Source organism: Lissotriton vulgaris, chromosome 3_1 (assembly GCF_964263255.1).
Source record: "Lissotriton vulgaris chromosome 3_1, aLisVul1.2, whole genome shotgun sequence".
NCBI classification, from domain to species: domain Eukaryota; kingdom Metazoa; phylum Chordata; class Amphibia; order Caudata; family Salamandridae; genus Lissotriton; species Lissotriton vulgaris.
The window spans coordinates 1,170,484,416-1,170,556,504 of record NC_141689.1 but is presented as its reverse complement, the minus strand read 5'-3'; positions in this window follow the sequence as shown (position 1 = coordinate 1,170,556,504).

The following is a 72,089-nucleotide window of genomic DNA, read 5'->3' as shown; positions in this document are numbered from 1 at the left end:
GTTTCCTATTAAAGAAGAGGATGCTGACAACTACGCTGTCTTCTAGACTGCTCTCAATGATGGGTTTGGCGTAACCACTGAACAATTTAGGATTAAGCACAGAGACACCCAGAAAGCAGGTACTCAAGATGGGGTTGATTTTGTAGCTGGTGCTATTAAGGATCTGAACGGCTGGCTTCATAGAAGCAAGGTGCAGGACTATGAGGGACTGTATAATTTATTGATGAGGGAGCACATCCTTAATAACTGTCCGAATCAACTTTTGCACCAGTACCTGGTGGATTCTGTCTGATCTGACCTCTCCCAAGAATTGGGAAAGAAATCACATAAATGGGTCTGTACCAGGGTTAAGCAAATAAACCTTGGTGGTGAAGGTGACCAGAAGAAGTCAGATTCTTCTAAATCCCAAGACACAGGTGGAGACAATAACAAAGACAAGAAAAAGTATTCTCCAGGCCCCAAAAACCTAAATTAGAGGATGTGTCCAACAACTCTAAAAGGGCAAGAAGGAGCCTTGGTGCTACTTTTGTAAGGCGAAGACCCACTGGACAAAAGATGCTAACTGTCCTAAAGCTGAGCAAGATACTAACGCTGCCTCCTAAGCAACTGCACCCCTTAGCTCCAGTACAAGTGATAGTACGACCCCCAAGGGATTAGGAGGGTTAACCTTTGCCTCTGAGTAGGGGTCTGGCCTAGTCAGAACTCCTGCTCAGGCTGTTCATGTCTGTGATGGTGGCATAGATTTTGTCCCACTAACTTGGGCAAGAACAGACAGCAGCCTTTAATCAATGGAAAAGAGACTATGACCTACAGGGACACAGGTGCCAGTGTCACAATGGTGACAGAGAAACTTGTGTCACCTGAACAGATCATACTTAGTCAGCAGTACCAAGTCACCAACGCTAGCAACTTCACGACTAGCCATTCCTTGGCAGTTGTGAACCTCAGCTGGGGAGAGGTAGTTGGCCCTAAAAGAGTTGTAGTTTCTTCAGACCTACCCTTAGATTGCCTGTCGGGCAATGATTTTGAGACTTCAGCATGGTATGCAGTGGCGTTCAGGACCAATGCAGGGATGATGGTACATCTCTGCCAGTGGGTTTACTGTCAACAGGGCTCAGGCCAAACAGCGCAGCACTGAAGGGGCACTGGATCCTGACAAAAATGGACCAGGTTGCTCCCAAGAGGAGCAGCAGGAAGGGTAAAGAATTATCCTCCTCCCAAACTCCCAGTGAAGATGAGTTCCTGGGGGAACTGTCCCATAGGAACTTGGGCCTGACCAGGCAGAATTCTTGGGGGCAGGGGGCCCTTCCAGGGCAGAACTAAGTTTGGAGCAGAAATACTGCCCTTCTCTTGAACACCTCAGACAGCAGGTTGCTGCTGAGGAAGCAGGGGATGTCAGTGGGCCACACCAGGTTTCCTGGGAAGATGGGCTCTTGTAATCTGAAAGTAGAGACCCAAACCTGGTGCCACCATGAGGTTGGTTATACCTCAAAAGTTCAGGAGCTTCCTTCTGTCCCTAGCACATGACATTTCCCTTGCAGGACACCTTTGGGCAAAGTAACCCGTGGAACAGGCTTGTCCCTCATTTTCACTGGCCCCACATGTCTGAAGACACCAAGGAGTTTTGTTGCTCCTGTGTTACCTGATAAGCCAGCGGTAAGTTAGGTGGCACTACAAATGCCCCCTTAATTCCACTCCAAGTGGTTTGGGTTCCCTTTGAGAGGATAGGGATAGACATTATTGATACCTTTAATCCTCCAACAACATCTGGACACAGGTATATACTAGTGGTGGTGGACCATGCCACTAGGTATCCAGAGGCCATTCCCTTAGGACCACTACAGCTCCTGTGGTTGCCAGGGCCCTCCTGGGAATCATTTCCAGGGTGGGTTTCCCTAAGGAGGTCCTAACTGACAGAGGTACCAAGTTCATGTCAAGTTACATCATTGCAATGTGGAAGGAGTATGGAGTAAACTGTAAGTTTACCATACCTTATCATCCACAGTTCAATGGGCTTGGGACCTGCTCGACACATCCTCCCCAGTCATCGCCTTCCTGACAGAGACCTGGATGAACACCTCCTCGGCACCCAATATCGCCATAGCCATCCCGAATGGCTACAAGATCAACCACAGGGACCGCACCAACAGAGTAGGAGGTGGAATCGCCATCATCCACAAGAACACCCTCAGGGTTTCGACCAGCACCGACGACACCCTCAGCACCGTCGAACACCTACACTTCAGGTCCATACTGATCCCAACACCACCCTCAGAGGGACTCTCGTCTACAGACCCCTGGGACCCCGGCCTCAGTTCAGCGACTCCATCGCAACTTTGTCAGCACGCACGCCCTTGACTCCACAGACAACATCTTCCTCGGAGACCTGAACTTCCACCTTGAGAACAACAAGAACACCAACTCCACCACCCTGATTGACAACCTCGCCAATCTCGGTCTCAAACAGCTCGTCACAACACCCACTCACTCCGCTGGCCACACGCTTGACCCCATCTTCTTCGCAAGCCCTCATGTCTCCTTCAGCCACACCACCGAACTCCACTGGACCGACCATCGATACATCCACTTTACCCTCCCGAAACCCACCATGCACCACCGCACTCAACAGATCCCCCGCCGCTGCTGGAGCAAAATCACCGAAGACCAGCTAAACACCACCCTCCCCGAAGCTCACCCGCCGACCCCACCGACTCTGACACTGCCGCCAGCAACCTCAGGCGCTGGATCAACGACTGCGCCAACACTCTCGCCCCGATCAAGAAACCCTCCAACAAAATCACTAACAAGAAAGTCAGATGGTTCACTGCGGATGTCCAGGCCTCCAAGCAAAACTGCCAAAAACTAGAGAAGAAATGGAACCGCGAACAGATACCGGACAGCTACGCAGCCCACAAAAACGCCATCCGCAGACACCATCGCCTCATTAGATCTGCCAAAAGGGCCTCCTTCAAGGACAGCTCTGAAAACAACGCACACAACAGCAAAGAGCTCTTCAACCTCGTGAAGGAGCTCTCCAACCCCTGCACCAACACCGACATCCCACCATCGCAAGACCTGTGCGACTCCCTTGCCACCTTCTTCCATCGCAAGATCACAGACATCCATGACAGCTTTAATAACCTGACTGCCCTGACAGCCACCGACACCTCAGACCCCACGGCCCCCACCCACATCTACCCCCTGCTCACCTGGACCAACATAAATGACGACAACACCCTCAAAATCATGAACACTATCCACTCCGGTTCTCCATCAGACCCATGCCCACACCACATCTTCAACAAAGCTAGTGCCACCATTGCACCCCATTTCCGCAAAGCCATCAACATCTCCTTTGAGACCGCGACCTTCACGGAGAGCTGGAAGCATGCCAAAATCAACGCCTTACTCAAGAAAACCAAGGCGGATCCAAGGGACCTCAAGAACTTCCGGCCCATCTCCCTGCTCCCTTTCCTGGCGAAGGTCATCGAGAAAACCGTCAACAGACAGCTGACCCACTACCTTGAGGAGAACAACATTCTGGACCCATCCCTGTCCGGGCTCCACAGCAACCACAGCACTGAAACTACCGTCTTCGCTGCCACCAATGACATCAGGGCCCTGCTGGACAATGGCGAAACCGCGGCCCTTATCCTCCTGGACCTATCAGCCTTCGACACTGTCTGCCACTTCACCCTACGCACACGCCTCCACAACGCAGGGATCTGAGACAAGGCTCTGGACTGGACCACCTCCTTCCTCTCTGACGGAACCCAGAGCGTCCGCCTCCCCCTTTCTGTTCCAAAGCCTCCGAGATCATCTGCAGCGTACCCCAAGGATCATCCCTCAGCCCAACATTGTTTAACGTCTACATGGCTCCGCACACCCACATTGCCCGACAGCACAGCCTCAACATCATCTCCTACGCTGACAACACCCAGTTGATCCTCTCCCTCACCAAGGACCCCTCACTGCCCAAACCAACCTCCACGAAGGAATGAAAGCCATCGCCGAGTGGATGAAGAACAGCCGTTTGACGCTGAACTTGGACATAACGGAGGTCCTCCTCCTCGGACCCACCCCCTCAGCCTGTGACGACTGACTCCTGGTTGCTGACCGTACTGGGAGCAGCACCGACACCCACCGACCACGCACGAAACTTGGTGTTCATCCTCGACTCAACATTCTCCATGACCAAGCAAGTCAACACCATCTCATCCTCCTGCTTCAACACCCTCCACATGCTCCGCAGGATCTACAGGTGGATCCCCACGAAACAAGAAGAACGGTCACCCAGGCCTTCCTCAGCAGCAGGCTGGACTACGGAAACAGCCTCTACGCAGGAGCCTCGGCCAAACTCCTGAAACCTCTACAACGCATACAGAACATCTCTGCAGTTATAATCCTCGACATCCCCTCCACAGCCACAGCACACCCCACCTGAGAGACCTGCACTGACTTCCCGTCAACAAGAGGATCACCTTTAAGCTCCTCACCCACGCACACAAGGCACTCCACAACACCCACCAGCATACCTCAACAGACCACTTACCTGCTACACCCCAAACCGCCAGCTCTGCTCCGCTGACCTCACCCTCGCCACCATCCCCCGCTTCAGAAGAGCGACCACCTGTGGCAGATCATTCCCCTACCTTGCCATCAAGTCCTGGAACACCCTCCCCATTGTCCTACGGCAGACCCAGGACCTACTATTCTTCAGGAGGCTACTCAACACCCGGCATTTCAAGCAGTAGCAGCACCCCGCCCCGCAGCGCCTTGAGACCCTCACGGGTGAGTAGTGCACTTTACATATTTCTTGATTGATTGAAAAATTCAACAAGACCCTGAAGGGTATGATCATGGGACTCCTAGAAAAGCACAGGCGAACATGAGATGTCTTGTTACCATGCTTTCTCTTTGCCAACAGAGCGGTCCCAATAAAGGTGGTTGGCTACAGCCCTTTTGAATTTTATTTTGGGCATCCACCTAGGGGGTCCCGTATGTCTGGTGAAGGAGGGATGGGAGCAGCCTCTCAAATCCCCCAAGCAAGACTTTATGGACTATGTCCTTTGCCTGCATTCTCTCATGGCTGAGTACATGAAGAAGGCAAGTAAAAACCTTGAGGCCAGTCAGGAACTAAAAAAAGCCTGGCATGACCAAAATGCTGTGATGACAGTCTACCAGCCAGGACAGAAAGTGAGGGTGTTGGAGCCTCTCGCCCCAAAAGCTCTCCAAGAAAAGTTGAGTTGCTCCCACAGCATACTTAAACTGAAGGTGTGGTCACCTACTTCATCAGCCTTGGCACTCCCAGGAAGACCCATAGGGTCCTCCATATGAACCGCCTGAAACCTTTTGTGGACAGGGCAAACATGGGTTTGCTCATGGCCACTGATGAGGGACAGGAAGAAGAGACTGACACTCTCCCTGATCTCCTCTCTCGGAACCCTGTTGATGGGTCAGTTAAAGGAGTAGCCTTGGCAGGCAGCCTCACTCCCCAGCAACAAGCTGTTTGCAGGAAATTCCTCAGTTAGTTTAATGGCGTGTTCTCTCTGACACTCAGTCAAACCACCTGGTGTACTCATGATGTGGGCACAAGTGACAGTCTGCCTGTAAAGAACAAAATTTACATACAGCCTGACCATGTCAGAGACTGTATCCAGACTGAGGTCCAGAAAATGTTGGAATTTGGGCTCATTGAACCTTCAGATTTCCCCTGGGCTAGCCCAGTTGTTATGGTACCAAAGCCACACACCCACGATGGCAAGAAAGAGATGATCTTTTGCATGAACTACAGGAGCCTCAATTCAATCACTAGGACTGATGCCCATCCAATTCCTATGGCAGATGAACTCAACTCATAGACACCTTGGCCTCAGCCAAGTTCTTGAGTACATTTGACCTAACTGATGGCTATTGGCAGATCAAACTCTCCGAGAATGACAGGTCAAAAACAGTTTCTCAACCCCCAGTGGGCATTATCAGTTTATTGTAATGCTCTTTGGCTGGAAGAATGCACTTGCCACATTCCAGAGGTTGGTGAACAAAGTTCTCACAGGTCTGGAAGCTTACAGTGCAGCCGTCTTGATGACATTGCTGTCTTTAGCTCCACCCGGGAGGACCACCTGGTCTACCTCAGGAATGTTATGGAGGCCCTGCAGAAGGCAGGTCTCACTATCAAGGCCACTAAGTGTCAGATAGGGCAGAGTAAGGTTGTGTACTTGGGCCACCAGGTAGGTGGAGGCCAGGTTCAACCACTGGTGAGCAAAATCCAGACCATCATGGACTGGATTGCTCCCACTACCCAGACTCAGGTCAGAGCTTTCTTGGACCTAATTGGGTACTACAGAAGATTTGTTAAGGGGTATGGGTCCATTGCGACTCCTCTTAATGATCTCACCTGCAAGTGAATGCCAAACAAGGTTCTGTGGACAGCAACCTGTCAAAAGGCATTTGATGACCTAAAGCAGGCCACATGAACTGCTCCCACTCTGCAAAGTCCTAATTACTCCAAAACCTTCATTGTCCAGACAGTGTTTTTTTTATTTTATTTTTTTTAGCTTTTTTTTTGTCCTTATTAGCCTTTACGCCACCCATTTCTAACCAAACGATACCGCTCATGGGTTTTTTATCTCATATACCGAGACCGTTAACAACCACACTAGTAGTGCCACCCCATGACCACCTCTCTATATATGCCACCCTTTGTAAGAGGTTGGTGCATAGGTGAACTCCACCGTCACGTTGAAAACACCACCAGCGAGATAGGCCAAGACCTTAATCATTGGACTAAATTATTTACAGATCCACCTATCCCCTTACACTAAAAAAAAACACTCTTCACCAAAGTGTGCCAAAAATAATGTCCAAAATTTACATTTAACTTTTGTCGGACCCAAAGTATCCATTTTAGCTGTGAATCTCATAGCTCGCAACCAGTGTGAGATCCCTGGAGATAGCGGGGACACCCACAATTTGCATATCTCTATACGAGCCACAAGTATCCCGTAAAATACAAGTTTAACTTTATCATCCATGCTTTTTATCTGCAAATTCAACCTTCCAGTTATAATAAGTTCAGGGCTTACCTTAATAGTATGGTCAATAGCTTGGGATAAACAGCTACTTACTTCCTCCCAAAACTCTTTAATATTTGGACACTCCACGAACATATGTATATCCTTCTCATTGGGACTTCTACACTTTGGGCGAAATGGTTGAGGCTGGTGGATCCGCTTCCAACTGAGTTAAAACAGGTTTTGAACGGGGAGATACTCTCAACCGAAGTAGAAAAGGCTATAAGATCAGCTAAGAGAGGGAAGGCTCCTGGGCCTGATGGTCTACCAGTTGAGGTCTATAAAGTATTTATGGAAAGCACCTTGCCTCTATTGGTTCAGCTATTTAATGATATTTGTCGAGGAAAGGTGGGGTTGCCGGACTCGTGGAATGAGGCAACTATTGTTCTAATTGCAAAAACTGGGAAACCACCAAGTGATCCTAATTCGTATAGGCCTATTTTGCTGTTAAATTGCGATTATAAAGTATTTGCAAAGATAATGGCGGATAGGCTTAGTTTGGTTATTCCTAAACTAGTGCAGGAAGATCAGAAACGCTTCATTAAAGGTAGGCTCCTTAAGGAATTCACTTTTTCTCTAATAGGTACAATAGATTTGGCCTCAACATATAAACTCCCATTAGCAGTAATAGCGCTAGACGCCGCTAAGGCGTTTGACCGAGTAAATTTGATCTTTTTAAAAGCACTTTTGACTCATTTAGACCTGGGTTCATATTTTACTAACACACTTCTATCACTGTATAATTCTCCCACCTCTAGAGTATTGATTAATGGGATCCTAACTAATTCGATTAAAGTAATGCGGGGCACCAGGCAGGGATGTTCCTTATCTCCTTTATTGTTTGACCTTTATATAGAGCCTTTGGCCTGTAGGATTAGGGGTTCTGATAAGATCCTCCCTTTCTCGGTAGAAGCTTGGTCCAAGAAAATAGGTCTATATGCTGATGATATTATAATTTATACTTCCAATCTCCAGCAGACACTGGAAAATATATCAGTAATAACTAAAGAATTTGGAGCTGTCTCAGGGTACAAAATTAACGAGGATAAAACGGAAATTATGAGTTGGAATTTGGATCCTGGCCCTATAAAACGCAAATTAGAAATGAGATATCTGGGGGTTAAGATTACTCAGAACTTGGATGACCTAGCAAAAATTAATTTTGTAAGAATTAAAAGAGAAATAGGAGGAATGCTTCGAGGATGGAGTCATTTGTTTCTTAATCTATATGGCCGCACAAATTTGATAAAAATGATGGTTCTTCCAAAACTAACTTTTCTTTTTGAGACAATCCCTCTTGCATTTAAAGGAGAATGGTTTAAGAAGCTTCAGAGTGAGGTTAGTACATTTATATAGGCCGCAAAAGGATCTCGTCTCTCATGGACTAAGATAAGGCGAAAACTGCTTAAAGGGGGGTTGTCAGCCCTGGATTTTCAGTTATACTGTTGGGCTTTTCAGTTAAAAAATCTTAGAATTCTTTTGAACACTCCACCGACCTCGGGTATTGGTGTATTGTTGGCAGCAATGCTAAAAAGTTGCCAATATAAGGAATCTGGTTTTCTGTGTAAATTTGCGGATCCAAAGTATTTAAAAAAAGTGCGTCTTAAGGTACTGCGGGAAGCAGCGGAACTTTGGTACTGGTTTAGGAGGTTACTAAAAATACCGTATTATGGATTTTATACTTCCATTTGGGACCGCCCAGGATCTCCTGCATGGACCAAAGATGCACTGGCTATTCCTCTAAGATCAGCAGGGGTAGAAGTATGGGGACATCTTTTTCCGGATGGAAAGCTGGTTGGGTGGAGTCAGGGAGCGGCCATTTGGGGGCAGCCTATATCGAAATTTAAATATCTGCAAATCCATAGTTGGGCCGGTAAAGCTAAAATCATCGTGGGACTTCAGAATGAATTGGAAGAGAAGATCCACTCAAGTCAAGTGTATAAAACGGAAGTAGGACTTTGGTACTGGTCAATGTTGGAGACGGCGGACGGCCAGTTCTCACTGCCAGAAACTCTGTGGAGGGATTGCTTGCCGGACATCGCAGCTGACACTCAATGGCAAGTAACTATGGCTATGTTGTATAAAGTTGTCAAACCCGCAAATTTAAGGTGAAATCATCTTTTTACACTCCACAGAGCATACTGGTCTCCATATAGACTTTCAAAGTTCAAGCCTGGAGGGCTGGTGGAATGCCCAAAGTGTAGAAGTCCCAATGAGAAGGATATACATATGTCCAGACAGTGTTGTATCTCACCTGCAGGGTAAGAAAAGAACACTGCCAAGATGCGCGATCGCGCGAACATTCTGAATGAACCCAAGAAACTACATTTCCCATGAGCCTCGGCGGTTTCGACATCGGTGACATTGTCACGCGCCTGAGGCATTTCCTCAAAGAAGCTCACCGGCATCAGGAAGCTGCCGATTACTTTACCGGAGAAGTCTTGCTAACGTCCCGAGTCGGGTAAGGGTGCTTCCAGCACCGCTCATCTTTTCCTATAGTTTCCTATTCATAGCGGGGAGTTTTTTTGCTAGTGGTGGCATTCGAGGGGGCTTTGCTGCTGTTTTCTCGTTGTTGCTCGGTTGGCGGAACCGGAGGACTGGTTCCTTGCGGAGCAATGTAACAGTTCCATCGCCCCACCCTGTTCCCTGGTGTGCGCTTCAAAATACTTTGTTCTGTTGCACACGTGGGGGGTAGTCTACTCCTGGCGCATTTTGCTAATCGCAACAAAAACTGTTTTACCATGTTGGCTAACCACACGGTTCATGCGGGGAAAACAACATTACTTTCCTTTCACTTATACAGCACAATGTTATATGTTGTACTCACTGAGTCTAGCTACTTTGATTTACGGCCCGGAGCTATGGGCTGGTAACATCTGTTTCTGGGGGATACAAGAGTGATGATAACTCGTCCACAGAAAAAGACAAGAGGCATAGAGTGAGTGTGATACAGTGTGGTGCGCTCTCATTATATTGACAATTGTGACTCAGACTTTGTTCAAGATTCATTGAAACTGAGAAAGGATTCCTGTTTTCTTTTGGAGTGTTTTCAAGAATAGTCACGTAGTCATGTGTGTTTCTTTATATATCCCGAAGCAGGGGTACTGAGTGTGCAGGAGGACGGCTCTTCCGCACCCCTGTTACTGCACAAGAAATTGACTAATTGGTATGTTGCATTATCCACAAGAAAAGCTGTGTCTAGATGGGTCTGGGGTTGTTTGATAATAATCTTGACTGTTCTCTCTCACCTTCAGATCTAGCTCCAACACCACTTTGTGTCCTATGCAAGTTGCAGAATAGAAGAAGAGAATTTTTCTTTCTTTACAGGTATTGCTATTCTGCTATCTAGTTGCAGAGTTGTAAAGTGAGGGTAAGAAAGGAAGACACTATAGAGTGCATTATTAGTTATACCTGTCTTGTTAATTTTTTACAGGTCTCCCTCCCTGCTGTCCCCTTCCTTCCCTTCCCCCGCTTAACCACTCCATGGAGTCTTTGTACTTACAATTCAGACCATGGTGGTGTTGAGCGGTGGACCATTTTAAGCAGCGCACGATCCTGAGGAGTTCGTCCACAACAGACAGATGCTTCTGAAATAGGGATAGGAACAATGTTATCTACACTCAATGCAGAGGGCCAGGACCAACCAGTAGCTTTTATGAACGGAAGGTTGACCCCCAGGGAGAAATGTTGGTCAGCTATAGAGAGGGAGGCCTTTGAGTGGTATGAGCCCTGAAGAAGTTGAGGCCATACCTGTTTGGTACTCACTTCATTGTTCAGACAGATCATAATCCTCTCATGTGGCTTGAACAGATGAAGGGTGAAAACCCCAAACTTTTGAGATGCTCCATTTTCCTACAGGGGATGAACTAGACAGTGGAACAGAGACCTGGGAGTAACAATGCTAACAGAGATGAACTCTACTGATATTTCTACTTATAAAATGGAGACTCAACTGGGCAAGGTTAGTCTCATCTCCTTACGTTTGGGGGGTTGTGTAGGAAAGTAGGATCTGCTTTCATGTTTACCCCCCTTTTTGCTGGTGTGATAGTTTTTTTCTGACTAGTCTGACTGGGATCCTGCTAATCAGGACCCCAGTCACGGTGCTTACTCCCTAAATTGTCTAGTGTGAGTATCTTGGTACATTCCTAATTGGCTGCTGGTGTACCCTAGTAGGTTCCTAGTATATGGTACTAAAGTACCTTGGGCCTATGTACACCAGAGGTCCCCCATGGGCTGCAGCAGATGTTATGCCACCCATAAGGGCCCTTCCAAACTTTGACGATAGGCCAGCCATTGCAGCCTGTGTGAGTTGGTGCATGCACCTCTCACAAAAGATAAGTGTCATTATGTCTACAATCACTGCACTGGAAACCTATAAGCCACCCCTCAAGCTGGCCTTTCAGTCCCAAAGGAAGGTTGCTCAAGTGTGAGGGTGGCCCTGCATGAGGAGTACAATAAGACCACCCCTCTGAACCCCGGAGTACATTCTCTAGACATTGTGATTGAATCAGCCATTATAATACAGAGAGGCCATGCGTCATTACTCGATGACCATCTCTAAATTGTCCGGAATGAACCTGGGCATGTTTGGTATCAAATGTGTTGGAATCATACCCAAACACCGTATCTGGTGTTGGAGGTAGGAATCCATCCAAGGTAGGGCCCGACTGGGAAGCCCTCATTTCTCCCTGGATCGATCTTACAGAGCCTGACAGCAACCTAAGGCTGCTGCCGACTCCAGACACGATTCTGCCCTCCTGCTGCTGTGCCAAGCCCGAGCAGAGGAAGGTAGGACAATAGGTTTCCTTTTCACAGGGAGGTGTGAGCACCTCAAATGCATGATTTAGTGTACTAGGCTGGGGGCACTTGCCAGTGCCACATAGTCTGCTACAAGGTCACATTTGGTGCCTTCTTCGCATATTCCAGTTCAAACCAGCTCAGGGAACTGTTGGCTCCTGTTCTGGTGTGAAACTGGACAAAGGACATGGGAGTATCCTCCCCTCTGTCCAGACCCTCCTCTGGGAGGGACCCCTGAATCATCTCAACCCCCTCCTGAGGGAACTTAAGGACTTATATGTCGGTAGGACCCTAGATTCATCGTGGAATTTGATTCAGATCTAACTCCACTTATATTCTGACAGTCTGGGCACTCTGGACTCAGATGAATTTCGCCCTGGGCACCGAGACCGCATCTGGGAAGATTCCTGCTGCTCCTGGCTTCCTCGATCTGCAAGCTCTCTGCAACGCCTGTGCCTGTGCTCTGTACAGTTAAACCCAAGGTCTGGGGACATCAAAGACAATAGAGGGAATCTACTATGAAGTGAAGGCATCACCCCCTGCATCTGCAGGCACCACAACACAGCTGACCAGTTTGCCGATACTGGGCTCCCACAGACTCCGCAAGGCTCAGCTACACAGATGGTGGTTCTGGTCTCCCTCGAGGCCCGAGCTGTCCTATCATCAAGTTGAGTCCAGTATCCCTCATTGGGGCCTCTATAACCGAACCCCTATACACCGAGTTGCTGCATCGCTTCACCACACAGCAACCGCATCCGTTGTCTCGACTGACTCGTGCCAACAGAGTCGGATGCATCGAAAGGTTCTGTCAAGGAGTCTGTCCCTGTTATAACTGATCAGCACCGATGCGGTTGGTTGGAATGGACAGACTCTGTCGTCTTCAGAGTCATGGTAGCTCGGTTAGAGCTTCCAACTCAGTGCAACAGTACTAGAAGCTCCTCATCATCTTTTAACCAACATCCTTGAACTCGAGTGGCCTTCATCTTCCATGCCTCCTGTTCACCCCTGGGTGGCATAGACTCTGTCCCATCTACTTTCAGGTACTCTTCGACTCAAACTCATGTGTGGGTTCCAACCCACTCTTTTTTATCCTCTGGTGGTAAGACTGCAACTGAGATGTACCCATTGAGTAGTATTGAGTACGCAGTCGTGTATGCTCTTTGCACACGATCATTGTGGGGTTCCTAGACTCTCACCTATGGTGATTCCTAGGATCCCCAACTCTTCTACGTCTCCTGGGTACAGACATGAATTAGGTCGTGGTTCATATCCCACTAATTTAATATATGGTCTGCTCCCCCCCTGGGGCTGCTGTGTATTGGTGCTTACTGTTCTATGTCCAAAGTAGTGTGTGCATTGTGGTTATATCCCCGGGTGGGAGATATTGTAATGTGTTAATTAGTGATTGTTATAGATATATATTTTTATAAGTACACTGTGTTGTTCTTTTTCATTTAGCCTATACTAAAATATTATATACTGGTGCACTGAGCTGCTTTGCGCTCCTCCTAGATCAAGCCTGAAGGAAGCTCTCCACAGCTACCACTTCAAGAGCTTTCTAAGGTTTTCTAAACCCCTAAAATCTCAAAAAGGGTTGCACAGGTTAGTGAGGGTGCTACACTTACATAAGTGAGCACCATATATTGACCCGTCTTCTCACAAATCCCATTTTCACCCCATAGGCTCTCACACTCTCAATAAAATGCTCCTCTTACAAACATGTACAAGTTCTCCTCCCTCTTTGAAATACTCCTTTCCTTCACAAAGTCCACTTACCTGCCCTTCGCACAAACTTAACCTCCTATACACTGTGTTTCTTTAGTCACATCATTCTCCTTCTTAGCTGCTGTTTCTCTCAAGCTATGTCAGCTCTTTGCTCTCTTCCTCACACAGAGGCAGACACTCAAGGATTGGTGTGTTTTTATATTTCTTATCACCAGTTTGAATGTTGAATGATACTTGTTTAAATTATGCTATTGAAAACAAGATGTGCTCCCCAATTTGGCACCATTGACTTGCTGATGAAGTCTGAACAGAACATTCTATGCAGGAATACAAACTTAAATCAATGCAGCCATAATATCTAGATGAAACATGGATATTTACTTGGCACATTGGCGCAAAATGACAGATTAGTAACCTTGGGAATCAGGGTATGGGTCTACGGCAACTTTGAAAGGGATTAATATGTTCAAAGTTAGTCAACCTACTTAGTGGTTTAAATCCCTAACATCCAGATTACTGTAATGAGCAAATAGTTCGAAAATAGGTTGTACCCTAATGTTATGTATTTACGTCACTGTTAACTTTGATCTGATCTGGTTAAGATTAGACTAATAAACTGATATGAGAACAAACCACTGACTCACAGAATTAGTTTTACTGGGTAATCCTGTTGGCTCAAGATTTCATTTGTTTTATGAGCACACATATCAAGCAATCTAATACTTGAAGATGGTACTTATGTGTGTGTTTTTCACATATAAATAGCTTATAAATGAGTATGCATCTAACTCACTCAAAACTGAAAAGTCAAAAATCAAAAAGGATTTTCATGTGCCTCGCTCACTTAAAATTTGATAGCTCCCTTTATTTATATCTTTTACAGCACCACTTCAAGTTGAATATTTTCCTGAAGATTTATTATATCTCTTTGCACAGCCACTTTGCATTGCACTGAAATTCTTTTTGTTTTACTTTGGCATGTCTTCTATTATCTTTTCAAGGATAATTGTGTTTAATTAATATCATGTGCTGCTTTATCAATGTCTGTATAAAAGATGTAAACAAGAAAGTGCTGAAATCCATCCTAAGCATGTCTACGTATCCGTTAAAGCTATACTGGTGCCAGAAGGGGGCCTGGGTTTGAAGCAGCACACATTTTTCGTTCCATAATCTTTACCAACTATATAATGTTCTTTATGCAAATGCATGGCCATACAAGTACACAGAGGTCACAATTTATATTGGTTTACGGTTCCTATGAATTTACTAGGACAGTTAATGAGATCAACGAAACTTCATAATGCAGGGACTAAGGGGCTTATTAGGATAGCGGATTTTCCGCATCCTCTGGGCCGGCGGAAGCCACCGCCGGCCCGGAGGATGCGGAAAAACCGCTGCGGACCCACCAAGACCCACCGCCACATTAGGATGGCTGGTGGGTCCTGGTTTCAGTCCGCTGCTTTTCAACCGCGGTTGGCTTACAACCGCAGCGGAAAAGCTCTAATATGGAGGCGGTGTCTTTCAGACACCGCCAGCCATATTAGGATGGGTTTCAAAACATGCTTTTCCGCGGCGGGTTTTCCGCCGTGGAAAAGCATGTGGAACTTCATTGCAGGGGCCTGTTGCAGGGCCCCTGGGTGAAGGGGGTGTGGGGGATGCACATGGGGGGTACCTATGGTACCCCCCTGCATTTGTATGCAGAAATCGGCAGGCACCGCACTGTGCCTGCCGCTTTCTGCATACAAATGCAATGTATGCATTTTTACCATTGCGGCGGGTGCAGTTTGAAGCTGCACCCGCTGCAATGGTAAAAATAGAGGATGTGACTGCCGGGTTCCCTCCTACTCTGGGGTCGCGGACGAACGCAAGTCCGTCCGCGATCCTAATGGGCCCCTAAGTGCCTGATTTAGATCTCGGTGGACGGGTTACTCCGTCACAACGGTGACGAATATCTAGGCCGCCAAAATATAAGTCCCATAGGTTATACTGGGATTTATATTTTGGCAAATGGGATATTTATCACTGTTGTTAAGGAGTAACCTGTCTCCTGAGATATAAATCAGGCCCTAAGTCTTCTTATATTATCAGTAAATGTTGGTCCTGCAAGTTCACAGTACAACATATAAACTCCTAAACCTCTAAAGGTATATATGCTGTTGACAATCTCATACCACTCTTATTCCCAAGCAATTTATCGAAACAGATATAACCCTTTCATTTGTCATTATTGCATGCGCCAAGGTTTCACAAAGAGAAGACACTAATGCATTTTTAAATGTTTATTTAAAAAGATCCAATCCTTGCAAGTAAAACATGAACTGTGATAATTAGACAGATGAGACATCATTGTTATAAGTATTATTAGAATGGTGAAAAACACAAACAATTCAACTAAATTATTTGTTCCTAATGTTACTCTTATCTATCCCTAATACTCCATCTCTAGCTAGAACATAATAGGAGTACTCTTTTGCCAGACCCCGTTTGAATGATCTAACCCCATACCTTGGTGAAGTCTTCAAGAAGTCATTCTCAGTTCATTAAACAATGCACTCCATCTCAGTGTGCATGCCTGCACACTTCTCTGCCTGTGCAGCTATCTTCCTTCTTAGGATGAATGTCGGTGCCTCCGGAGCTGCCTCTTATTCACAGCTCTCTGCAGGATTCATGATAAGTCTGCTGCGAAGTGCCTCTATCTTCAAATTCAAAATGAGCTCTGTTTAAATAATTTCTGCTAGAGTAATAAAATAACATATTTATTTAGTCATGTACCAGTAGCTATATGTGTAGTCAACCTTCACAAGTTAAAAAAACATGTGTGACCATGTGAGAAGGCTATGCATCACAAACAAACATTCCTTCCTATGATATATGTTGCATATGTATTTGGGAGAGAGCAAAGTAATTCCTAATTATTGTTTAGGTTAATCACAGAGAACAGATGGTATATGACTGTGTTGTTGCTGTGATGGTGTAAATACATAGTCATTAGGAATCAATTACTTTGTTGCACAATTATCCTGAGGTATGGCAACTGTTATCTGACCTCAGGGGCCCCTGAGCATCCCTCAGAGTACTCCATATCATTAATATGTGAGAAGGGGTGACAGAGGAACATTTTCAAAGATGCCATTGGGGATGTAAGGTTGTAGGAGAGAAACTCTATGTAACCATGGGTTTGAATGGTTCATCTTCAGACTGTGTGATGCCATTGCTAGTGTATTTGTCCACATGTCAAAGTACGAGCAATAATTATCTCTTGCAGGGAGTTTTATTATTGTTGATGCAATGTGGAAAGGAACACATGCAGGTCTGTAGTTTGTTGGCAGCATTCAGCCCATTAAACTGCTCACCTAATGGTGGAGTTACTCTTAATGGCTAGCACCAAACCTGTCACCCATAACTCATTATGGAAGGTTTCCTGCTAGATTTAGCACAAAGTACCTGTAAACATGAGATCTGCACCGTCCATACACGCATTACATGGATATGCTTTCTGTTAGTGTGCCTCAGGGACAGTAGCCTTGCTCAGACATGAGTCCCTTGCTCACATTGCCACTGGATTCAAGCAAGCCGGGCTGAAGACGGCTGGAATGCCAGAAACCAGTAAGGGAAGCTTGTTTCCGGTCCAGGGAAGTCATGCTTGGCAGTTCAGGCTGGACTGTTCCCATGAGGCACAGGGTCAGACTGATTTGCATATAGCCATGTCTGAACTGGGGTGGCAGAGTGGGCTAAAGAACGGTGATGGATTAAACCCAGATCTCTTGACTGGGTGTAAGTGTTTGATTGATTCATATGCTCCGTCCAGCACCACCCCCTTTTGTACCGCTTTTGTCCGCCATAAGTGTGGCAGGGTATGTTTAGACGTGAGTCCCTTGCTCACTTTGCCACTGGATTCAAGCAAGTCAGGCTGAAGACGGCTGGAATGCCAGAAACCGGTCCTCTGAAGCTTGTTTCCGGTCCAGGGAAGACATGGCTTGGCAGTTGGGCTGGACTGTTCCCATGAGGCACAGGGTCAGACTGATTTGCATATAGCCATGTCTCAACTGGGGTGGCAGAGTTGGCTAAAGAACGTTGATGGATTAAACCCAGATCTCTTGACTGGGTGTGAGTGTTTGATTGATTCAGATGCTCCGTTAATCACCACCCCCTTTTGTACTGCTTTTGGCCACCATAAGTGTTGCAGGGTATGCTCAGACGTGAGTCCCTTGCTCACTTTGCCACTGGATTCAAGCAAGCCGGGCTGAAGACGGCTGGAATGCCAGACACCGGTCCTCGGAAGCTTGTTCCTGGTCCAGGGAAGACATGGCTTGGCAGTTCGGGCTGGACTGTTCCCATGAGGCACAGGGTCAGACTGATTTGCATATAGCCATGTCTGAACTGGGGTGGCAGAGTGGGTTAAAGAACGGTGATGGATTAAACCCAGATCTCTTGACTGGGTGTGAGTGTTTGATTGATTCAGATGCTCCGTCCATCACCACCCCCTTTTGTACCGCTTTTGGCCGCCATAAGTGTGGCAGGGTATGCTCAGACGTGAGTCCCTTGCTCACTTTTCCACTTGATTCAAGCAAGCCGGGCTGAAGACTGCTGGAATGCCAGAAACCGGTCCTTGGAAGCTTGTTTCCGGTCCAGGGAAGACATGGCTTGGCAGTTCGGGCTAGACTGTTCCCATGAGGCACAGGGTCAGACTGATTTGCATATAGCCATGTCTGAACTGGGGTGGCAGAGTGGGCTAAAGAACGGTGATGGATTAAACCCAGATCTCTTGACTGGGTGTGAGTGTTTGATTGGTTCAGATGCTCCATCCATAACCACCCCCTTTTGTACCGAAATATGTGGATGGGCACTCGGATTTCTAAAGGTCACCATGGTATTGCTGGAACTGTATACCATAAGCTATGTGTTAGGGTTCCTGGTATTTCCCTAAGTCAATATTAGTGAAGTGTAAAACAGGTCTGTATTATGGTAGGTAGCTACATACCCTCCATCTTTGTTTTGACTACCTTGAACAGAGTCAGTCAATTGTATTGTATTATAATTTCATTTACATAGTGCTTACTACCATTGAGAAGGCGTTGAAGCGCTCTTTCAGCGAGTAGCACGGTACTCCAGAACCCATAAAGGATTAGTGGTGAATTAGTATTGTGAAATACGAAATTAATTTGACCAGTGGATATGTTAGTCTGTTATTTAGATTGAGCAGGATAGTGGAGTGCTAGAAGAGGAAAAAGGTTTGAATTTATAAAGCGGTTGTGACCCCTGATGAGGTTTTGGAGCGCTTTTAGGCAAGTAGCACGCTATTCTGGCACCAAAAAAGGATTTGTGGTGAATTAGTCTGGGGAAATATGTAACTAATTTGAGCGTGGACATGTGAGTCTGTTATTCTGGATTAAAAAAGGATAGTGGAGGGATGGAAGAGGGGAGGATTTGCATTTATATAGAGCTTGCTACCCCTGATGAGGTGCAGAAGTACCTTTTTGGTGAGTAGCACGCAATTCCGGACCCCAAACAGGATTAGTGAGTATAGGGAAATATGGAATTAATATGAGTGGTGGGCATATTAGTCTATTATTTGGATTGAAAATTAATAGTGGAGGGATAGAAGAGGGAAGGGTCTAGTACATGTACATGGCAGTGGGAGGGGGTTTGGAGTGAGTAAAGGGGAGGTAGAGGGGTTTGAGTCAGAGAAAAGGCCTTTGAAAGGCTTGTTTGGAAGATCTGAATAGTAAAAGAGGTATGTGATGATGCAAGGAGGGGTAGAGGAGAGAAGAGTGTAGAAAGGGTTGTTTTGGTGATCGTAGTAATAGAATGGGGTTTGGGATGAGTGAGAGAGCGGATGTGGAGGATATATTGAGGGAGGTATATCATGAGAAAAAGGTGAGAGTCTAGAAAAGGGTATTTTGGGGTTCATAGTAATAGAATGGGGTTTGGCTGAAAAGAGTGGAGGTAGAGGATATATTGAGCGCTGGAGATGACCCAGTTACGAGGTAGGCTGATGTGAAAGGGTTGTCAAGATATAGTTAATTTGCATATGTAAAGGCTCTGCAGTGTCTCTTGAGGACAAACCCATGAAAGACCATTAGAACCTGAGCACATAAAAGCTCCCCTCAGCGACAGGCTGGTTGAGCAGCGCTAAAGTACCACAACAGATATGTGACTCTGAAAGGCTGAGGCAGCGTCACTGATACATAATTCATGTGCCTCTGAAAGGGTGGTAGGGCTGGAACAGACTAAAACATGTCACGATTCAAATGGACCTTTCAACAGACAACAGGGTTAGGCAAGTGTCAGACATGTTAGACCGGTGCTTCCTGTAAAGGCTGGCGGACCTGGGGCAGAATCACCCACAAGCCTTACCGGTGCATCCGAAAGGCTAGTTGGGCTGAGGCAGTCAGGCACTAACATCATCAGTAGCACTACAAAGTAGGTGAGGTCCCAACCTCTCCCTCACAGCAATCACCATCCTTTCATGTCCTTAAAACCACCTTAAGCTGTCTACAATTTCCAGCTATCCTCTCTGCAGCATCTTTCTTTCTTTCTTTCTTTCTTTCTTTCTTTCTTTCTTTCTTTCTTTCTTTCTTTGACTAAGGAGTTAGGTCCTGGTGGGGTACGGGGTAGGCTGGACCCTATTAAACCGTAAATCACAAAAAAGTGCCTACACCCGACATTCTTAACCAAAATTATTTATATGGATGGGACAAGCGCAGTGTATGAGTTTGACCTGGTATTTTTATTTATACCATTTTACTTTATCAAATTTTTCTATACCTTTTTCAAAATTTCACCAAAAAGGAAAATACATTCATAATATTTACATTACAGTACATGACTATTTACAACCACATATTTACAAATTTCTCACATTCCACAAACAAACCTTTTTACAAATACACATGAAAAATGTATAATTTCGTTAAATCGAATCAATCACAATCAAAGGAAAAAGACAAAGTCAAAACAAAGGAGCAAAGCCAAGAGATGGAAATAACTTATAAATCAGCCTTGACTGATTCAAAAACTCTTAATGATATTGCTTGCTCCTTCTGGTGTGCCGACGCGTTTCTAGTCCAGGGAAACCAGTTCCCGGACTGTCATCACGGCTTTGTCAGTTTTCTGTATAGAATGCAGAAAGACATTTAAGATTTATTACTAGATTGCTACCTACTCCTTATCATGTTTTGCACAATTCATTTTTTGAAGGAAGTACCTGTCTTGAGTTGGTCATTTCCCTTGTAAGTCAACAAAATGAAAAAAGGCTTCAAGTCAGTCTATTTTATTCAAGGAGAGACAGTTTCGAACAATCTGTAGTGATAAAACAGGCCGATAAAGGCGGGGCAGTCGTTATTTGGTCCCGGAAAATATATGTGGCTGAAGGCTTGAAACAGGTACAAAATGAGACCTGGTACTGTTTACTAGCAGATGACCCGGTCAAACAGATTCAAGGTGTTATTGCAGAGATCTTGGAGGTTGGGAAAGAGAAAGGTTTTTTGGGTGTAAAAGAATTTGAATTCTTAATGAAAAAATTTCCTAGGACCCCAATCCTTTATTTATTACCGAAGATACATAAGAGTCTACATGAACCCCCGGGAAGACCAATAGTCTCGGGGTGTGACTCTTGCCTTGAACCAATATCAAAATATGTGGACTTCTTTTTGAAGCCATTTCTCAGGCAAATTAAGTCATACCTGAGAGACACCACAGACTTCTTAACAAAAGTAGAGAGTACCCCTTTTGATGTAGACACACAAATAATGGTCACAATGGACGTGACGTCCCTCTATATGCAGATCCTACAGGACAAAGCGTTAGAGGTTATAGAGCTGTACTTGGAACAAAGGGAAAGACCGCACAGGGTTCCAACAACTTTCATCTTGAAATTGGCTGAGGTAGCTTTAAAAAAGAACTATTTTGTGTTCAACGAACAATTTTACATGCAAGTGAAGGGGACTGCCATGGGATGCCCTTATGCACCGGAAATGGCAGTCCTCTTCATGGTACAATATGAGGAAAAGTATGTGGAAACAAATAATCCATTCAAAAACCACATAAAGCAATGGTGGCGCTATATAGATGACATCTGGCTCCTGTGGCAGGGGAGCCAGGCGGATCTATTTGCATTCCATAGGTGGCTAAATGCCAGACATATGGACATTAAGTTTTCTATTGAACACAGTACGATCTGCATGACCTTTCTTGATGTGGAACTAATAAGAGATGGAGGACATCTTAAATCATCTTTGTCAAAAAAAGGGACGGACAAAAACACGATCTTGCACCACAGGAGCTATCATCCGAGGAGCCTAAAAGCAAATCTCCTGTATGGCCAGCTTCTAAGAATAAGGCGTAATTGTACTGAGATTAGCGATTATGCCGATCATGCCAAGACATTTTGTAGCGAAATGATACATAGAGGATATCCTAATAAATTATTGAAACACTCCTCTAAAAGGGCACGGTTCACTCCACGTGAATGCCTGCTAGAAATCAAACCAAAGAAAGAACTAGACAGATTGGTCTGCGTCACCACGTTTAGCCCAGACACACATAAAATGCGACAGGCTGTACTCAATAACGGCCACCTCTTAGAGGGACTAGAATGTGCATTTCCGCGACCAATTTTTGCATACAAAAAGAATTTGAGTATAGGCCAACAGATTGTAAGGGCCGATATCACTCCCCCTATTAAAAAAAAGAGCGATCTACTTGCCCAGTGGAATATGAAACCTGTGGAAGGCCACCACAAATGTGGGAATTGTGTGGGTGGTCCTAATACCATTGAAGGCAAAGAATTTGAACATTGTGGAACTAAGTGGAAACATCATATGTTTACAAACTGCAGGACAAGGAATGTCGTATACGTGGTAGAATGCCCGTGTAGAAAAATCTATATTGGTAAAACAAACCAACAGGTTAATCTAAGGATTAGCCAACACCGATCGCGAATTAAGAAAAAAGTATGATGGCCCCTATGGTTGAGCACTTTGTGGAGAAAAACCATAGTGAAAACGATTTTAAATGGTCTGTCCTTTTTTCAATAACTCAAGAAAAGAGACCGGTGGACGTTGACCGAGCATTATTGACAAAAGAGGCATATCTAATCCTAAAGTTTAACTGTACACTGACGGGACTTAATAGCTTGACAGAATTATCAAGAATTTAAAGATTTAATAACGTTTTTGGTCACAATTTGCATTTTTCACTTGCATTGATTGTCTATGGCCGGTGCATGAACCTATGGAACAAATATATAGGGGTGTTTACCCATAATGACTGCGCAATGAATTGTAAACTACATGGCCCAGAATTCATCCTTTTGGAGTTTTTTAATAATTAAAAGATTAGGAGGTGCGGGCGTAATTAGGTAAAAACCATAGCTAAGAAACATCAAACCTGACTATGCAGAATGCTTGGATAATCTCCGTAGGATTTATCGCGGTGTTCCCTGATGTTTGTGTTAAACAAACTAGATGGACCATAACTCTGAGCAAGAGATCACATGATATGATCTAGGTATTCCAAAATGGCTACTGCAGCAGAAGTGTAGGAGGATTGATGTCTGAGAATACGAGTGGTAGCAGCAGTTAAGCCATGGCTTTGACGGCTTTTGGCTCCACAAAATAAACAATAAGCATGCCAGAATATAATTCCCCCCTTTCAATCATTTTTAGGGTCGAGTTAATATAGTAAAAGAAAGGCGGCCATTCAAGGTGAGGGAGGTGCCAGCATACAAGCAGGTATGTCGTGGTACACACTTTAAACTTGCTTCAATTATCGTGTTTATGGTGCGATATTCTTATAGAAGTGTTTTCCGCTTCAGATTGTACTGGGCACATGCGGCAATGAAATAAAAGAAAATTTGCATGCTGCATTTTGAATATCGACTTCATGCACAAGTAAAGGTATGATAGACAGTATATTGATTCAAGACAATGCCCCAAACATGGTTGGAAGCATGCACCTTTAATATACGCCCACACTCTCTTCTTTGTTAGAATCTTCAAGCGAAATTACAATACAACACCGCCTGACGGCGACATCCATCACCTTGAGCTCTGTTCAAAACGTATGAACATAACAGGGTATCCCCCTTTTGAATTTCTCAATAAAACCTGATCCCACCCCTAAAAACAACTTCTCTCTCATTGCAGATAATGAGATAACGCCCTGTTGTTCGAAACGGTCTCTCCTTGAATAAAATAGGCTGACTTTAAGCCTTTTTTCGTTTTGTTGACTTACAAGGGAAATGACCAACTAAAGACAGGTACTTCCTTCAGAAAATGGATTGTGCAAAACATGATATAGGAGTAGGTAGCAATCTAGTAATACATCCTAAATGTCTTTCTGCATTCTATCCAGAAAACTGACAAAGCCCTGATGACAGTCCGGGAACTGGTTTCCCTGGACTAGAAACGCGTCGGCACAACAGAAGGAGCAAGCAATATCATTAAGAGTTTTTGAATCAGTCAAGGCTGATTTATAAGTTATTTCCATCTTTTGGCTTTTCTCCTTTGTTTTGACTTTGTCTTTTTCCTTTGATTGTGATTGATTCGATTTAATGAAATTATACATTTTTCATGTGTATTTGTAAAAAGTTTTGTTTGTGGAATGTATGAAATTTGTAAATATGTGGTTGTAAATAGTCATGTACTGTAATGTAAATATTATGAATGTATTTTCCTTTTTGGTGAAATTTTGAAAAAGGTATAGAAAAATTTGATAAAGTAAAAAGGTATAAATAAAAATACCAGGTCAAACTCATACACTGCGCTTGTCCCATCCATATAAATAATTTTGGTTAAGAATGTCGGGTGTAGGCACTTTTTTGTGATTTACTATTCTTTCTTTCTACGGCACTGGGTACTCCCTGTAGTGAGCTGGTAGACACTGTGGGGCAGATTTACAAGCCCCTTGCGCCTCTTTTACGCCGCCGTTGCGTCACTTTTGTTACACAGCGGCGCCGCAAAAGATGCGCCATGGTGCGGGGTATTTACAACGTGGCGCATCTGGGAGATGCATCACTTTGTAAAGCCCTGCGCCATAAGGAGGCGTTCCGGTGCAGGGGGGGGAGTTCCTGTGCAGGAACGCCTCCTAAAAGTGGCTGAGTGAAATCTACAAGATTTCACTCAGTCACTTTTTGGCCAATGCCGCATCAAAACCCTGCGCCTGCTTGAAGCAGGCGAAAGGCTTGACGCAGCATTGGGCAGATAGGGCATCCCCGAGCCTTGCTGGAGCTGCGTCGCGCTTGCGACGCAACTCTAGGAATGCGCCACCTTTACGGCACAGATGCGTCAGCATCTGTGCCGTTTTAGCCCCATGCTGCGCTGCATAGTAAATGCTGTACACCATGGGCGGCAGAGCTGCGGCGCACAATAACTGGCGCATCCCTGGGGATGCACCAGTTATTGTAAATCTGCCCCCAAACCTCGTGCACATCTAGAGCTCAGCTCACCAACCCTTGCACTATTATACAGGAAAAAGGGTGCAAGGTTTGGATGAGACCACTTAGAGAAAACCTTATTCATAAGATACACTTCATAATTACTTTTAAGCTATTTGGATCACATGCTTGGATTTGAACCGCAGTACCTCTCATCCTCTTCACGTTATCCCTTACCCTGTCTTCTAGTTTCATGGCCTCTTCCACACACTGGCCCACCTTTTTACCCTTGCTTAACACTGACAACGCGCATATTACAGTCATGCATAAAACATGATAAAATCATTTAAAAGACACCGCTGGGTTTAGGCTAGCAAAGGCCTTGTCCAAACTTTGATGGTAAATATCCTGCGTCACCTCCTCCATTCCCTCCAGGCCTTGGCTTTCATCCCCCATTGCTTCTTCACGCAGATCTAATTTGGTAGGAAATTAGGAAATCTTTCCAAGCTCGAGTGACTTTGAAACTGGTTCATGGGTGGGTGAGAGCTCCGACCCCCATTTTTCTTTTCAGCTACAACTTGCAACAAAACCCCATTGCTACCTTGATGCAGGAGTAGGGAGGGGCAGGAACGTTGTGTTCAGAAACACTGTTTAGGGAAATGGATTCGCAAAAAAAGTGTTGAGCCCCGTTACACTCTACTGTGTAGTTGGGAGGGCTGTTAAGTTCTGGGGGGTGGTCAACTTAGTGGGCTTATGCCACTGCTACTGCGCTTCAGCTGATACCACTTTTCATCTTTACATGGTGGATAATGAGGCCAAACCAGCCGCGTAATAATGCACCTATTGGTATAAATGCAAGAGAAATATTTTCATTGCGCTGTGTGGGTAAACTCATCAAAAGTGACCAGTGCCTGATAGATGTTGTGACGCTGCACCCACCCATGGCTCTATTCTCTCAAAATAAAAATGAGCAGGTCCGCGAACACCCTCAATCACAGCACTCACCCCATGCTGTCCCCTACCGGTGGACATTAAGCACTCAAAGAGGACATGGAATACCCACCCAATTGCAGCATCTTCCACAAAGCAGGCAAATATCACCTCTATTGTTCGTGTGAAATGTTTCAGAAAGACCTTGAACTGCTGACGCCCTCCTCCCATGATGGTCTAGCAGCCCATGGTAGCGCTGGGACGCTCCCGGGCACCCATGCGCTTTATCAATCCTTTTTTCATTTGAAGCAAGGAAAGGCACGCAGAGCAGCCATAAAGTGCGTACAAAGTAAAGCAAGACGCGTAGCCCCCATGAATAAATGTAAAAACAAAAACGATTTGGGGGTCTGTGAGGCCTGTCCTGCGAGTGGCCCCATTGAGAAAATGATTCTAAATGCACATACAAACAGGCCATGCCTGTTCACCATGAGGTGCCGGTACATTTTGAGTGTGGGACATGTATGTGCTATGTTGAGTGCTGAAGAGGGGAATGAGCACTAACATGCTTAATGAAGATAACGGGATGGGGAGTGTGCTCGTCTGGGAGGCACTCTGTGCTCCAGCCTTGGCTACTTCCTGTGAGTGGCTTCCTGAGCCTCAAAGCACAGGAAAAGGAAGCTTGTGGCTACACTGGCTGGGATAGCTGAAGCAGCACACGTCATGCCTGCACTAAGAGACACTTGTTAAAGAAAAGAGTTCTTTCAGACTTAATAACACGTACCGTGTAATAACCGAAGTAAAAGGGCCAGTCACCATGGGAGTTTACAAATGATGACAAGCGGTACTAAGGTGGGACTAACAAGCCTATTTATGAATCAGAAGCCAGTATTTACGAAGGACAATGACACAAGCCAAGAGACAAATATGGGTGGAGAGTGGACGGGGCCTCAAGTGCATACTCCAATACTGCATGTCTCCCAGAGCAGCGCATGCACCCGGCCTATAGGCTCGACCTAAGTATGAAATTGACCGCTTAGCTGATCAAACTGTAGCTCATACCTCATATGCAATGTACTTAACAGGACTTCAGTGCATCATTAAATGACAGGACTTCAGAGCATCATTAAAGAACACATACAAAGAGATGATAATGTATCCATAGTAATATCCCTGATAAGTAAATGTTACAGTAACATGACCATTACAATCATGTGTCACTTTCCTTTCCTTCACACTATGCTTATACTCCATTGGTTGTGATGTCTTCACTCCTACTGACAGACGTTGCTATGTGGAGCAGTATGTATGATAAAATCAAATTTGATCCATGATCCTTTAGCTGGGAATACTATTTTCTGGTTCATCACTGGTCTGGTTTCTCACTAGGTTATTTGAGTTTATTCTAGACACATTCCTGATGAACTTCTCATTCATCAATATTGGGCTCATCGCCCTAACAGACATGCCCAGCATGTTGTCCTATACTGAGCCCTACATATCCATCTACTACAGCATGTCCTTTTTCTGCACTTCACTCTCCATTAATTGCAATCACACACTTATGATGCCTTCAAAATAATGGCTAAATTAACTTCTAAACAATAAACATTTTCATGTTCAATCCTGACTGCTTGTATGCCATGCAGTTTAGTGCAATCACATCTACAGACACTTTCAAGGTCCCCATGAATAACACCCTATGGCCCTGCCATATTTACATGCTTAGTATAAACAGTGGTTCTGTTGGGTATGCAACCTGATTACTTCAATATATGAATTAAATCTTTTCACAGTTCAATGAGTCATATGGTTACTTAAGACAGTGCTCCAAAAGAGGAGCTTACTCACAATGCAGATCCAAAACCAAAGCGTTCAGGGTAACCATCCATTTTTAATCTATGAATTATTTTTCATTCATAAATAAGTACCCTGTTTGTAGAAAAGAATTATTCAATCAAAGCTTATTCACAATTTACAAATACTCTTTCTAAATACGGCGCACTATACAATTGAGTGAATATAATGTGACATGTAGTGAAATAGTGACATTCAAACGTGATTATATACAAGTGAGTGAAGGGAGGGGGGGGAACAAACGTCTTTTGTGGCCAGTTCCAGTATTTAGTTATAATTATCCCAGTAATCCACTTAGGTTGGCTGAAATCAAGCTGGATATCCTGTACTGGTCCAGTGGTTTCAATATCGTCGACGTTTCGACCCTATGGACGCCTTAGTTGAGGGTCTGGGGCGGGTCTTCTTCAGGACATGGGGCAGTGGCAAAGGTTCTGAGGGATACTGGGTCACCCCTTGGTGATTTACATATTTACATGCTTAGCAGGGATGTGTAATTCTGCTAACAACTAACAAAAATGAGTGTACCTAGAAAAAGTCACATGTAGTAGAATTATACATTGTTTGGACTAATGATATGCAACCATGCAGCCAAAACAAAGTATAAATTATTCCTGCAATATTATAACATGAAAAACAAACCTAAGGGATTTTGTTTAAGAGGTTTAATGACGCAACAGGAGTTGCTGAATGGTGTAATCGTTCATGGGGAGCAGGATGTCACCAACAGGAGGTTGGTACTCCAAGACAGGCAAGTGTTCAGGAGATGTTGTTGCTCCCTCTGCAATGAAATAGAGATATGTTGATGTTGATCTATACTTGAGGTTGACATGAGTAATATGGGTGATATACAGACTTTATTTTTGTTAACTTTGAGTAGTTCAACATTGATGTGTCAGACAAGTGTCACTCATAGGAATTGTGGCCTAGTTGCAATGTAGCTGCCGGTATACAGTCAAAATATTGAGTTAAAAATATATAATTGCAGTAATATCGAATTAAAAATATAGAATAGACAAAATATCAAATGGACAGAATACAGACAACAAAAATATCGAATTTAATGGACAAAATATCGAATGGACAGAATATAGACAACAAAAATATCGAATTTGAGGTAAGAAAGTTAATATCGATTTACATAAATATACAAAGTCAAAATATCGAAGTATATAATATAGGTATTAAATATATCGTTTTTTAATAATATCGAATTTTTTAAAGTGTTTTTATGTTAGTATATGTGTGAAAAGTGTATATTTATTTTATAATTTTTTTATTTATTTATTAAAAATTTTTTATCCTCATTTACCACCATAGTATCAGGTGAAGTCAAGGGTAGGAGTGCGACATGCCGTCTTAGATTATAAGTCTGGCAGGGAAAATGTGAGATGGAATACCCAAATCCCTCAGCAATGGCGAATCAACCCAAGACATACATCATGAAATCATTATAGAGAGATACACAAAAATGTCTGGTGGAAATTACAGCCAATTTGGCCCGGGCTTAGTACCGGGTAATGGCTCTGCAGATAATACAAACCACAGCAGCATAATCATTATACCCGGGGGAAAAAATAAATTAAAAAAACCCGGATAAATCAGTGCTGCCAGGTCAACAAGTGCCAAAATGTCCTTTTATTTTGGTTGCCAGCCCTAGCCAGATCCAATCTGGGGCTGTGCAAAACTGAGGCATACCAGTCAGTGAGAGAAGGAGGTAAAGGATCTTTCCACTTTCTGCAGATCTCCCTTCTAGCCAGTAAAATGGAGTAAAGGAACAGGCTTTTTGCCGGATTCTGGGCCCCTTCCAAGATCCCAAAGATGACAAGAGGGAGCTCAAGGACGACTTGGAAGCCCAGTGATGTTTAAAGAGTGTTACTAATCGCATCCCAGAATGAAACCAGACTGGGGCATTCGAAAAACATATGTGCATCCGAAGCAGCTACCAGACCACACTTAGCGCAAGCTGCAGACTTCCCTTCAGAAAATTTTGAAAGTCTAATAGGAGAATATTATGCTCTGTGCAAAGTGTAAAGATGATTCCTGCGCAGCCAGGCAGGTTTAACGATGTTCCATAAGAGCTCGCATGAAGAGGTCCAAAGATCTTGTAAATTGCGACCTACAAAAAGAGAGCCCCACAGCAGGTCTGGTGGCCGAAAGTCATCATCTGTTTCATCCTGGATAAGTCTGTACCAGAGAGAAATCTCCCTCTTTGCAGGTGGGTTATCAGCCAAGGTGGATATTAGCTGACTATAACCGCAAAGTGGAAACTTATTCCCTCGTGAGGGAGTAGAAATAAATGAATGGATCCATCTAGCTATTTGCATATATTTAAATCTGGCAAAGTTATGGCCAATTTTATTTTTAAGATAGTCCCAGGAGAGCAAATAACCTTCAAAGAAGAGATCCCCCCACACTTCCAGACCTGTGTCTTTCAATGGAACAGCTAGACTGTCTCCCAACCAAGCGGGACTTTCAGGAAGGCCCGAAAGAGGATTCCTGCTACAGAAACACCCCAGATTTATGGACTTCATTAGATCCGACCATGTTTTAGCCATACCTTGCAAAATCTTCAGTTTAATTTTCTTAAAAAACTTGGGGTTTCCAAATTTGAATAAAAAGCCTGACTAACTAACCCCTTCCCCTTTAAGCAGAGCTGAATACAAAGTTCCAACCCCATAGTCAACAGACATTTTTAACAACATTCGAGTTGGGATAACTGAAACGCCCAAACATACAATTTCAAGTCTGGAGCTGCCAGGCCGCCTTTCTCCCTACGTTGTCTAAGTTTTTCCAATCAATTCTTGGAAGATGTTTATTCCAATTAAAAGATGTAATTTCCGCCTGTAATTTGGTTAACACAGATGGATCAAAATATAACGGAATGGTATTAAATAAAAAAGAAACTTTCGGCAAGATCGACATTTTAATCCAGTTGACTGTCCCTATTAAAGAAAGAGAAAGGTTTGCCCATGCCTGCATCAGTCTACGACAATCTTTTGCGACAGCAGTGAAATCTAATTCGGCAATTTGGTTAATATCTTTCACGATGTTAAGACCAAAATATCGCATAGAGGACCCAGGCTGTATAGGGGTGTCCCTCACATCATCATTCCATCTCGGTTTTTGCAGCGTTAATCTCATAACCAGATACTCGCCCGAAATCCAAAGCAGTTTTTAGGACTGCGGGAAGTGCTGTATGTGCCTCAGATGTAAAGATGAGCACATCATCCGCATACAGGGCCACCTTTCTCTCCCATCCCCTATAGATAAAAGGTTTGATATCAACATCCTCCCTCAATAGCTGAGCGAAGGGTTCGATATATAAATCAAATAGGAGAGGGGAGAGAGGGCAGCCCTGCCTCGTCCCTCTTGACATGACAAAGGGGTCCGATAATTCACCGTTAACCAGAAGACGGGCAGCTCGACGGAAGCCCTAACCTATGTTAAACCTGGCCAAGGCCTCCGACAGGTACAACCAGTTGACCCTGTCGAAGGCCTTGGTTGCGTCCAATGTGAGAGACGCGAAAGGTAGATTCTCAGTCGAATCAATGGCCCCTATTAGGTCATATGTTAGCTCATATAGTTGGTGCCCCTTTACTAATCCTTTCTGGTCATGATGTAAAACATCAGGGGCCACCACAGCCAGCCTTTTCGCGAGAACTGTAGCGAAGATTTTATAATCTACGTTCAAGATTAAAATTGACCTATAAGACCCACAATCATCAGCTGGCTTCCCTGGTTTCAAAATTAGGGTAATCGAGGCACTGTCCCAAGATTTTGGGGGACACTGACCACCAAGTAAGATTTTATTAAACAGAATGGCAAGAAACAACACTATTTCCTGCTGAAACACTCCGTAGATTTCGGCTGGAAGCCCATCGGGACCTGCGGCCTTCCCTTTCTTGGCATTCTGGATAGCCAACCTGACCTCTTCTTCAGAGATAGCACTATCCAAGAATAGACACTGATCAGTGGAAAGTGTCGGGAGAGAGATCCCACTCAACCAACTCTTAATCAGTTCTCAGTCAATTTATTTTTTATTTTTGTGATAAATTGATTGGAAGAAGTCTCTAAATGCCAATCTAATGTCTTGATCTGAGAAGTATGTAGTATTATTAAGACTAATTGAGGCTATATTATTGCGGACCTGGTCTGTTTTAGTCTTCGAAGCCAATAATTTCCCTGCCACATCTCCATATTCAAAATGTGCTATTTTGCTAGCCTCCCATTTTTGCTGAATCCTTTGATTTAACAAGGAGCTTAATTGACCTTTCAAAGCCAATAGTTGATTATGAAGTGGCTTTAACACAGAATACGGAGAGGAAGAATTAGCATCTATATCAAGTTGTAATTTTGCTATATTTGCTTCTATAGAAACAATCTCCTCCCTATAGCCTTTCCTGCAATATATTACTTTACCGGTAATAAGGCCCCTCAGGAAAGCCTTAAGGGAGTCCCAAACAACTGCAAGGGTCGCCAAGTCAACATTCAGGCTAATAAAATTATGGGCTTCCATTTTAAGGTATGACAAATCATCTGGATGTGAGAGTTAAGAGCGGTCAAATGACCAAGTCCTGGGGGAGATCTTAATAGGCCCCTCAAGTTCCATAAAGACCGCTGAATGGTGGGATAGATGTAAAGGAAGATAGTTAATACCCTTAACGATATCTACCAATCGCTGGCTGATTAATATACAGTCTATCCTAGACTGATGATGGTATTTATAGTTTCGAAAGGAGATACCCTTTTGCTGTCCTGACCTTACTCTCCAGATGTCTACATAGCCGTAGTGCTTCATTGAACTGAGCAGGAAGGTCCTAGTCTTAGATAGAGCGAGGGGGCGACTATTGATATATTTATCTAACACAGGGTCCAACACTATGTTGAAATCTCCCGTCAAGATAATTGTCTCAGGAAAACACAGTAAATGTGAAAATATGGACTCTAAAGTTGTAGGGTCATCTTGATTGGGTCCATAATAACCCAAGATTGTAAATTGTGCACCGGCTATGACTACTGATGCAATGGCCCATCTACCACCTCGGTCCACCAAATGCGATACTAACTTAGCTCTTAACTGTTTTTTAAAGATAACTGACACACCTCTAATATTCATTGTTTGCGATGTGGATACCGCAAAGTCGATCCACTTATTCTTCTTAACAAGAGCAGACATTTCAGTCTGGGTTAGATGAGTCTCCTGGAGTATATTGACCTGCGCATCCGAGTCTTGTAGATACTGGATGATTTTATCAGCCCTTGGTTGTGTGCGGAGGCCATTAACATTCCAGGAGATATATTTTAAGCTACCCATTCTTACTAACCCTAACTCGATAAAAAGACTCAGAAGAAAAAAACAGAGGAGAGCTTAACTGCAAGACTAAAGGTCTAGACAATAGTTGCTTAATGCCGACCGCCACTAAAATCACATGGATAATGAGGACAATTTTACATTCCTGCCAACACCCAACACCCATCTTACCCCTGTGCCACCCCTCCCTCCATCTACCCTCCCCATGGAAAACCCTTGTAATATCTAACCGGAACAGGTCCAGTAGATAGTACCCCTCTCCGAGCTCCCGCTGAGTGACCCAATCTCTCACCCAGATAGCTGTGAGTTTATATCAAGTATATTCAGTGGAGGTGAAATATATTTCACCTATTTCACCTATTTTCAAAACAGAGTTGAAAAGGTTAGAAGAATTCCCTAGAGAATTAACTTTAGAGTAGAACGATAAGACAAGGTAACATTAAGGGGTAACATTTAGAGCGAAGAAATTTTATATCTACAACTATTTCTATTTCTAACGCCCTCAATTATATAATTATATAAACGACCCCCCCTTTTTTTTTACCTTCTCTTTCTCATTTCTTTTTTTTTCCCAAGCTCTCCCCCTTTTTTTTATATTAGTTACAAAAATGTCAAACCATACTAAATAGGTCTATAATACACCTAGGAGAAAATTGGCATAATAGAAGGTGCTACCCTACGCAGAAAAACTCTTACTGCCCAGTTCTAATAATAACTCATCGGCTGCCTGCACAGATCTAATATTATGCATCCTGTTATTGTGCATAATTTTTATAGCAGCAGGAAAGATAAGTTGGGCGGTTGCGCCGAGTTTTCTAAATGCGTCTAAGCGCCCCCAAACTGCCACTGCTTTTCCAAAGTGACTCTGGAGAGGTCAGACCTAATAAGGAAAGTAAATCCCTTCCCAGCCAGTGACTTCTGTTTCAAGGCCAGATTAAGAATCTGTTCCTTAAGTAGATAGGTGAGAAAGTTTGCGAGAATCTTGCGAGGTTTAGTACTTTGAGGGTTACGCCTAAAGGGATCCCTGTGGACCCTTTGAATATCAATAGCCACCTCCTCAATTGAATGGTCTAGGCATAAAGACTACTTCAGTAGTATGGTGATAAACTGTTTAATATCCGAGCCCTCCGACCCTTCAGGAACATTAAGGATGCGTATGTTACAACGTCTAGCATTGTTCTCCAATTATTCCATCCTATCACTCAGAGCCACATCTTCACATCTAAGTTTAACAATGTCCTGCTTTGCCCGGTCCAAATGAATCGATAGTGCAGCTACTGTCTCTTTCAATACCCCTGTTCTTGACGTCAGCCCATCAATCTTGCTGTCCAGAGATTCACAGTAGTTTCTAATCTCTGCTTGGTTTGCTGATGACTCGTTAAAGCCTTTCCTTATATCCAAGGACAAAGAAGAAAATATAGCTAAAAGGGAAGCGGCGGTGATACCGGAATCAGAGCTAAGGGCCACGTCCGCTGCCATAGCACTGGAAGAGATAATAGGGGTGCCGTGCTGATCAGTGGATTTGTCTTCGCCATCCCCTGCTGGGGCTCCTACATCAAGTGCAATCCCCTCTTTATTCAAGGAATTATGCGACAATAGCGAAAGAATTGCCAGTAGATTAACAGTAGGCGGGGCTACCACTTCTGACCTTGAATCGGGGGCACCCGAATCCCTTAGGTCTAAAGGATTAGGAAGTGCCAATACATTCCCCAGGGGAGGGCTAAGAGGCAATGCTACTACTGCTTCAAGAACCCCTTCTGGAATAGGTGACAGGGGGGCCAACGTTGAAACTGAGGCAGACAGAGTATCCGCACCTGAGGACATGGCAAGATCCTATGTGAGATCAAGAACCTGGGGGACTGCTTTGAAGTAGGAACGAAGCGAGGGTGTAATTTTCGACCCCAAGCTGAGTATCGCTTTAAAGTTCTTCAAAACTCTAGGGGATCTTGCCTGTTTCGATTTTACCTCCGTTGATAAAAAAGAGGAAGTTTTCTTCCGTACTGAAGGTATCTCAGGGGTCAGCACAGGGAGGATAGGCTTCAAAGGTTCTACAGGCACCACTTTCTTTTTGCGCCCACGTTTACTTTTATTTTGACAAGAAGGTGGAATGGGAGGCGCTGATACAGGTGTTAACACAGATGTTGCTGCGGTAGTTATAGAATTGAAACTCTTACCACGCTTGAGTGTACCGTTTACCTCTGACCATTACACCAATGCTGCAGCAATCGTCTGGGTGTCTCTCCCGGTCAAGTCGTGGTTTCGATTTACAACTCCTTCCACAACTGTTGTTATGCCACAGGAGGTAGGCATAAAATTTCGTGCCTTCCTCCCCTTCTCAGCTCCAGCGCGGCAGCCGACCACAACCACAGTCCCAGCAAGGAATTTTGAATACTTGTGAACGCCGCTGCGGTGGAAACGGCAGAGAGGGGCCGGGAAGGGGCGCACAAACACAACAGAAACCTCCTGGCATAGTGCAAGAGAGCGGACTCCCCTGAGGGAGAACACCGATTTCCACAGAAAAAGGAGACTTTCAACGCAAATTGTCAAACCGCTAGAAGTCTAAGTGATCCATCGGCACACACATATTCCTCGTCAAAAGGAAAAAAAAATAAGAGATGGAAAGCTCCGACGGTGAGGAATGGGCAGGCTCTAGCAGGAGCTCGTTACGGGGCACTGCCGCAGCTTAGCATGCTGCGGCCATGTTTTCCACTCACAGGGAGTCAATGATCATTATATATTTTATTTTAAGTAATTCCATTTATGGTATTTAATTTTTGCGTAATTTAATTCTGTAGCGGGTTGTGGGTTTATAGGGGAATAGGGTGGGAAGTAATTTAATTATATTAATTTAAATGTTTTAATTTATTTATTGGTATTTACTTTGATGTAATTGTTAATTAATGTTTAATTGGTAATTCATTAAATTATAATTGGTCTTCATTTTACTTAACTTATTAATTGATATTTATGTTAATTTTATTAATTTATTTTCTGTAGCGGGTTGTGGGCTTATAGGGGAATAGGGTGGGAAGTAATTTAATTATAATTGATTAAATGTTTTAATTTATTTATTGGTATTTATCTTGAATTATTTCTTAATTAATTTGTAATTGGTAATTAATTAAATTACAATTGGTCATTATTTTTTATTAATTGCTTAATTGATAATTATGTTAATTTTATTAATTTATTTTCTGTAGCGGGTTGTGGGTTTATAGGGGAATAGGGTGGGAAGTAATTTAATTATAATTGATTAAATGTTTTAATTTATTTATTGGTATTTATCTTGAATTATTCGTTAATTATTTTTAATTGGTAATTAATTAAATTATAATTGGTAATCAATTCTTATTAATTGTTTATTGATAATTATGTTAATTGTATTAATTTATTTTCTGTAGTGGTTTGTGGGTTTATAGGGAAATAGGGTGGGAAGTAATTTAATTATAATTGATTACATTTTTTAATTTATTTATTGGTATTTATCTTGAATTAATTGTTAATTATTTTTCAATTGCTAATTAATTAATTGTTAATTGGTAAATAATTTGTTTATTAGGTAATGATTTTTAATAAATAATTTTTATTTGTATTCTTAAATGATTAATTATTATATTATATAAATTGGTAATTATTTTTAATTAATTAGTAATTGGTATTAATATTTAATTTATTTTAATTAATATATGAAGTATTTACTTTCCCTACTGTTGCACTCACTGGAGTTGGAATAGTCATTTTTACCCCTACGCTATCCAACGCTTTCCCTACTGTTGCACTCTCTGGAGGGGGAATAGTAATGTTTACCCCTACGCTATCCAACCCTTTCTCTACTGTTGCACTCACTGGAGTGGGAATAGTAATTTTTACCCCTTCGCTATCCAACGCTTTCCCTACTGTTGCACTCATTGGAGTGGGAATAGTAATTTTTACCCCTATGCTATCCAACGCTTTCCCTACTGTTGCACTCTCTGGAGTGGGAATAGTAATTATTACCCCTACGCTATCCAACGCTTTTCCTATTGTTGCAGTCTCTGGAGTGGGAATAGTAATTTTTACCCCTAAGCTATCTAATGCTTTCCCTACTGTTGCACTCACTGGAGTGGGAATAGTCATTTTTACCTCTACGCTATCCAACGCTTTCCCTTCTGCTGCACTCTCTGGAGTGAGAATAGTAATTATTACCCCTACGCTATCCAACGCTTTCCCTACTGTTGCACTCTCTGGAGTGTTAATAATCATTTTTACCCCTACGCTATCCAACGCTTTCCCTACTGTTGCACTCTCTGGAATGGGAATAGTAATTTTTACCACTACGCTATCTAACGCTATCCCTAATGTTGCACTCACTGGAGTGGGAATAGTAATATTTACCCTCCCACTATCCAACGCTTTCCCTACTGTTGCACTCTCTAGAGTGGGAATAGTAATTTTTACCCCTACGCTATCCAAAGCTTTCCCTACTGTTGCACTCTCTGGAGTGGGAATAGTCATTTTTACCCTTACGCTATCCAACGCTTTCCCTACAGTTGCACTCTCCGGAGTGGGAGTAGTAATTTTTACCCTCCCGCTATCCAAAGCTTTCCCTACTGTTGCACTCACTGGAGTGGGAATAGTAATTTTTACGCCTACGCTATCCAAAGCTTTCTCTACTGTTGCACTCACTGGAGTGGTAATAGTAAATTTTACCCTTTCCGCTATCCTACAGTAAAAATATTGTATATTTTTTATTAATATTACGTTCATATATATATATCAATCTACCAGAAACTGTTTGATTGACCTTCACGAACATTGCCTCTGAGGAAAGGGTCATCCCTGAAACGCGTCAGGCTTTTATGTTCGAAGGAGACTCTGAAATCTGCTGGGGAGCGAGCAGTGAAATGGATTCAAATAAACGTGCTCATTGAAAAACCTTGTGTGGCAGTGCTTCGCTTAAGGCTACCTGTTATGATTGAATATATATATATATATTCACTGAAAAAACCATTGGTTATAGACCATATATAGTTAGGAATTAGCCTTTTCAAAACCTTATTTTACTCACACAAAACCATTGAAATTTCATATATAGTTAGTTCCACTAACTATATATCGCGCACCCGCAATCCACTGCTGATGATGTCACATATTACATCATTCATGACATGGTTAGTGACATCACTGATGACATCACTGATGACATCTCAAATGACATCACTGATGACATCACTGATGACAACATCCAGTGACTGTATGTTTCTGTAAAGTTAAAATATGTCTTACATATTGAAGAATGAGTGGATGTATAAGTGTCTGGATGAAGGATTTAGTAGGTGCATGACTGACTGTATGAGTGAGTGATTAAATGTGTCTCACTGAGTGCATGGGTTAGTGACTAAACTGTTTTAATTTGTGCATCATTATATCTGTTGTTCTACAAACTGCTGCATATGTTGATCAGTAGCTATATGAGTAACTGTATGGGTTATTCATTGGTTGTCCAAGTATTTGTATGGGAAACTGAGTGTGTGTGTATGGGTGGCTGGGAGGTGTGTGACTCTGTACATAGATGTGTGAGTAGTTGATTCACTATATGTATGGGTTCAAAAGTGCATGTGGAAACAGCTGTATGGGCGGTTGACTGTGCATGAGTGTATTAGTGAGTGAATGGATATCTCAGTGCTACATGTCAAAGTAAGTACATATGTAAAACACAGTACATGTGAGAGTTGACATATATAAATAACTGTGCATAAGAGCCAGTGAATGTGTGAGTGGCTGTATGGATCATTGTGAACATGTATCAGGGATTGTATAAGAGAGTAAAGTAAATATGTGTTAGTATATGTTTGAATAAGTAAGGTGTGTATAACTGTATAGTTGAGAAAATGGAGGTGTGATTGATTTTTTGCATAACTGACTAGGTGTGTGAGTAACTCCATGGATGAGTGACAGTCTGTGACTATCTGTTTACACTGATTGTATCTAAGGTTATATTAGAGTCTGAAGAGGTTCATGGTATTATCACATGAATGATATCATCAGTGATGTGATCAGTCATGTCAAATGAGATGTTATCAGTGATTTTATCAGTGATGTCATTTGAGATGTCATCAGTGATGTCATTTGAGATGTCATCAGTGATGTCATTTGAGATGTCATCAGTGATATCATCAGTGATGTCACTAACCATGTCATGAATGATGTAATATGTGACATCATCAGCAGTGGATTGCGGGTGCGCGATATATAGTTAGTGGAACTAACTATATATGAAATTTCAATGGTTTTGTGTGAGTAAAATAAGGTTTTGAAAAGGCTAATTCCTAACTATATATGGTCTATAACCAATGGTTTTTTCAGTGAATTTTCAAGGTTTTGTAAATGCAAATTCCTAACTATATATGGCCTATAACCTATGGTTTTTTCAGTGAATTTCATTGTTTTTTTAATAGCAAATATCAAAAGCTGTAAAATGTCAAGTACGTGATAGGTAAAAACTTTTTCGTGTTTATGCACGCTGATGTGCTTTGAACGCTGCCCCCCTCCCCTCTTTTCTCTTAGTAGTACTCTCTCTTTGCAGATAGTGAAGAGTAGTTAACGCAGGCCTTTACCCCCGTTGTAATCCGTCGTGCCTGCTTGTCTCTCCATTTGATTGATTGTTATCCAAGCATTTACTGTTTTACAATTGATTCTCTTTGGTTCATTCTCTATTTACAAACAAGCACAAAGTCGCAATACTCTGTTTAGTCTTTGCAGATAGTGAAAAATCGTGAAAAATCGTGTAAAAAAATAAAAGTAATCGAGCAAAATCAGTAGGCCACTAATTGGATCTCTTTTTGACCTCGCTAAAATAGAAACATTAGGAACAACCCTTCATGAGAAATACGAAAATAGTGAGATGAACTGAGCGCCACACCATGAGGGCTGCAAGACAGCTCGGCTCCGTCACCCACCCCGCCCAAAATAACGACAAACCCTATGCAAATATTAAAAATATAGACAACACACCAGCAAAGTAACAGGGTAAAACATTTTATTAAATAACTATTTACATTACGTTGGTTTATGAGATGATGTCAGTAGTGGACCGATGTGTGAATAGGTCGGAAGCAGCACAAGGCGCCAAGATCCGGATGGCAAGTCCTGGATGTTGGGTGCCATAGTTCAGAGTTCTGAGTTTGAGCCTTTTTCAATGCCTGTGCTTTGTTGTTTCCCCTCCATCAAAAACAAAAAAAAAATATAAAACTGTGCAAAAATACAAAAAAATCAAAAAATGTTTACAAAAGCAGTGCTTGTAAGACTGTCTGAAGCTTATTTCCACCTACTGCAGCTTCACTATTCTCAAAGTAAGTGAGGGTCGTTTGTGGACCTGACTGCATTTGAAAACAATGTTATATGGTACCTCCCTAAACCGCTTGACGGAGGCCCCCGAGGGGCGGTGTGATGGCACGGACTCGGAGAAGACGCTTGGCTCCGACCCCCTCCCCAAGTCTTATAGCACTGGTGTAGCCTGAGATCGCCCCCGACATAGGCGGCCGGCTCCCGGGGTCCGGCGGAACTTTTTGCCTTTTGATGACTCTTCTATTCTGGACTTTGTCCCACAATCCGTTTGACCTGAAGACACGCTGTAGTGGGGCGCCCCTTTACCGTTTTAGTTGCTATTCCGCCCGCTTTTGCTACACTGTGCCTCTTCCGCCATTCAGCTGTTTACCGCCCGCTCTTGCGACTACAGCGTCTCGCTCACCATGTAGTTAAGTTGCTCCCGCTCTTGCGGTGCAGCGATAGGCGACTGCCACAGGACTCTCAAAATGGCGGCCGGCTCTTCGGTTTTGGGCCTGGTCCACTAAAATGGCCCTGGGACACCTTGGAACTCGGACGCTTCCCTGATAGGGCTTGGGTCCCATTCTCGAAATCGTCCCCTCAGCCGTGAAGATTCTACAAAAGTCTTGGGGGCCCCGACTCCCGCAGGCTTCTGGTGGGGAGCGGCTGCCATGTCTGCTCGTGGAATGGCCACGACGGAGCTACAAGATGGTAGTGCTCTCATGCTGACGCCAGCTTTAGTCTGAAACATCCAGAAACACTGTAGACTACCAATTCGATCAGTTCCGGTAGCGCCCCAACATGACCCGGTAGAGAAGAACTTGCCCTCCCCTCTTTGACTGATGGTTCTTGTTGCCTGTCCCCTCTGTTGTCATTTAACAGAACTTTTTGGACTGCTGAAAGGGGTTGTGTTCCGAACGCTGGTTGGTGGAGACATTTTGACTATATTCTTGACCTACGTTGTCGCGTAATGCGTTATATGACACGCCGCGTTAGCGCACCCGGAAGTGATCCGGGGCGCGGCGCGCAGCGCGTAACGTAAGCATAACAGGTCATGTGACTTGTTAATAAAACTTTTCATTGGTTCATTTTACTTTTGTTATTTTAATGATGAAAAGCTTGGTCATATGACCTAAAAATTACGCTTTTTATTGGTTTCGAACATTATTTTTTTTTAAACATATATGTTATAATATTCCAGGCTAATGTACTTTCCCGGAAAATTTACAACTGTCCTGCAAGTAAAATATATTCCTTTTTCGAGAAAAAGGGCGTTTCTTCGTTCCATGACGGAGCCGTTGAGTAAAAGAGACTCGGCCTGCTGTCTTAGTCGCCGATACGCCTGATTATCAGATTCTTATCGATCACTTTATGTTGCAGGAGTGGAAAACACAACTGCCCTTGACCATTTATCTTTACTGCGTTCCTACATATTATACCTTTTATCCGTCATGTAATTGGACTGCTTTATTTCACTTGCCTTTTACTGATTCGAAAACAGTGACTAAAAGTAAAAACTTTACCAATGTAAATACTACTACCGTGTTTTGTTTTAAAAACCTTTATTGTGAAAATGTCAGTATACAAATACGGGCCTATAACCACGTGGGCCGGCCACGGAGCAAACTGAAATCGTATATGATGAGGAGACATTTACATTATAGAGGAACGTAACGAGCGAGCCATTAGGTTGCAAGAACTAAGATGTCTAACAGTTGCGGAATCGGTGGACGTACATTTTGTAATTAAAATACGACAGGGCCACTTACAAAAAAGTTATCTAGATATACATTTGCGTGCAAGTGCCATGGGTGACGTTAATTCGAACTTTCAATAGTACAGTAATAAATAACACATCAGAACTTAATATCAATAGGGATGTAGAAATATTCAATCAATTCTCGTCCCCGCCCGCCATGAGCATCAAAACTGCATTCATATCTCGTGATATCAAGGTTGTTCAACCAGTACACAACAAGGAGTTACGAGTCCCATTTATACCGGCGCCATTTTGGGCGAGGCCGGGCAGGTCCAAGATATAGTCAAAATGTCTCCACCAACAATCGGCCAGACCAGAACCCCTTTCGGCCCTTTATGCTACAAGATGGTGTCTTCCATTCAGAAAATATTGTTGGCAGCATTTTGAAAGGAAAGATAAACAGCCGTTTTCCCAGTGAGTCTCACATTGTTACATTTAGGAAGAATGTTGAAGAGTAATATGTGGAAAATCTGAAGCCATTTTTCTACAAACTCTCAATCAGCCTTGGATGGAAAAAAAAATCCTGAAGAATGTACAAACTGAAAACCAATTTTTGTCTGTATAGCATCAACAGCAACGCTTGAGTCAGCTTTGTGTCAAGCCGCCATTTTCATTCAATCAATAGCGTCCCCCTACACACATTCAGGAACCTGGTCGTGTCTTCAGGTGAAACGGATTGTGGGACAAGAAGCAGAAAGGAAAAGGAAAAAAGTTCCGCCGGACCTCGGGAGCCGGCCGCCTATGTCATGGCCGATCTTTGGCCACACCAGGGCAATAGTGAAGCTGCAGCAGGTGCAAAAGAGCTTCAGACAGTCTTACAAGCACTGCTTTTCTAAACATTTTTTGATTTTTTTGTATTTTTGCACAGTTTTATATTTTTTTTTTGTTTTTGATGGAGGGGAAACAACAAAAAACAGGCATTGAAAAAGGCTCAACAGTGCAGGGCGCCTTGTGCTGGTTCCGACCTATTCACACATCGGTCCACTACTGACATCACCTCATAAGCCAACGGGGCACCCCACACTGACTTTCGGCGCAGCATTGTAGGATGGCCACACCAGTGCGGCAACTTGCTGGACACCACCTCGGTGCCATCCGGATCTCGGCGCGTTCGAGTCACTGTACCGCAAAAGTGACCGGAACTCAGCTGGACACGCCGTCTTTCGGCACAGCATTGTAGGATAGCCACACCAGTGCAGCAACTTGCTGGACACTAACTCGGTGCCATCCGGATCTCGGCGCGTTGTGCTGCCTTCGGCCTATTCGCACACCGGTCCGCTACTGACGCCGCCTCACGTGCCAACGGATTTTCTACGCTTTTTGTAGCCCTATGCCGCATAACAGGTCATGTGACTTGTTTATAAAACTTTTCATTGGTTCATTTTACTTTTGGTTTCCTAAAGATGGAAGGCTTGGTCATATGACCTAAAAATAACACTTTTCATTGGTTTAGAACATTTTTTTTTCCCAAACGATGAAAGCCCCACCTTGTTTCTGGATGTTTCAGACTGAAGCTGGCGTCAGCATGAGAGCACCACCATCTCGTGGCTCCGTCGTGGTCATTCCGCGAGCAATCATGGCAGCCGCTCCCCACCGGAAGCCTGCAGGAGTCGAGGGCCCCCAAGACTTTTGTAGAATCTTCACGGCTGAGGGGACGCTTTCGAGAATGGAGCCCAAGCCCTAGCAGGCAAGCGTCCGAGTTCCAAGGTGTCCCAGGGCCATTTTAGTGGACCAGGCCCAAAACCGAAGAGCCGGCCGCCATTTTAAGAGACCTGTGGCAGCCGCCTATCGCTGCACTGCAAGAGTGGGAGCAACTCAACTACATGGTGAGCGAGACGCTGTAGCCGCAAGAGCGGGCGCAACTCAGCTGGATGGCCGCCACTTGGGGAGGCCCGTTCACGCCGCCTCCCCCACGCCCCCCCCCCGGGCCGCCCCACGCCAATTTTCGGAGCAGCATTGTAGGATACCAAAACCAGTGCGGCAGTTTACTGGACATCACCTGGGTGCCATCCACATCTCAGCGCGTTCTGCTGCCTTGGGACTATTCGCACAACAGACCGCTACTGACGAGGCCTCCCCCCGCACCACCCGGGACGCCCCACGCTGTTTTTCTGAGCTGCATTGTAGGATCCCAAAAACCAGTGCGGCACCCAGGTGACATCACCTGGGTGCCGTCCAGAACTCAGCACGTTGTGCTGCCTTGGGACTATTCGCACAAAAGACAGCTTCTGACCATTGTTGCTTTTTTTTGTCAAAAATGTTTAAATGTTTGTTACAGTTTTTGTTCGTTAATAAAGTTTTATAATCCTACTTTGTTGGAGTGCTATATATTTTTAAAAAATCGGGTGAATGGGGCCTTGAATCGGGTTATTGTCATGTGTGGGCTTTGCAAGTGTACTGCTACAGGATCGGACATTTCAAACTCAAATGCACGTTCTTTTTCATACCTTTCCGAAGCATGGAGCGCAATAGCAGGCAGAGAAAGGGTGATGCAAGTGTTGAACACTGCCTGGCCTGGCAAGTTGCTGGCAGTGGCCCCCCCCACCCCGCCCGCTCCTGAAAGAGGACACACACACACCGCCGCCCCGAGTACTTCACAGATCTTTAAAAGACCATGCGCTTGTTCATGAGGCTTAAATGGTTTATCACCCCTTCTAGAACCCCTGCATCGACCCTCTGACGTTTCCTGGACGAATTACCACGTAACACAATACCAAGCCTTGTCAGCTGAAACCCCCGAGGAATCGTGGGGCATATTATCAAGGGGGTTTATCTCCGCTTTTTTGGCTTTAAAAGCCAAGAAAGCGGAGATAAAATTATCTCCCTATTACCAAGCTGTCGCTAACACCAGTTAGTGACAGCTAAAAGGAGATAGCGACCATCTTGGGCCCCGCTTTGCATGTCAGTGATATTTATCACTAATGACATGCAAAGTGGGCGTGCCAAGATGTTAGCGACTGGAAACAGTCCCTAACATCGCTATCTCCTATTACCAACTTTTGGAGATATTCGCGCTAAGCGCGAATATCTCAAAAAGCTAACACCTGCCCTGAGCAGTTCTTAGCCATGTTATCCAATGGGAGGTGGATAACATGGCTAAGAGCATTTGCTCGATAATGCATGAATATCGCTGACTTTTCAGCGATATTCATGCATTGCGGCCGTTTTTTATCGCATTTGCGATAAACCTTGCTAATAGCAAGGTTTATCTGCGATAAAAATCGCCGATGTGCGGCGATAATTTTTGTCTCTAAACAAGTTAGAGACAAAAATTATCGCCAGTTGTTGGTAATATGCCCCCGGGTTTTTGCTTGCAGAAATCGGGAGGCGGGAGACTAGCACTGAAATCAGTAGTCTCACGCCTGAATCGGGAGGGTTGGCATGTCTGGATTCTCTACAGCTGGGGCCATAAACTACATCCGCAGGGCTAGGTGATAGCCTGGGACCGGCCTGGCATCTAAAATGGCTGCCGTGCACGACAAAATTGTGGCATTGGAAAAAAGGCAAGATGGCGCAGACAATGTTTATCAATAAGGATTCATTTATAACAAAATATTTTATCGCACTGACAAATTGGCGGTCAACACTTCCTGATTTCCATCGAATCGAACGTTAACAGACGTCACGCAGCAAAAAAAAAAAAAAGCTCACGCACAGCCGCTGGAAGACATGTATCAACATATATGAGCCTCCTCAGCCACCCTCAGAAAACATAAGGGATTAGGATACGTCTCCCGCACCCCCTTATACCTAGTAATTTAATTAAAACGAAGCACAAAATGGCGAATTCCCGTTTCGCTACCAGTTTGCGGCCCAGTTCGCGGCCCGTGAAGCGCTTCTACCGTGAAAAATAATTTTTTTTTTATTTTCCCCACGGGACCCTTTAATAACCCCAACAACATTCCTAGGGGGTCAAGAGGGGTATACCTTGCCCCCTTTCATTAAATTCCCCCTTCGTTTTTCACCTCTTCTTCTCTCTCGATCCTACCGAGAGATAAGATGGCGGCCGCTCCGGACTGTTTAGAATGTTGACAGACACCGGGGAGCCAATCAGCTTCGCATCGCAAAGTTCCGTTTCGCGAAAAGTAAGCGGACCGGAGCGCAGCCCGGAGCGCTGTTACAGATATATATCTTGTTTTGAACGTTAATTTCTCAAAATCCACTGGAGCACATATATTGAGACCTAGCAAAGGCACATCGGGCTAACAGTCCCTACAATTTTGCCAAGTTTCGTGCAAATCCATTCAGCCGTTCGAGCTAAAAGTGAGGCCAAAGGCCCTATGGAAATTAACATGGGAAAAACGCGTTTTGGGACCTCCCTTTTTTCTCGGCCCCCCCTTGACGAAACCCCCCCAAATTTTCAGGGGCTGCTCAGAAACAAAATGTGCCATTTTCCTGAAAATTTCAGCCGATTCCGTACACAAACGCCAAAGTTATTAGACATAGAATTTTCAAAAGTCCCATAGACAAAAAATCCTAACTATATATACCTACTGGCGAGACGCCAGTAGGTAATACATATATATATATATATATATATATATATATATATATATATATATATATATATATATGTATTAAGAAATCAAATTGTATTTTTTTTAACTTACATTAATTATTTATTAATTTTAAAGTTATTTAAGTATTTTAAGTATGTTTAAGTTAATTATATTTATTATTTCATTAATTTTTAATTACTTTTAGGCATTTAAAAAGATTCGATATTTTGACTAACTATATTTTTTACAACGATATTTTTGATTCGATATTATTGTACTTACCTGTTTGGGGATAGGAATTCGATATTTTTGCATTCTATATTTTTTCCTCGAAATTATGGTAGTTCTATATTTGTGTCATCAATATTATTTCAGTGATCCGTAGTTGCCAGTTAGATGGCAGTATCTCTGCTGTATTCACACAAGGACTGTGTGAGAAGGGTGACTTTTCATCTCATAACACACATTGTAACACAGTTGCACAGCTTTAGGGCCTACCCTGCCTGTAAGGGTAAGTTGCTGTAAGGTCCACATCTTCCTCAGTGATCAGATTTCTTTTTCATGATTGCTATTCTGAAAGTGGTTTCATGTATTGAAACCACTACTGTGCACATTGCACCAAATCATCCGGGTGCCTGCATTCCCTCTGGCCACGACTCAGCCCACAGCCCCAGGGAAAGTATTGTGGCTTTGGTCATTTATTAGATTTGATCCTAAGGTCTGCCTTTCACACTGTACACCACAGTGGTCTGCCTCCTTATGCTGCGTTACATACACAATGTGCATTTATGTGGCCACTGGCTCATATTTCACTTGGTGCACACTGTGGGGATGTGTAAGGGCAAGCACTTACCATGGTGTTTCTATTTGTGTATACTCAAGTGATTTCATTGCACACACAGTTGTCTGCATAGTTCTGAATAGTGAGCACTGTGTACAAACTTACAAGGGATAGGCCCAGTCAAACTAGTTAGTTTGCTAGTACTGGCGCTCACCTCATTTCATCATTGCCTGATTTGGTTGTATGCACAGTATTGCACATCGTTTAACTCATCTCCCCTCATTGTCCATGTACATGAGTCCTCTGGCAGTCCTCATTTAGGTCCAGGGACTTCACTTACTGTCATACACTGATGTCACCAGATCATACATTGACTCTCATGTGACACCAACCCCCCAAATGTCAATCAACATATCCATTTGACCCACATGGCTGCCTGTCTTTGAGGGCTAATGGTCAAGCTGTACCTCACATGCTATTAGTGATGATAATCTGTGACATGCACCTACGCAGGTTTGGCACACAGCTAGGCCCATACACCTCACACTCCAACAGCCCCTGAATCCTGCTCATTGTCATTGTCGTGCCTACCTAGCTCAGCCTGTCACTTCACATTTCCCTGGTTCACATCCTCCTGCTTTGCCATATGTGACATGGTAGGATATTTATGTTTCCGACTCCCTCCTGACACTTGCTACATCTTTGCCCAGTTACACATCACATGTAGAATACACCAATGTCATCGTCTTTTTTATCCCTTCCCAGCTGCGACACGTGTGACACTATCAGACGCAGCAAAGCATGTGTATTGCTCAGGCTACCTTGCAGTGCACACGTCACTTCTCACCTCCTTGCTATGTAATGTGTCACCATTGAGACACAGAGCCAGCTTAGGGGGCTCAGCAACACCTACATTGCACTGCACTACCAAGGGCACACCGGGATCACACACCATCTATTTCTTAACATGGGGGGCTTGATTATTAGAGTCTTGCATCCCTTTTGCACCTTGTATAGTGGTACATGCATGATGCAGGGCTCTGATTGAAGTCACACAAAGCCAGCCTGCTTAGCTTAGAGTGGCCTCATTAATCTTGAGTAGGGCAAAGCGCTGCTTCACCTTACTCTGCGCCCGGTAGGCATTCAGTGGGTGTTGCAGTGGGTGTTCCCACCAGCACCCATTGATTGTGATATTGCCCCACATTTACAACATCTCGTAAATCTGAGGAAGTGGCAAATCCTTACACCTCCCGAGGTGAGGTGTAACAGGGTGAAATATCTTTATTTCTCGTTGTTTTTCTCCTTCTAGGTGTGATACATTCTGTAGCACATGTAGATAGAGAAAAATGCCTCTTAGGACTTTTTCTGTGCAGGAAGGTGTTAATAGAAAGGACAGGAATGCACCGTGTTGCATGTATATGTTGCATTCTTGGACTTTCATTAGGCAGTGGGCAGTGCAGTAAGGTGACTTGCTGCGCTGCCCTACGCCAAACTCCCATAAATGAGGGCCATGGCCCTCTGGTGTGGTTCACTTGCATCCACTCCCACCCCCCGTATGAATGTGTACATGACAAGAGATGGTGTGGTCTCTTCCATGGCAGGCAACACCTGTGTGCTCTCCCCCCACACTTCAGGACAACTGTGTGCAATGCAGCTTCATGCTAGTGACTATACACGTAGCTCCTCAAATGATCCTATGTGGTGTTACTTCACATGGACCACACCTGACCCTTCATCCTCCCGGTGAGGAGTTTATCCTCTGACAATCCCATTCCTTTTCTTTGCTTTACAGTTTCTGATTTGACTGCGTGGGCACTAGTAAGACACACTAGCCTCATGATGCAAGGGTGCCTGAGGTGTCACTGTCTGGTTGGGCAGGGCTCAAGAGCCGCAACATGATGAGTTGTTCCTGTCCATGTTATTTGCTTGGTATTGTGGGACTTGTAGTTCTACTGACTCATGTTATACATTGCACTAAAAGTCCCAGCATACAAAGGTGACCCTTGACTAGTGCTGCACATCACACATTGACGGGACACACTTGATGGAGCATGGCTGGCTGAACTGTACAACATGTACCTGGGCAGTATGACTTACATTTATGTGATGTATGACTGTACTTGAAAAGAAATCCTACCATTTCCCTTGCAAACAGTGCTGTGCAGGGACAGAGCTTGCTGTGAAGCACAGTGTGACCTTGTTGCCCTTGTTGCCACTTGCCCTGTAGGTCTTGCTGGTTCTCGAATCCAGCACTTTCCTGCTCTTCCGCTCCTGTCACCAACTCTGCTGGGATGACTGATCCCAGCTGCTCCTCAACTTGTTTTATTCTCTTCCACACTAAAATTACTCTTACTCCTCCCCTGGGGGTCTGTCTGAACCTCTTGGCTGGTGCAGGGGTCGTTAGTGTTGTTGCCCTGGCTGCTGCTGCCTGCTGCTTGATCCATCTTTCTGTTTTGAGGTGTGGGGAAAAAGTTTTTTTCAAAGGAATTTGTGACGCATGATACACTCCAATGTGATGCTAGGGTGATTTGCATTGCTTTATGTGCCGCATGGCAGCAGAGCATCACTTTGGCTGTGCACGCGTCCAGTTTCTCTGCTGTAGCCGTCCCATGAATGCGTTATTTTTTTTACGCACCATGGAACAATACACTGTGGTGCATAGTATCGTAAATATAACATATCCGTGGCATTTTAAAATGACATACTGCAGCAAAAGTTTTTCAGACGCATCACTGCCTTGCTGCAGCGCTGTGTTAGTTCTTCTAAATAAGGGCCTATATTCTTACATTTGATATTTATGTCAGCAATATTTTTGACATCACAATTTTTCAGTAATAATATTTCTGCATTACATTTTTCTGATTCTGTCCGGGCACCCACTTACAGTCAGGAAAATAAATCTTTTTTTCAGAAAAACATTTTAAAGATTAGTCTCAGAAAAGGAAAGGCACCTGCAGGTAAAAAACATATAAACATGGCAGTCACTCAACATTAGAAGTGACAAAGACTGCATCTGCCACTCTGACAATTGCACTTTCATCACAATGTTTCCCATCAGGAAGGCAGGATCTCTCAATCTGGAGGGTGGAGAAGCATTGCTAAGACATCCAGTTGTGGACTGGCTGCTAAAGCATAAAAGATCCAAATAGATGTATATTTGCCTTGCTATATACCAACTTTTCATTCTTAGTAAATACATCTTTTGTGCCCAAATATCAATTTATCGCTTCATTAAGTGCTGTCATTCAATATAGATAATATTCATGTGAATAGATAGAATCTGCTTTGCATGTCTATCAGATGCAATGGACACCCACGGTGTGTCGAAAATTACCACTATTATGCTCGAAGCAGCAGCATACCAAGCATGCACATAATCATCCTTTCGATATGCACAATGGGTCGGAAATTACCACCATTACATCATTTGTGGGCATCATAATGCCAAGGATTCACACAATGGCCCTACATTGTTTGTGTGGAGTGTAGGTTCTGCGCTCTCTAAAGGGTGGCACTATACAGGCTTTGTATGTTTTCCACAAAGAGAAGTGAAGGCTACAGCTTGTTATATACTGATCGTTTACACCCTTCAGGCATCACGAAGCTTCTACTGTTATAACTACAAGTAGTGGCTTCTCTTTTTTGCTTAGAAGCAAAAGTTGAGGAACATGCTAATGAGGTTTTTACAGGTGGTATTTTCTTTATTACAATATTGACATAAGGGCAGATTCACAGAACTAACTTAAGACAAAATCCTAAACTTACTACCATTTACTCATTTGAAGGCACTTACTCATTGATGAGTAGGTGCCTTCTGTGAATACCAAAACGATTTTGGTATTCACAGAAGGCACTTACTCATTAATGAGTAAGTGCCTTCTGTGAATATCAAAATGAGTAAGTGCCTTCTGTGAATACCAAAATGAGTAAGTGCCTTCTCTGAATACCAAAATGGTAGTAAGTTTAGGATTTGTGTTAAGTTAGTTCTGTGAATCGCCCCATAGTTGGTGTTTTGCACAAGCCTTGAGGCTCCTATAGCAAGCCAACTATACCATTAATTTAGTCCTAAAGAAGCCAAAACAGGTCTCTGCATGTTAAAGATCAGTTAGTCAGATGCTTGACAATATTATGAACTTCTGCCATGAAAGTGTAAATAAAACATCTTTTACCTGTGCTGTAAATATGTTGGAAAACGGTAGTGTGATATGCGGAAAATAGCATTCTGTCTAAAGTGCCAATGTGTTCATTTTACAACAGAGAGCAGAGGATTTGGAAGTGCGAAGATTCTAACAGGAGCTGTCACAGCTTCATATTTCATTCTCAATAGCAATGAATAATTTATTATAACTAGCACTTATATGCACAAAGCACTTCCTTATAAAGAAAAACTTTCGCTTTTCCATGGAGGCTGCTGAATGAACCTTCCAAAACAGGCTCATGCTTCTTGCTTCTACCCATCATAAGACTGAAACATGTCTGCACTCACCTGTAATATTTACAGAAACAAAAACGCACCTTTCATTAATCTCACTCACATATATTAAGGAACTCCCACAACTGAATCATTTCCCCCACTTGAGATTCTAATGAGGTATCATCTGTACATGTGTTTACACATACATTAACATCATAATGTGTTCTCCTATTCAGGATAATCGAGTGTCAGCTTTAGAGGGTGCTAAGAGGCCAACAAAAATTCTGAAGTAGGAACTCATTTGAAATTAGACAAACCCAGCTTAGAATTTGTCAATTGATAGCTCTCTGAACAGTGGAGTACCCCGTCCTCCAAATGACATGATGAAAACACCATTGGAATCTTAGAATATCGCTTTGAGTGCGAGTTCCAACTAATGTTGCCATAGAAGACCAATTTTACCAGAGTTGAATGAAAAGCTCTTTTTAAGGGAGGTGGATTCAGGAGACATGGTGCTCAGACCAATCATGTCTCACAAAGGGGTTAGCAACAGTATTCTACGAGGGGCGGCTCTAGGCTCATGGCGGCCCTGGGCAGGGAGCATAGGTAGGGGGCCCCCGGAGGAACGCTGGCGCGGAGGCCAGTGAGAATCTACACAGAGAGAGTGTGCAGGAAGGCACAGATAATAAACCATCCGCACAGAGAAATATTGGCATTTCTCTAGGGTGGATTACTTTTTAGTTGTATAAAGCATGCCTGGGGGGATTCCACTAGAAATATATAAGGACAGAATTGGAATTAATACCATTTGTGATCTTTTTGCCATAGTCAAGCAGCCTGGCCATCCTTCTCAATAAACTCCTTATGGGGTGACCCAGTATCCCTCAGAACCTGGGCAATGCAATATTCATATCAACAGCGGTTCTGTCGGGTGTGAACCTGATTGCTTCAGAGCCTATACACATGTTTCCATCTATATTCAGACATAATCATATTGCTAATTATGACTGTTGGACTAAGTTATAAAGTGCAAATCCAAACCAAAAAGAGGGTCAGAAAAAGTTTTAATCATTGAATTGTTTTTCATTTATGACTTAATTTTCAATGAATTTTCATTGAGACCCTCCAATTATGCATAGAAATTAATCACAATCTACGGCGCATTCATTTAAGTGAAAAAGTGACATCTCGTGAAAACATTGTGACTGAGTGACATAATAATACGTGAAGTATATATACACAAAAGTGAAGGATATGGGAAAGGAAGGAATTTTGAAGATCATGGGGGCCGGTCTATAATTTAATGGTTATTGAATCCAGTGTGCCATGTTAATTGGCTATCTAGTTGGATTCTGTTGGCTGGTCCTCTAATGTTTTTCGTCGACGTTTCGACCCTGTTGACGCCTTAATTATGGGTCTCTGATGGGTCTTCTTCAGGACGGGAGGATAGTGGTGATGTTGCGCCTATGAATTAGATGGAAACCATCAGTTTGGATTTTGCACAGGGTTTGTAGTTAAAAAGTTTAAAATTAGGTTAAAATGTTCTCGGAGTGGCTAATTATTAAGGCATATCGCTTTGAGTGCGAGTTCCAACTAATGTTGCCATAGAAGGCCAATTTTACCAATTTTACCAGAGTTGAATGAAAAGCACTTTTTAAGGGACGGTGGATTCAGGAGACATGGTGCTGAGACCAATCATGTCTCCCAAAGGGGTTAGCAACAGTATTCTACCAGGGGCGGCTCTAGGCTCATGGCGGCCTTGGGCAGGGAGCATAGGTAGGGGGCCCCCGGAGGAACGCAGGCGCGGAGGCCAGCGAGAATCTACACAGAGAGAGTGTGCAGGAAGCCAGAGATAATATACCATCCGCACAGAGAAATATTGGCATTTCTCTAGGGTGGATTACTTTTTAGTTGTATAAAGCATGCCTGGGGGATTCCACTAGAAATATATAAGGACAGAATTGGAATTAATACCATTTGTGATCTTTTTGCCATAGTCAAGCAGCCTGGCCATCCTTCTCAGTCTATTTCTACTGTTTGGCCTTATTTTCTAAATCAAAAATGGAAAACCTTTATTTGAACTTTCTAACTTCTCAGTTGACAAAGTTAATGTCTCCTCTTTCAGAGCTCATCTAGTTCCTCCCTTACAGAATCATATCATTTATCTGAACAGCAAGTCATCAATCGTCAATCTGCAGCCATATCTGGGTCAGCCATAGATCCCTACCCTCCCACTGTACTCTTAAATTAGCAGCCAATAAAATATGATGTGCAGTCCATCTTCAGAAACTGCACAGATGCCTCTGACAAGGGAAAGAAATCCTATGATTATGGCTTGGCCAATAAAACTAATTGCTGGTCCCCCCAGATTGTCTAATTGTAGAACTATATCTTTTCTGCCTCTTCCTCAATAACGCTCAGCTATCAGTCTATGTGGGGGGAAATACTCTACTTGATCCCACTCAATTTAGTTTCAGACTAATCTATAGTATTAAATCTCATCTTTTTTGGTTTGGCACATTTTTGGAAATTACTGTGTTTTCATGGTAATCCCCCAGATTTTTTTCTTAACTGCTTTTGTTGACGTAGACCTCTGTGCATTTTAATTCTGCTAACCAGTGGCAAAGTGTTTGAGACCCTCCTTTAAATATGGTGAAATTGGTATACACATGATTGGCACATATAACTTACTTATACGTTCCTGGCTGTGCCAGTGTGTCCATTGGTGTTGGTGGTCTCCCCAGTCAAAACACAGTGGCCATCTGCTTCCCCAGCTTCGTGGCCAATTTCCCCTTTGCCTGCTCCTGATAATGCTGAAAAGACAAATACTATAGTTTTATTGTTTCTGTGTAAATATAACTTATCATAAACTTTTATCACTAAACATTTTTTAAGTTTTTATATTTTGCCTGCTTAAAAGATCTCAAACTTTGGTTCTTTATTATTACTATTTCATGCCTGTAGGGTACATTTTCAGAAACCATTTGGCCACAGTTTCGTCATTCCCCATGATAGCTCCTATATTATTTATATCTTGTCTCTTATCCATTTTATATTAGCTCCAAGAATTGTTTAACACCTCTGAATGGTTTGCTTTTGTTGTTTAGAATAGTGAACTTATGTCACTAAAAAGGATGTAAACCAAAACCTTTGAACTGTGTGTGTAATGTCCAAAAAAGGTATTATTTTAATTCAGAAAAAGTAAATCATGAATCAATGTGTGTCAACAAATACTGCAATGTTGTACCAGTGTTTGTATAAACTGAAAGTATGTTTCCTTTATTTGGCATTTCACAAAGGTTACACTTACTTCAAGTAACTAAAGTATATTTAAAATGTAAAAAATACTATGTAGATTCAGTACTGAAGTAGCTTATCAATGTACTATGCACTAAGTATATACCTATGCTGGAGAAGCTATGTGGAAATATACTGTTCACGAATTGACAAATGACTTCCATAGCATAAGTAAATACATAGGGTCTCATTTATGAGGTTTTGCCATAGGGAAGCGCTGCACTTCCCTACAGCAAAAGAAAAGTGCAAGAATGCGCAGTATCTATAAGATACGATGCAGTCCTATCCTTTTCCCCTTTGCTGGCGCACAATGGACTGCCTGCGCCAGCAAAGACACCTTTGCACAATGGTGCAAGGGTGCCGGCCTTGATGAGATGATTATTTTTGTACAGGAAGGAAAACCTCTCTGTACCAAAATAATCACAAGAGGTTTTTCCTCTTTCTATGTTTGCTGCAGAATGCAGCACCCATAGAAAAAGGAAAAACATGGAGAAATTTAAATATTTCTCCCTGTTGCGCCTCCCTCACCCCTCCCCTGGTGGAGACATACAGCCTGATTCATCAAGCTGAATAGCGCTCGCAAAGGGCCAGATTCTGAGAATCTGGCCCTTTGCGAGTGCGATTTTTGCATTTGGGATTCATCATCCCAAATGCAAAAATCGGTAATAGCGATATCGCAAATTTGCGATGAATTACATTTAAGGAATCTCTATTTGAGATTCCTTAAATGCAATTCATCATCCATTTTCAAATTGCGAAATCGCAATTTCGGGTCGCTATTTACCGCGAGGACAAACCTCGTGGTAAATAGCGAAAACTCAGAAAAATGCTTTTAAAAGCATTTTTCTGAGTTGCATGTTGCACACACACATGTCCTTTGGACATGTGTGTGCGCAACCCCTGTTTATATTAGCATTTAAGGGGTGCTACAGGGTGTCCTCTGGACACCCCTGGCACCCTTTAAATCGCTATCTTATTTGCGATTAGCTAATTGCTAATCGCAAATAAGGAATACTCCCCATTCATTCATATGGGCCTTTTGGCCCATAGGAATGAATGGGGAGTTATTCCTTATTTGCGGTTAGCAATTTCTAATCGCAAATAAGGAATAAGTAGGAATCGCATTTTTTTTGGCTATTCCTACATGAATCCCGTTTTGCGAGCCTGTAATAGCAATTCCTTATGAATCGCTATTAGAGACTCGCAAAACTGGTCTTTCATGAATCAGGCTGATAAGCTTTTGGCACTGCCTTAGATTTACGATTTCTCGTAAATCTGGGGCAGTGTCAAAAGGCAATGGATGTTGCTGGGAATGCCCCCAGCAACACCCAATGCACACCCCTTTAACGCAGAACTCTGCGTTAAAGGGACTGATATTTATCAGGCAGTAGTACGCCAAAAAAGTGGCTTAGTGCTGCCTGATAAATATCATGCAGGCTTCTGTGCCACGGAACCTCAAAAAAAGTGAAGTTCCGATGGCGCAAGGGGCCTCATAAATGAGGCACATTGGGCTTCATGCATTGCTAATCCACGTAAGTGCAGAGCAAAAACATTTCCACATTTGACTCCTAAATATCTCAAGTTATTTCAAGTTAATGTTACCATTGTGAAACTGTTTTACAAAATTGATCTATTATTATGTCCTATTAGTTTTGACATAAGAAATGACATTGAAAAATGGTTTTGGGAGTGTGTTACTCTTTCACCACTGTGTACACATTCCTGACTGTGTTTTTCCAAAAACGGAATGCTTATCACAATTAGTTTCCACAAAACAGACTGGAGTACATGCACAATTGTGAAGGAGCAAGGCATCATGCAAATCTGTCACTTTTAACATAAATGAAATAGCATTTGTTAATCAAAACACCTTTGGGATATGTTTTGCATTTCTGCTCACGTAACAAAAAAAGCTGTATTTACTAAATGCACAGTGTATACTGTCCACTGGAAGTAAGGGCCCTGGTGTTAGTAAATCCAAAACATTGAAATGGGTGAAAATTGGAATGAAGTGTTAACTCAATAATTAAGGTAACTGTCTGTTTAAAGCATTCAGAAGCATCATTTTGGTCATAACTCCAATTTTGAGTGGACAGGGAATTATTTTCAAGTCATAAACTTCAGTGCTTCAGTTGTGCACCTCTGTGACTTAGCCCCAGCCTGGCCCATACATATTACTGAGCACAACTCATTGTCAGGCCCTGCTATCGGCAGCCTGATGATCATGATGTCAAATGAACACAGTCTTCCCTTAACTTTGAAATGAAAATATGACTATGTGCTCATGTAAAAATGAACTCAAGGCTATCAGCTACTCTGAAGGTGTCTGGGAGCTACTGGTAACTAACTATCGACTAGTTGGGGACTCCTGATATAGGCTGAGTGATTTGTGGGATAATACACAGGGCAAACATCATTGTTATTTGCTACGTAAAAAATGATATATATGTACAGTTGTAAAAAAAATATGATGTGTTTTCAAATTTTACATGATGTGAAATTTCTACATTTCACATGAAAATCACACATATACATAGATATATCAAAATGCACACCAAATAAACACAAAACACATACAAAAGGTCTTGTCGTCTCTAATCATAAAGTGCTTAAAAATTCACAGCATCATTGTTCCATGTAATGTAAAAAATAAATGACACTTCACTTTACTTAACTCAGTCACTCACAGAGGGAAATTCTAGCAGTTAGACAGATGTACAAATACATTTTAAACATGTACCTGTTCCTCTCATGTTCCATAGCGCTGGCTGTACAGGGACAGGACCACCATTGCTCGCAATGCCAACTCTTCTAGTGAGAAGACTGGGGTCCTGTCACCTGCACTTCTTGGCATCATGGTCCCCAGAGATTATCAACAGCAGCAAAAGATGTGGAGGTCTTGTTGGGTGCAGTATTAGGATGCAAGGGATCTTTTTTAAAAATGCAGCATACATGTACACTTCGTACGGGATCGTCAATGATCGCAGACAAAGCCATTGGCTTTCATACATTGCTTCCACACATGTTAGCCAAGACTGTGTCCGTTGTGGAATTTCCCACCCACTACCCTGTCAATTTCCGCTCCGGACATCCATTTCCAAATATCCTGGCGGTGAGGTCAGGAACCATCCATTTAAGATGGTAAAATAGTGTGTTCGTGAATGTTTAGTGAGTCACCACAGTTGAAATTGTGACTAGTTAATTTACATATACAAAATGCTAATGTCACTCAGTAATTTAAATGCAATAGTAGTACGGTGTTGTTTTTTCTTCCGTTTATGGTATTATGGTAGAATTTATACATCAAAATGTATTATTTACACATTTTTTTCTAAAAACAATAGACAGGTGAAAACAAATATTTGTTAAGAAAGAATTTAAATATTACGTGTTGTGCTAAATTTTGTTAAAAAACAATATATATTTTTAGCAAAACATGACATTTGCGTTATCGAAATAAAATGAGTTTGTAAATGTTTTAAAATGTTGACAATTATCCAATGCTGACATTTGAACCGAGGGAGAATGAGGAGACAACAGCCTTAAGTGTTTCATTTTCAGATTTGCCATCGTGAAAGGATGGGATATTACCAGAAAATTCAGTTTCAATAGGCAAACTGTACTGGATGTTTGACATCAGCTGGAGCCACATTTTCTGCCTCACAATAGAAATCCCACATCTATTACACCAATTAATAAACTCATGGCAGTACTTCACTTTGGGGTCACAGGATCATTCCAATACACTGTGGTAGTATCTGGTGGACTGTCACAACTAACGGTAGTGTGCTACAAGATGTTCAACAGCTTCATCCAGTTTGCACGACATGAGGATTTTGCAAATGAGAAAGGAGAATTGTATGATTTGGTTTGTCTACCACACGTAGTTGAAGCAATTGATGACACACATATTGCCTTAATGTCACCAAAAGCCAAGGAACAACTCTACCAGAATCGGGTGACCATTCATTAAATCAATGTGCAAGTTATCTGCTTACCCGATTTGTACATTACAAGTGTCTGTGCACATTTCCCCGGATCAACCCAAGATTCCTTTGTACTACGGACAAGCAGCATAGCCCAGAAAATATCACAACTTGGACCTGAGAGGTCCTGGCTCATTAGTAAGTACAATCTTTCATCATATTGTTTGGTTCATTTTAAGCCCAGGCGGAGTGGCTTAGTATCTCTACACGGAGTTCCACAGAGTTGGAAAAAACTCAGTGGAACTCCACTCCGCTCCCTGCGCCTCTCTAATTAGTTATCATTTGTCAAAAAAGGCACTAACCTGCTATGGCAGCCTCCTGCTCACCATGGCCGCTCTCCTTCCTCGTCCTCGCTGTCCTTGTCTATTGGAACCCCCTACATTCTACGTTGTGGTCATGCGCTCAAGCAAGATGTACAACGTAGGGGTTTCCAATAGAAACGGACCGTGAGGACGAGGAAGGAGAGTGGCCATGGCAAGGAGGAGGCAGCCACAGCAGGTAAAAGCCTTAAAAAAATTATAATTAATAAGGGAAGGTGGAGTGGTAGCAAAACTCTATAAACTTCACTGACGGAGCGGAGTTACCTGCCCGGGGCTAATTTAAAGTGTAGTGATCTAAAATTGTGCTACATTTTTTAGCTCATTTTGTTTTCCATATAGGAGACTCAGCTCATACTAATCAATCATAGTTGTTAGCACTGCTGAGGAATCCAACTCCGCCAGGGGAAGTCCGCTTCAATGAGGCCCATGGAGAACATGGAGGCCAGTGGAGTGGACTTTTGGGCTCCTAAAGTCCAGATTTCAATGTCTGGAGAGAACTGGTGGAGTCTCCTCCACTCACTCAATAAGATGTGCAAAATCACAATTGCATGCTGGATGTTACACAACATATGAATGTGTGGAGGTACTGTCCCTATAGAGGAAAAAAAGCAGGGAACTGTAGAAAAGAGAGAAGACAGGCGTGGAAACAGGGATAATAGGTTAGTGGTGCAGGCCAACTCTGACTTGGATATTGAAGTTATAGTTAATGGACAGTCGGTAGAAATCTTGTCAGAGGTAATTTATAACATGAAAGCCTCTAGAGCAGGATACCCAGATGGTCGTCCATTAGTGATATTCAAAAAAGTTCCAAGGAAATGGGGATTCATCCTAAGTAGGTTTTGTAAATGGGTAACACTAACTGGCTGCCTACCAGAGTCTTGGAAGGGAGCTGTAGTGAACCCCTTACATAAAAAAAAGACAAAAAGCATCTGCCAGCTAATTAGCCTATGATTTAGTTGTTGGACATCCTGTCCAAACTTTATGCCAAAACATTTTTAAAGTATCTAGTGGCCTGGGCTTTTGCTACCGTACTCATCCCAATGGAGCAAGGAGTCTTTAGGCCAAAGTATTGTACAATGGAACCACTGTTTCACACTGCGGGGAACCGCAAGGAAATCAATGGAGTCAGATGGTGGCTATACTGCTGCTTCGTTGACCTCTGAGTTGCTTTCAACAATGTGAATAGAGATACACTTTGGTGCACATGACAGCAGTGGAAGATATCTGAGGCATTGCTGCACTTGAAAATGAAACTCCATAGTGGCAACTGGGTTCAGATTGATCTTGCTGGACTTGGGAATCTGACTAGGACAATTCTGAATGAGATCGGCTTACAACAGGGGTGCATCTTAGCATCCCTGCTGTTTAGTCTGTTCATTGCTGACCTTCCCCAGACACTGCATGCAACACCCAGTTTTCCACCAAAAGGTTGGAGGTAGGTGCATTAGTCAGGATTCCCCAGACTTCGCCCACCTTTCTTCTTTTCTTTTGTTCTCCTGCCTTCTGCTTTTTCTTCCTCTAAAGGAACAGTACATCCACACATTCATATTTGAGTATTTTTGGAGCTTAGGTACTGGAACTTCATCTGCTCCCATTCCCCTTCTCTTCTTTGTTTAGTGCTACACAAAATAGCCCTACAACAGAACACCCCATACATTGCAGATGAAGAAGACCATGAAGAAACACAGGGTGAGGATGTTTAAATGCCAAATGAAGACAATAGTGGTGAAGGGGAAGAATTTGACATACCTCAAGATGTCATTGACAACTTCTATGCATGAGTGTAAGTATATATTTACATTTTATTACATGAAATGTTAAAACAACTTGTAATGGAATTGTGATAAACGTCTGTAATAAATATTGTTTAAAAAGGCCAGGTTAGGTGAAATCCAGGGCAAAGATGTTTGTTGATAAAAGTTTTGACACATTATCTACTGTGTTAATTTACATTGTTTATCTTTGATTGTTCTTAGAAAATGTTTCCTCTAAATTATTCATTTGCAAGGTGTCTATTTTGTAATGCAATTTAATGAATATTTTTGTTTTTATCTGCTCTAGGACATTTCACCATGTCATCTTCATTTGGACATTTCAAAGTTGTGATATTTGTAATAATATTCTGCTGCTGCAAAATAGAAAAGGAACATGGATTGATTCTGTGAAAGACACAACACACCTTGTGCGTACATACCTTATACAAAGACAACTTGTGCAGTTATTGAATTGAAGTTATTACGATTGCAGTACATTTTTTTACTGTTGAATGGTCTCACCAAGACAATAGGTGCTGCTTAAGTTGTTCTAACCACATGTGATATTCGACCCAAAGCATACTAATCTCCCTCCACATTGGCTGAATCCTCATTTTGTGTTAAGTGTATGAAGCTGCTGATGTGTCTCATCATTATAGAAAGAACTTCTTATATCATTTGACTTACAGTTGGTTGTGACATTGCAACAGATACTGCAACAATTTCTTGGAATGATCCTGTGGCCACAAAATGGAGTAATGCCCGTTTTTTCACTATTGGTGTTATTAATGTGGGATTACTATTCTGAGCCAGATCAATGATAGTTTGCCTAAATAATCGTTTTTTTGGGTTATATCACGATCTCCCATGATGGTAGTGTCTGGAACTGTAAATGTTAAAATTTGCTGATGACTTGGATTATGCATGGGTTGTAATTTTTTAGTAAACTATGACAAACATTTCTTTCTAACAACATACTTCAGTTGGTCTTGTGCTATTTGTTCTTTTTAGTCATTTTTGGAGAGTGTGAGAACAATTATCTACATTGCATTTATTTATGATTAACAATCATTTTATTTTTTCCATTTTTATATGTGTGATGGAAGGAAAGATAATTAAAGACATTGGGAAAAAAAGATAAAAGTAGTCTTTGACTTTGTTAGTTTGGTTTTTATAACTCAAATAAACTAAAACAGGATGTAAACAAAAAAAGCTAAAATAAATTATAAACATCAATCATGATAATTGAAACTATTACTAAAGAGCCAAAAATGTTTGAAATCCAATTCAAAAATACAACTGGCACTAGAAAGGTTAATGTGTCCAGAAATATTCCATAGAGGAAATGGAGGGAATTGGGCTCTGCGTCTCTTTGTGGTCGTGGTCTTGGCATCCTCTCCTGGTGGTCCCGATAAAAATATGCTCCTGAGGAGGGCTGGTGGATTGACAGTTGCAGGGTCTGAGGTGGGTGCAGGTGTTGCTTCTTGTGGCAGGGCCTCCCTTTCTTTGGCTGAGACAGATGCAGTTGGCTCAGATGTTGTTGGACCACTGAAAAAGGAAGTTGGAGCTAGAAAAGTCCTGCACATATGGGAGTAAATGTCATGTAGCACCCCAGTCAGGGAGTACAAATTAGGGGCTCAGATTCTCAATCTGTACATTGTGGTCCCTCTACAATTGCTTCCTCTCCCGGAGCTCTGTAAGGCCCTGGCCTATCTAGTCTTTGGGCTGATGAAGAGATCCCAAGACTTGGGCCATGATGGCCCGGGTAACAGTGAACCCAGTAGCCTCACTTTGCTGGTCCACAGATTTCTTCCCACAAACCCTACCCCCAGTACCCTATGGCCTTGCCTCAGTGTTTCCCATCCCACTGGTTCCTCGCTGAACTGGAGATGGTGGTGGGGTTTGTTGAACTTCAGCCAGGACTGGGGGCACACAACTGGGTTGATGTTGGTTTGGGCATAGGAGGTGGAGGTATCCATAGGCTCAGGGCTGGTAACAGCTGGGGTGAGAGAAATGTACCAGGCTGCTCCTCGTCATCCAGACTTTCATGATTGGAGTCATGCCTGAAGACTTAATCCTGGTCTGGAGTGGGGGTATCCTCAGAAGCAGATTTTGTCTATGTACTCTGGATGTTGGACCTATAATGAATATAAAAAAAGAACGTTGTAAAAGTCTGGATTATATGTCAAATGAGTTTGAAGCTAAAATCAAAGAAGAATAAAAGGAAAAGGTTAATTAATATGCTGAATGCACCTTTCAGTGGGTTTATGGTAAATTACACAAACAGTTTTAATTACAAACAAAGTAACTCCAAAATAGGAGGTATAAAGATGTCCTGAATTGAAAATAAATTAGCAATTATACATAAGAAATCCCAAAAACTCAAAACAACACAGTCAAGATGAGAAATATGACAGAAACCATTCTAAGGCTTAGGAGGCTAAAATTCTGATAATTACACAATTTAGGAGGATATATAGCAGGATGTAGGTTATGCAATACCCTTTCCTCACAGGGAAAAAGTTGAAAGGGCAGCAGGGAGAACCACCACTAGTCCTCAGGGCATCCAGGTGACTCTTGGAGGCCAGGGATTGCACTCTCCCCCACGGGTCATTTCACCTCTTCCTAATTTCCTCCTGTGGGTACGGGCTGTTTGCTACAGCATTCACTCTGTAAATTATTTTGGCCAGCATTGCCTTTTCTGAGATATGGTTACGCATTTTGGACTTGGGTTCCAAACAATTGTGGCTCTACTCTAATAATTTCATCCATCAAGACTGACAATTCTCCCTCTCTAAAATGGGAATTTCTCCTACCCATCATTATAATGTATTTAAATCAAATGAATTTGTGAACGAACATGTAAAGGAAAATAAATTGTAAAATGCACAAGAAACAGAGGGACCAAAAATATAAACCCAGAATACTCTGACAAAACTTCTCCAGAAAAATGTTGTGCTGTGCTTAAATGGCAAAGGATCATGGTACGAAAAGGGAGTTTGTTTTATAGGGTGGTAAGCAGGTGCAAACTAGCACTCTCTCAAATGAGGCTTTGGGTCATTTATAATGTTTGTGTGGCACCACTGAAAGTTCACTGATTACGGCTCTTAGATTAAAATCTCTGCTGAAACTGTGCGCTTACTGAGGTCCCAATACTCACATATTTTACTACTGCAATCATGTTTGCCGCCTTGGCTAGACATAGGAAATACGATCCCAATTGTGTTTAATGTTTAGCTCCCACAGCAATACACATCTTGACCCACTCTAATAGTTTTTCTCCTTCCGATATCCAACTCATTGATTTACTTTTACCCATTGGTACCAAATTAATTCTCTTTGAGTGGAAAAGCAATTTTAATATTTCCTTTCACACACGTTGGACTTGCTTTATCAGAAGTGAGAATAACCCCTGTTTAAAAGAATTATACAGTTTACAATCATCCAGGAAATTATGGGACACCTTAAATAGTTACTTACAAAAGAAACAAACCCCTATAAACTCCTTTATTAATCATATTATACCTGAGGTGAATCCAACTTCTGACAGTGGATTGTGGTATCCCAACAAAATGGCCTATGCATTACACATTCCTTCAACATGTGCTTCCCATTGCTATGGATTAATCAGATATGTTTTTCCCCTTTCCCCACTTCTCTTCTGCTGTGCCTTTTCTCTCCCTTTTTATTAATAAATTTGGCAGCTGTCATGATTTTTGCATTGCAATATCTTCAAATGTTACTACTCAATAAACTGCAGCTTCTTTGAATTATTCTTATCTTACAATAGTTGTTGAAGGCTATAAGTTTTCTTCGTAGACCCACCCTAGTCACATTAATATGACAAGGTCATTGGCATGCAATAGATATGGTATGTTATGCCTTCCCATCTTTGGAGAAAAGGAGTCTATGGGGCACATGCATCAAGCAATTTTGCAATCGCAAACAGTGCGTTTCCCAAAAATCGGCCATTTACGAATACAAAATGGCCTTAATAATGCAGAAAAGATTTGTATTCACAATTTAGGTACTCAAAATTTTGGGAGATTCCCTAAATTACAAATGCTAATAAGGAATCGCAATTTGTGATTCCCTGCTGCACATGCAAGAAGCCTTTCCTAAATGCAAACTGAGCATTTAGGAAACGCTAATTAACATCAACTTCAAGTTGATGTTAACCATGTGCATACTTTGAAAAATGCACAAACCTTCATTGGTCAAAGTGCCATGTGGTACACACATGCCCCTAGGACATGTGTGTGCCTTACATGTGCATTTTTCTTTGTTTGGGGCACCTCAAGGCGGCCTTATGCCCCCAAGCACCCTTGCCTTTGCATTACCTAATTTGCGATTACCAATTAGGTAATCACAATTTAGGCAATGCAAGACCATTCTCATCTATGGGCCAGGCCCATAGATGAGCAAAATAGCAATTCCCTAATTGTGCTCATGATTCTTAAGGAAAAATAATTAGAGAATCGCTATTTGCTCTCTGTTTTGTTACATTCCATTTTTCAAAAAAATCGCTATTTGGTAATCGCAAAATGAAACTTTGATGCATGTGCCCCTATGTTACTTAGAATAGTTGCTTGATTGGGTAGATGTAAGTTAAACAGATTAGGGACAACACATCCCTATCTCACATTGTGATATATAGGGAATTTCCTTGACAAAGTACCATTGGCATCAAGTTCCTTTCTAGCCCAATTATCATGATGTAGCTCTTGTATCGCATCCAATAGTGCCTTTGAAATATTCATCACTGTTAGTTGTTCCCATAATATACTCCTGTTTACCATATCAAATGCCGAATGAAAGCCAACAAAATAACAGCAAAGATTGCCACTGGACCCTTCCAAACCAACAACTATATATTGTCGATAGCCTTCCACAATGACGCCAGTTAGGGTTCACGTATTACTGCAATTGCTGAACAACCTGTGTCGAGAACTATCCTAAAACATTTTTCATACTGTAGTGTAGTTCCTATATTTCCAATAGGCTCTGCGCATTGGAATAATATATATACTATAGATTAGACATAGGACTGAGGTCGACTAGGTCTCTATCGAATATACTAGACTTAATTGTGTGTGCCAGCTAGCTCAGAGGTCACTAGAAACTTTCTCGAATTCACAAGGAGGGATTAGTCTCTGACAACCGCATAAACATGACAACTTTGTTTCCCAAGAATAAGAAATGTATCTCTAGAGTGGCGGAAACAATAGATAACTATTTCACCCAGTCAATCGTGCATGCTTCGTTTCACCAGAGGTGCAGAGAAATAGAGAGACGGGCGTTTTCAATAAAAAATATTTATTGAACAGTCTTCTGTCTCATGCAGGAGAAATGAACTGCTACAATCGTAATACTGGTTGCAAAGTTCAATGCGTACAGTACGAAGAGTATTATAAAATAATACTGTAAAAGCATGATACGGTTTCTAAGCCATAAAATACATGGAATACATACATTAATAAATAAAGACTAAAAGTACTCAACTGCTGCTTCTAAAATATGCCTACCCCGGTGTACCTAACCTAGGTCTAGTACAAGGGAAGAATAAGTGAGGTGTAGCTTAGTTTCAGTATTCTTTTGCCAAGAACCTATACAAGAATTCTCTAAGGGTCTAATCAGTTCCGTACCTTGGTTTAGAATGAAGGAGGTCTGGTATCTCTCTCTCAGGCCTCGATTTCCCAACAACCCGCAAGGGTAGCTTGGAAACACTGGACCTGGATTTCTCGGCAAGAGAAAAGACAGCGTCTCTCCCAGTGCGTCTGGTGGAGGGTAGGCTTCCTTTGGCACTTGCTGCAGCGAGCTGTGTCCTGTAGGTAGATATTCGAACTGCTCCACACCACCGTGTGCTTGCCTGGGCAAGTGTGGGCATATTTATACCTTGAAGGTGCCGAGTTTGACGTAAGGTTATGCTCCTTGCTACGGGGGAAACGTTGGCTTACTTTGGTTTGGAGCCACAGCCCCTCTATCCTTACCCTTCAGAAATTCATCAATGAAATGTCAACAGGTAGGCCTCTTGCTCATTGTAACAGACACTGGGCCAATCCCTGTTTAACTTATTTAGATTGAATATGAATCACTAATTTTTGGGAGGCAAATGTATTCCCCTCACTTATCTTGCTATTTGGAACGTGAAGAGGCTCCACATTCTCTGCAATGCACCAATACATTGTAATGCAACTTACTCGTGTGCAAAGCAGCCTGCCTCAATGATATCATTTAAACAGGTCACAATTTGTAATCACCTGTGAAAGTCTGCCAACTGAGAAATTTTACGAATGCAATGGACAGCAGACCCCAATTATTGCATTTCCTTTCCGAACCGAAAATCGATTTGCTTGTGAAGTGGACTGTATCCATTAAAGGTAAAGGTGCTGCTTTAAAAAAAAATGTTTTGGGGACATTTTTGGGGAAGAATGCAGTGGTACCTTATGCCACTGTCTTCTTACAAAAAAGGCCCTAGAAGATGATTTTAAAAGGGGAAACCATCAGCTCGGGCTGCTCCATCCTTTATAAATCAGTTATCACCACTTTGAAGGTGTTGGCAATTTTTTACGGGTTTGTGAACACATTGATCCATAACAGTGAGAATCTCATTAGGAAGAGGGCGGCCTCTGAAGCTGCCCTGCAAATTGTAATTCAGATTGAGGAGTTGATTCCGCGAAATGGTTTACTGCAACAGCCCTCCATTTCTAAAGTGAGAATGAAACAATGCAGAATTATGTAAAGAGCATACAGAATTCAATTTCCAAGAAAACAAAAGAACAGCAGGGTATTTTTACTAGTGGTTCATGTGATTAGAAAATTATATCTCCCAGATCATTTAGTGTTGAATGTTTACAAGGCTCAGCTTGTTTCAAAGGCATTACAATTATGCAGCAGACCATAATTATTTTACAGTCAATTGAGTCCAGTGAATGGGCATAGTTATGTGGGCAGATTTATATTTCAGTCCATCAATGCTTCGAGGGCTATAGCTATAGCTCCCCTTGAAGCCGGTAAAACTGTCAAAGGTTGTTTAGTTCAGTCACCCATTAAAGCTGTTATAGTTTGTAATCAAGCTTTCAAAATGCTGATGGTAGTTTTGATGTTTCTTATGTCAAATGCATCTTGGACAGCAAAAGCAAAACCAACATGGGCTCTGTAGAGAGCCTTAGAAAGGTTTTATTGCTTCAAAGCATTTCATGATTCTTGCTGTGCTGAGCAGTTGCATCCTTTTATTAGCCTTTTTGAACTATAAACCAAAGACTCTGTGACCCTTTAAGTAATGCTTTTTTTTTGCATTTTCTATCCGTGTATCTTTTTCCATCTTGCAGAATCCCAGCATGAAGGTCTAATTTAATCATGCCTGATGATGACTAATTCTTTTTAAATGATGTATGACAATATTATTGACAGTCAACGTTTTTAAATTACACTGCTGCCTCCCAATGGTTTCTTATTTTTTTCGCTCCAATGGTTAGTGGTTTTTATATGCTTTGGCTCTTTTTTTCCACCAGCCAGGAAAATGGCTCGAATTGAAATAAACATGTCTAGAGTACTCTTCAATTTCATGCCACGCGAGGAAAGCAGAAACCCATTTGTCCATCTAATACAACGCACTACACTTGAACATCCAGGGCCAGATTTACTAACATTTTGCGTCATGGTTGCACCACTTTTGTGGCGCATCCATGACACAGAATGCTATTAGATACTTACAAAGCCCTGCAAGGGGCAATTTGTGGCCCCTTGCGGGGCTATGCGAAAAAATGCAACGCAATGCATTACGTTACCTTTCATTCTGGAAGACGTTCGATGGGTGGAACATGGGCGTTCCCATGCATCCACCCATGAATTTCAATCTTAGATTTTCAAAAGTTTGTAAACCTGAGATTGTGTGAAATCACTCTGCCTCCCAGAAGATGGTGAAGTGAGGATAATTTTTTTTTCTCCTCGTTATTTCCTCTTTCCACACATCGAAAGAGGAAAAAGTCTCAAGAGATTTTTTTTGTGCAGGAAGCTATTCCTTCCTGCACAAAAACAATTCCCCGTGTAACGGAGAGACCCTTGCCCCATGGTGCAATCGTGCCGGCATAAGCGATGAATTGCCTGAAATGTACCAGCGCAAGGATAGATGAGAAGTGTGCTATATCTTAGTAGATGTGGTTCATTCCTTCTCCCTTTCACGCATTGCAGCGCAGCAAGTTACCGTGCTACACTGCATTGCGTGAAAGGTTAGTAAATCGGGTCCCCAGCCTTTAATTTTAGAAAGCGAAACAAAAGGGGATGATGGACGGAGAGTTTGAGCAAATCAAACACTCACCCCCAGTCAACTGATCTGGGTTTAATCCATCACCATTCTTTAGCCCGCTCAGCCACCCCAGTTCAGACATGGCCATATGCAAATCAGTCTGACCCTGTGCCTCATGGGAACAGTCCAGCCCGAACTGCCAAGCCATGTCTTCCCTGGACGGGAAACAAGCATCCTGGGACCGGTTTCGATTCATAATCCTCATCAGCCAGGCTATCTTGAATCCAGTGGCCAAGTGAGCAAGGGACTCACGTCTGAGCATAACCTGCCAACTTAGGGCGAACAAAGCGAAACAAAAGGGGATGATGGACGGAGCGTTTGAGCAAATCAAACACTCACCCCCAGTCAACTGATCTGGGTTTAATCCATCACCATTCTTTAGCCCGCTCAGCCACCCCAGTACAAACATGGCCATATGCAAATCAGTCTGACCTTGTGCCTCATGGGAACAGTCCAGCCCGAACTGCCAAGCCATGTCTTCCCTGGACTGGAAACAAGCTTCCGAGGACCGGTTTCTGGCATTCCAGCCATCTTCAGCCCAGCTTGCTTGAATCCAATGGTGTGGAGAGCATGGGACTCACGTCTGAGCATACCCATCCCACTCGGGGTGACAAATGCAAAAACCACAGTTGATGGACAGAATGCAGAACAATGTCATACATTCACCCCAGAACAGAGATCTGGGCCTAAATCCATTGTTTTCTTGCACTCCACACCATTCAGACATGGCCATATGCAAATCAGTCTGACCCTGTGCCTCATGGGAACAGTCCAGCCCGAACTGCCAAGCCATGCCTTCCCTGGACCGGAAACAAGCTTCCGAGGACCGGTTTCTGGCATTCCAGCCGTCTTCAGCCCGGCTTGCTTGACTCCAGTTGTGTGGAGAGCATGGGACTCAGGTCTGAGCACACCCATCCCACTAGGGGTGACAAATGCAAAAACCACAGCTGATGGACAGAATGCAGAACAATGTCATACATTCACCCCAGTACAGAGATCTGGGCCTAAATACATCGTTTTTTTGCACTCCACACCACCCCAGTTCAGACATGGCCAGCTTGTTTCCGGACACAGACAATAACACAGAAGCATGCAAACGCCACTGATGGATCTCCAACTGCGCCGACACCATGACACCCCTCAAGAAAAGACCAGGCAAAATCTAGCACCACATTGCGCCGTATTAGCAAAGTGATACTTGTAGGCTTATGCAAAACCTTGTGAAGCCCTGTGCCACATCATACCTGCATCAGGTATGATGTATGCAGGATGTGCATTCCCACACGACGAGGCCTCATAGGAGTGGCACAGTGAAATCCATCAGATTTCACTGTAATTATTGTAGGACTGCACTGCGTCAGTACCTTACGCCTGCATGATGACAGGCGTAAGGATGAAGCAATGCCACCGGAATAGGCTGGCCCCTCGCATTGCTGGAGATAGTAAATAGTTGCTAGCAGTTTGCCTGCACTCTGCTTAATGAAGTGTGAAAAAAACATCTGATATGGAGAACAAAATCATGATTAGACATGGAAAAATAGTGGTATAAATCGAACAGTTCCCATTGGAGTAACTTAAGTTTTTGAGTCTTTGAAAAAAGAATAACTAGCACCCCTGCCATGCACAGTGATTTCTTCAGTGATGCCATTTCAGATGTGTCAGTGATGTTATCAATGATGTCACAGAACATGTCAGGAGTGATGTAATATGTGATGTAATTGGTAGTGCATGGCAAGGGCTCAAGTTATAGAGCTAAAGTTATAATTTCTTGAAATTACAATAACTGGTGAATTACAGTGGTTTTGTTAGTTTAAAATATTATGTTTCACTTGACATTTCGATCTATCTATAATTTCCCTTTGACTGTTGTTTTTTTCAGTGAATCTATTTTTTTATGTAAAGTAACATAATATTACATTCCTAACTATTAGGTCGCTTTACTCTTTTTTTGGCTGATTTCAATATTTGTGTACATAAATTAAAATAGCCAATATCCTTATGGGTGCCCACTCCACCTGCCATGCTTCAAATGAATAACCCCGAGGGTTGGCCAGGACATGGAGGGCATCCCAAACACTTTAATAGGTGAGGGTGTGTGTGACACCCTCTCCAACCCTCCCTGAGGTCCCAGGGACCTCATCCCCAGGCAAATACTAGACTGAAGGGGAGGGGCACGTAGCTCCCCTCTCCGAGCCTCAAAAGGCTCTAGGGACCCTATCCCCTGGAGTGAAATTCCTTAAAAGGTGATGGGACGTTCTACTCTCCGCCCTGAGCATTTGGCTTAAGAGTCCCCATCTCCCCCAGTCCCATATTTAACTAAAGGGAATGGGGATACAGCTCCCCTCTTTAAGTATCTCTGAGGGCCCCCAGGCCTAATCCTTCAGGGCTGGCTCTATTGTTGTGTCCCCTCCCTTTTAAATTAATTTTGCCTCCAGAGAATGGGGCTCCCGGTTTCAGTATTGGCTTAGGAGGGGATAAGCGGACCCAGCCCCTAATATTTATAAAAATGGAAGAATCACTGGATCCCTCCGGCACTCAAGATGGATGCTGGCAGGGGAGTTAGCGTGGCGAGGAGGACCACGGGGCTCCCAACCTACAA